This window comes from Seriola dumerili, unplaced genomic scaffold (assembly GCF_002260705.1).
Source record: "Seriola dumerili isolate Sdu_G_001 unplaced genomic scaffold, Sdu_1.0 BDQW01000859.1, whole genome shotgun sequence".
NCBI lineage: Eukaryota > Metazoa > Chordata > Actinopteri > Carangiformes > Carangidae > Seriola > Seriola dumerili.
The window spans coordinates 624,790-687,398 of NW_019175114.1; the positions used below are offsets into that span (position 1 = coordinate 624,790).

General features: G+C 45.2%; 1 protein-coding gene across 1 annotated transcript; it reads right to left on the reverse strand.

Annotated features, from left to right (window-relative positions):
* Positions 1 to 27,924: 27,924 nt before the first annotated feature.
* On the reverse strand, positions 27,925 to 54,694 carry fam69c (family with sequence similarity 69 member C). Its single transcript, XM_022766488.1, has 8 exons — positions 53,799 to 54,694; positions 36,464 to 36,667; positions 36,319 to 36,372; positions 36,054 to 36,235; positions 34,441 to 34,750; positions 32,469 to 32,633; positions 29,337 to 29,411; positions 27,925 to 29,253 (listed from the first exon to the last, which is right to left on the reverse strand). Exons 1-8 carry the CDS (start codon positions 54,018 to 54,020, stop codon positions 29,038 to 29,040), a joined length of 1,428 nt encoding a protein of 475 aa, XP_022622209.1. The 5' UTR covers positions 54,021 to 54,694; the 3' UTR covers positions 27,925 to 29,037.
* Positions 54,695 to 62,609: the final 7,915 nt, after the last annotated feature.

Here is a 62,609-nt window from a genome sequence, read left to right on the forward strand (position 1 = left end):
ATTTAAAGCAAACAGTTTCCTCCTGAAGAGAATAACTAGACGTATTCCTCGTCCTCTCAAGGCCTTGTTTTCACAAAGAAGGATGAAAGTGGCTTCTCATCCTCTTGTGAAATAGAAATCATATACTATTGACCTTCAAATGAAGCGGCAGATGTTTTTCATTCTAATGAATCTTCCTGAAAACTCGTCAACACGAAGCTCAGTGAGGAGAGAGAAACGTTTGTCCCACAAGGTAAAAGTAAAATATCTGTTAATAAATTCCTGAGCAGCTCCAAACCCTCCGTGAAGTCTGTAGATGAAACGATAAATCGTCCGTTGTAACGCTGTAATGAAGCAGGTGGAATTAAAGATATCTCTCATCCTGAGAGCTCATTCTGCAGATGTCGGAGAAAGAGCGTTTTGTTATTCACATGGCGCAGCTAAAGTGTATTTTATCAACTGGAGAAAGTCTGCGTGGAGAAACCTCTGGTGAGATCGATTCAGTGCTCACAGACTGAAACTAAAATATTTATAGTGTTCAGCAGGGCTCATTTCCATCCTTAAGAGCTGGAGGAGAAGTTATTTTCTGTCTTGGGAAAGCTGCAAAACTCTGCAGCTCTTTAGCTTTAGAAGAATTAAAGGCTCCGGCGCGAGAAGGAAGGATGAAGTCTGTGAAGCCGGTTAGCATCAGGTTCATTCCACATGTTTCAGACACGTCGTTTCTCTTTTGTGTCGACACTTTAAACACCCTCCGATGAAAATCAAGCGTTTTTTTATATGATACAAGAGAGTTTCCACCTTGACCTGCAGTGAACCAATGACAGTCTCATAAACACAGATTCAGGGTTTCATACGTCACAGACCTGTTAGTTAGTTAGTTAGTTAGTTAGTTAGTTAGTTAGTTAGTTAGTTAGTTAGTTAGTTAGTTAAGTGCCAGTGAGTGTGTCCTTGTACCTTAAATTCTAAAGGGCACAAAGTCATTGAAGGAACAAGAAAGAACAAAGAAAAGAAACATGCATCACAGAAAACAGTTTTTTCTCTTATTCCTGCTTTATGTCTAAATTCTTGGTATTTTCACTTTAAGCTTCTAAAAATACGTCAAATGAAACAATATGAGAAGGAAGCTTCACTTGATCCGTGACTCCATGTTTTTATGGATCCACCGTTTGAGAAAATGGAGATAATCTTAGAGCGTAATGTTATAAATGTCTGTGTCTCATTTCCTCTGTAACTTGGAGTTTCTCCTCCTCTTCCTCAGGCGCTGAGCGGTGAGCAGGTCAACCTGACCACCTCCTCCTCCATCAGGCCCGTCCTCACCCAGCTCCCTCCTCCTCCTCCTCCTCCTCCCCGACCTATGAGGCCCTCCTTTGGGTCGCAGCCACCGGCCAGGACCCCTCTCTCCCAGCAGGGCGGCGCTCAGGGGCTTCTGGGTAACGGATGTGGGTTTGGGAGCGGTCTGAGTCAAAGCCAGGCGTGTGGAGGAGTCAGAGACCGGCCTTCGTCATCGTCCTCTTCCTCTTCCCTCTCAAGTGTTTCTTTTTCCTTTTCTGATTCCTCAGGTTACCAGTCAGCTACTTCCCTCTCCTCTTCCTCCTCTTCCTCCTCCCTCCCGCTCTTCCAGACAGCTTCATCCCTCACTTCCTCCTCCTCTTCAGTCCTCCCCCCTCTCCCTCCCCTGAGTCAATCCTTGGTGAACCCTCCTCCTAAACTGGTTCCCATCTTCAAGAACAAGCATCCATCACGCCACGTTAACGTCGCCCTGCTGCGGGTGCAGAAGCAGAGGGAGCAGCTGGGCGGAGGAGGGGAGGAGAGGAAGAGGAGGGTGACACTACCCTCGTTTGGGAAGAACAGACCTGCCACTGCTCCTCCTCTTCCTCCTCCTAATTCTTCTTCTTTTCCATCCCTCCCAATTCCTCCTCCAGTCTTTCCTCACTTCAACCGTCGCCCCAAACCTCACATCAGCACCGCCCCTCCGCCGTCAGCTCACCCCAAAGTCAAGCACATCTCCAGCCTCAGTCCTGCATCTAAGACTCAACCCGGGTTCATCCTCGCTCCAAAGCTTAAAACCAAGTCCAGCTCCAAACCCAGCGTGAGGTTCAGCTCTGAAAGCAAAACTGTTTCTGATTCGAGCCACAAACTGCAGCAAGAAGCAACAAAACGAGCGTCAGCTGCACCGACTGAGGCTCCGCAACCTCCGACACTCTCTGACGTCTCCGACAAGGATTCTTCCCACAGCAGACAGGTGAGTCCCTGGTTTAGACTGTTGAAAATTAGTTCTTTACAACTCACTATAAAGCTTCAAAATAATAATAAATGTTTAATTCTGAAGCTATCGTGTCTCATAAACGTACAATAATAAGTTGGAACTGTTTCAAGTCTGCAGTGGCGGCTTCAAGAACTCAAAACCACCTCAGGCGTGGCGTCGCTGACATGGAGGCGAGACTGATGCTAACGACAACATGCTAACTCCAAAGATGCTTTCCCAAGCACTCGACTCGCTCCAGCACTCGATCTGGGAAGATGATGAGGAAGATGATAAAATGTACAAATCTTCCTTTAAAAGAAACAAATGGGGGCGTTGTGTGGCGTAGTGGTCTGAGCAGGCGCTCCGTGTGTAGAGGCTACACATCGCTGCAGTCGGCCCCGGTTCGAGTCCCGCATCGGACGGCCTTTACTGCATGTCATTCCCCCTCTCTGCCTCCCCACCTCCTGTCTCTCTACTGCACTATCAATAAAGGCATAAAAAGCCCCAAAAAATATACTTAAAAAAAAAGAAACAAATGATGTAGCTGCAATCAAAGCTAGAAGAAACGATTGCTCTTTGCTTCTAATTTCCAAACTAGAGAAACATGGCGCCTCCAGATCGAAGCAGCTCAGCTGTTAAATCTCTTTATTTATACCAGCAGCACCTGAACGCCTCCCCACAGCTCAGGGATGTTTCTCTGACTCTCACGTCTTTGGGGAGGTTGTTTTTGAGACGATGGTGCCGCCATCTTCTGAGATTCTTCAGTCTTCTTCTTCTACATTTTAACAGGTGTTACTCGTATGGAATAGCTCCGTGGTGACAGGAGACACATACTGTGAAATATGCTGCACCGACGCTCTGTTCAGTCCCAGTGGAAAAGTTGTAATGGAAACCAGACAGAGTGGAGCTGTGACCACACTGCACTCTTCAGGTGCATCCTAACTCTCCTGTGTTGTTGTTCTTTCAGGAAGTTGTGTTTGAGTCCAAGCCGAAGAAGTCCAGAGCTGTGGTACGAGACGTGGATGTGGAGAAAATGGCCAGAAGCAACCAGGTTAGGAAACTTACTCCTCCTCTTCCTCCTCCTCCAGACACCTCTTCCTGCTTTCACCTCGACTACATTAACGTTGTTTGTGTTGACCTGACACGCCAAACACTTTTCACTGGCATCGACGAGCGTCTGATAAATCCTGTTAATATGAGATAAATATAATAATGACTGAGTCTGAGATGTCCTCGAAAGATCGATAGATGGATGGATGGATGGATAGACGAGTCCACTGTCTTTGGCTGAGGTGTTCTACAGCCTGATGGCAGTGGGAACCGAGGATCTCCTGAACCTCTCTGTTCTGCAGTGAGACGAGACGTTTGCTGCAGCTGTAGCTGCTTCTCTGTCCTGCCAGAATGTTGTGGAGAGGGTGGTTGGTATTGTCCAAGATGGCCTCCATCTTACATTGCATGTGTTTCTCCACAACAGTCCTGAGTGAGTCCAGACTCCTGCAGCACAGACGCAGCCTCTTTTACCAGCTTGTCTCTTTGTGTTCGTGTCGGACACTGGCCACCACTGACTGATAAAACATGTGCAGCATTTCACTGCAGACGTCAAAGCACCTGAGCCTCCTGAGGAAAAAGAGCTGGCTCCGCCACTTCCTGTAGATGGTGTCCAGTTTACTGTCCAGGTGCACACCTAGGTATTTTTATAAGTGTGCGCCACCTCAATGTCCTTCCCTTGAATGTTGACTGGCAGCATGTTGGGCCTAGACCTCCGAAAGTCCATGACCATCTCCTTGGTCATCGTACACAAAAGGCCTCCGTACACAGAACAAACTTCAAGGCCGTAGAGTTTGTCCTGTTTAAAGACGTGGTTCATTGTTTCAGGAGAGAAGAGACTCTCCAGGTGATGAATTCCCTGTGTATCCACTCGTGCTGAACGAACAGCTTCAGCTTCCTCATAAACATCCTCTAGGAGGACGACACACATTACCGTGATGTATTAAAGTGTGTTAGCGTGATGAATAGCGAACACCGAGTTCTGTCGGCCTCGGTTTCCCTACAAACGTCCTTTCAGAGGAGGGTGAGGGCTGTTAAAGTGATGGATGGTCAGGAGGAGGCGGGAGCCCACAGGGAGCCGAGCAGATTAATAACAACATTCATCAGTTTTACAGCCTCAACCTGCAAGTTTTCAAGAACAATACATCAATTATACTTCCTGTTTTACTGTTATTTACACAGCTACACCTCTGCACACACTGTTCTGCTAAATGGTATGCTTAATATTTTAACCTTTACTGCTTTTTTTGTATTGATAAGTACAAGTTTAACCCTTTAAATCAGTTTGAAATCAATCTGAGTCCAGACTAGAGAGGAGAAAGCAGGAAGCCACAGGTGAGATGATGATGTCATGGTAGGTTAAAATGGTCACTGGATGAAAATGGAGCAACTCCCCTGCCGTCACACGCAGCTGGTTAGCTTAGCTTAGCATGAAGACTGGAAACAGGGGGAAACAGCTAGCCTGGCTCAGTCCGGAGGAAACCCAGTGACATGGATCTCTAAAGCTCCAGATTAACGCTTTATCTCGTCAGGTTAACGAACAACATGGTGGGGCGTCATGTTCGACCTCCTGGAGTCAAACTTTCTTTGTTTTTGTTTTCTTGTGATATAAATGTTTAATTTAATGAAGAACTTCTATTTATTATTGCCTCTCTCTTCCTCCCTCTTTCTTTTTGTGTTTCTCTAGATTAACTGTTTTCTCTCTCCCCCTCCCTCCCTCCTTCCCCCCAGTTGTCCAGGCTGAACTCTGCGACTCTCTCGTCCTGGTTGAGAGGAAGAGGAGTTCTAGTTGGCGCCAAACAGAAGAAGGAGGAGCTTATGCTGAAGGTCATGAGCTGCCTGGCCGAGGCCTGAGAGACACACACACACACACACACACACACACACACACACACACACACACACACACACACACACACACCATATCTACTTAATAGACTTACTTTGGAGTATTAACGCTGCGCTAAGCTCCTCATTGAAGGATTTGATGTAGAATCTGGCCGTCAGCTGGAACAGATGAGAGCTTCTCATCCTCTAATTGCAATGCTGAAGATTTGCCAAAGTGAAATTCTCATGTCCCATAAAGTGACTGTGGGTCCACAGGAAGTGACAGAGTGAAACTACAGAAGGAAGTTCTCTCTCTCTGTCTCTCTCTCTGTCTCTCTCTGTCTCTCTCTCTGTCTCTGTCTCTCTCTCTCTCTCTGTCTCTCTCTCTCTGTCTCTCTCTCTCTCTGTCTGTCTCTCTCTCTCTCTGTCTCTCTCTCTCTCTCTCTCTCTCTCTCTCTCTCTCTCTCTCTCTCTCTGTCTCTCTCTCTCTCTCTCTCTCTCTCTCTCTCTCTGGTTGTTTGATTTGAAGCTTCACAGATCGTTCAGGTTCAGTCTCTGTCAGGAGCTTTTCCTTTTTCAGTTGTGTGAAACTTTGCTCATGCAGCTTTAGCTGTCTGTTGTTTATTGATTTAAACTTTGAGCTGTTCTGCTGTGGCTTTAGTTCTTTCTCCAGTCACTAATACAGGTGTTAAAATGACCCACACTAAAGGTAGAACATGGGTAATGTATGTAAACCTGCTTGTCACTGAATGTTGTTTAAAACAGGTTCATTTATATATTGAAAGTATTCTATATTCTGTGTTCTACGACCAACTTTTGCTTATTTGTACCATGTTTATTCAGAAGTTGCTTTCTTGTTGTCCAAAGCTGTACAATTATATTTATTTTTATTTATTTACTGAAGCTCAGTGATGTTTATGTTATTCACTTAAATCTGAGGACGGCAGTCCACTCCGTCTCATCCCCAAGTTTGTCTCTCAGCGGTTTCCAGGTTTGCCAGGCAGCTGTTACACGCGCACACACACACACACACACACACACACACACACATAGATGTGTCCATTCACCCGTGTATTAGTTTAGATGTGGCAGGAGCTTCAGTCTGTGTGTTTTATGTCTGCAGGGTGTCACATTCCATCAGACGAGCCGAGTCTTGTTGTGTGTGTGTGTGTGTGTGTGTGTGTGTGTGTGTGTGTGTGTGTGTGTGTGTGTGTGCGTGCGTGCGTGCGTGCGTGCGTGCGTGCGTGCGTGCGTGTGTACACGCACACTCTACAACTCTACTGTAACTACAGGAAGTACTTTTACTGCGATACTCTAACTACAGGAAGTACTTGGTGGATTCATGTCAATGAAGAAAATCCGTCCCATTCTGATTTATTCTTCACATCAAGTTGAACTTTGACCTGTGAATTTGCACCGTTGACTAATAGCAGGTCATCTGTTGACCTTTGGGGAGATGGGGTGGGGGGGTGGGGGGGGCTCCTCCTTAGATGAAGCTGTTGTAGCTCATGACTTGTGTGTCAGCCTCCACGTTTATTGGACCTCCCGGTGGAGTGTAAACTGCTGGTGTACAGACCGTCAGGAGACAGGAGGGCGTCGCCCCGAGCTCCGGCCTTAAAGGATAACTGAAGCCAAACCCTGAGACATCCGACTCCTCTGAGCTCCACGAACTATTAAAACACATCGGTGAGACACACACACTGTAGTTTATACTGCCTCAGTCCCACACACACAGTCCTGCCACCACTGATACTCCCTATACAGCACCGAATGTGGAGTAATCCGCTGCTGAAAATAGTCCCCAACAAATTCACCATTTCCTCCTGTTTGTTTGATAAAAACTGAGGTGAGCAGCTGTTTTACAGAATTACTGACACTTTTAAAAATGAATCTTTATGTTTGTTGTGAACATCTTCATTAGAAACTAATGAACTCTGAATGTGGTTAGTTTTAAAGCTGTCACCTGTTTGTCACCTGTCGGCTGTTGCTGCCTGTCAGTGTTACTGGGGGGGGGTCAGTCATGTGAAAACGTGACATCAGCACATTGTGTCCAACCCAGCTGAGTGCACAGCCCCCCCCCCTCCATCACTGTGTGAAGTCTAATGTTTCCCACAATGCATTTTGATAGATTCCCCGTCAGGACACTCTATCCTGAGCTATGGGAGGCTGTAGAATTCCATTAGTTTAGACATGCTGTGTGTGTGTGTGTGTGTGTGTGGGTGTGTGGGTGTGTGGGTGGGTGGGTGTCCAGTTAGATTCCCTGTAGGTGACATCACTCCTAACTGTCAGGCGTTTCATCATTTCACTTTCTGGATATCAACAGTGTGCAGCATCTGGCTCCATCTCCTGAGTCACATCTGACCCCTGAACGATACAACTCTCTCTGTCTCTCACACACACTCACACACACACACACACACACACACACACACACATACACTCACACTCTCACTCTGTAAATGTATCAGCTGACAGTTTGGAGCAGTGTGTGACAGAACCTCTCCAGTGTAAAGAGGCTCTTAAGGTGGAGAAGTTAAACTAAACTTTGTTTGGACCGACTCTGAATTTAAAACCACTGGTGGAAAGTAACTAAGTACATTTACTGAAGTATTTGTTGTACTTGTGTATTTAAATACTGTTTTGAAATACTCATACTAGAGTTTTTCTGTCTTATGCTTCTTCTACTCTACTACAGTCCAGAGGTAAATACTTTCCTTTTTACTCCGGCACATTTACCTGGCAGTTTAAGTTACTAGTTACCAACCCGATCGAAGTGTATGTGACGTAGTTAAAGCAGCTACAACAGTAAAATGACTCAGGATCAATGATCTGATCACAGACCAGTCACAGGAGACAGGAAGTACTTTTACTGTGATACTTAAGGGCCTTTCCTTGATACTTGTGTACTTTTAATTAAGTAGGATTTTGACTTAGTACTGGTAATGAAGACACACACACACACACACATTCACATTCACTTGGACTCGAGGATGAACTGATTAGATTTTGGGGGTCAAAGGTCAAGACTCAAGACTTCACACAGCAATTATGACAAATTTCACACCAATGGTTCATATTTTCTCTGACTGTGGATAAACAGGGATGTGACCTGAAAGTAGTCTGAGTGGCGGAGGGATACGGCCACGAGGAGGTGAGGGACCTCGGGGGCCTCCGGGTGACGGGTGCTGGGAGGTTAGTCATGAACTGGATGAGAGCAGCGACAGGGAGCCAGGGAAGATAGAGGTTTTCCAGGCGGGGCCACCTGATGAGCGCCTTGACGAATCCTCCTGGTGCTGAGTTGTTATCACATTATATTATAATCCCAGACCTGATTACAGCTCTGTGCTGTGTGGGTCTCTGTGGAGGGATGAATCAGGGTGTGTTTCCTGGTTTAACTGGAGTCGTGTGGATGAACTCTGAGCTCCGACCACAAAGCAAACACACGTCACCAGTTCGTGGTGTGTTGTGGAGTGTCGCTGGAGTGCCAGTTGTGGTTGGGGGAGGGGTGGGGTGGTGTCGGGGTTGTTGTTTCATAACCTGAGGGATTTATCTCGACTGCCTCCGTCTTTATTGCCTAATTCCTAAATCCTCACGTGGAGAAGTTGGCGAGGCTGCAGAGAGGAGAGACCCGGTCCAGATCCAACACAAAGACTCTTTTGTTTCTGTGGGACAGAAACAAGATATGCACCAGCTAACACTGTTTTATAGTGTGTGAGTGTGTGTGAGTGTGTGTGTGTGAGTGAGCAGGGTTTATAGCTTCTCACTGGGAGTTAGTGGTCAGAGAGAGCGTCCAGTATCCCAAAGGCTGAAGACTTAAAACCATAAATCTCTGTACGAGTGGTGAGAAGTCGATGTTTCCTGACGTCCACACCTCAGGCATTTAGACGGATTATTACACAATTTAACTAAAGCTCTGGATGTCAGCATCTACAGTTAAAGCTTCATATGTTCCAGTTTAAAGTGAATGGACGGTAGATGGAAATGTGAAGAAACATTCAGACATTAATAATCCCCAGAGGATGAATCCCAATGACTTGGTGATCCCCTGTTAAACTTCCGGATGCTCAGCATGCTCTCCTCCACCTGAGGTAGCAGCATGCCTATGTCCTCCACCTCTTTGACGGCGAACAGCACATAGCCCGCTATGTGATCCCCCTGTTCTTACTTATGAAAGCTAACGTAGCTTAACATAATTATATATGCTAACCTGTTGTTTGAACCACTGTGCATCATGTTATCTGCACATGTGTAACTTATAGAAAAGATGGATGAAGCCCCAAATATTTCTGACGAGCGGTTTTGAAGCTCAGAGGGAGCTGCTCCTCCGTCGCCATATTGGCAGTGTCTGACTCCGCCCCTAACTCCCAGCTAATACAAAAATGGGCAAAGAGGAGGAGTCTATGTGGAGCTGAGACTTCGGTGTAAAGTTGGACATTTTAACATGGGAGTCTATGGGGACTGACTCACTGTTGGAGCCAGACTCTAGTGGTCGTTAGAGGAACTGCAGCTTCTCGCTTCATTTTCCCAAAATTAGCATACTGTTATGCTAGCGTTAGCTTAAGCTCAAACCACAGCTGTATTCTACAGTCTGTGGTTTATCTACATGACGCACACAGTGTAGTGGTTGGTGGATGTTTTCTGGTCCAGTTCTTCAATTTCAGATGCTAACGCTGGTCCAGACTCGGCCCGAGTGTCAGTAGCTGGAGCTGGTTCTCATCCCAAATCTGCAATTCCAAAACCTAGTCTCTCACAGCGAGAGACCGACGCCTCTTCACGGCACAAAATCCAACAAATAATCAAATGTTCAGCGGCGGAAACGGACTTACTTAGCCATGTAAAGGTCACTCTGTGTTAGTTTCAGCTTTAGTCAGACTTTATTTAGATACGAGGATGTGTTGCTACTTTTCTCTGTCTGCAGTCGTTTGCTATGCACACCTGTAAAAAACCTGTTAGAAACCTGGTTACGCGTCTTCATGGCAAAGTGTTCTCCAGGATGAATCTACCTGGTGACATCAGGTTTCTCTAATCCCCTTCCCTGATTACATAAACCAGCTTTCTGGTTTACATGAGCTGGTGGCGCTCAGGTTGAAGGTGGAGGCCGTGCAGAGCAGCAGGAAGTCAGAGAGGAAGATCTTTGATTAAAAAGCTGCTTCAGCTTCAAGCGTCTGAGAGGACCGTCCTCTTTCTTTTCATCTCACATCCCTCCTTTCATCCCTCGCTCCCTGTGATGTGGAGTCTGACCTCATCCGTCCCCCATCTGTCATCTGTTTTAATTCATTTCACCCAACATGTGAATGATATATATGTGTATATATAAAAACACAGAGTACGTATGTCACATGGTTATAAACTGTAGAAAAATAGGATTTGCTGACCTTGGAAAAATTTAGTGCGGACAAGTTTTAAACGCCAGAAAACTGGAGAAAAGAGATGTATTTCACACATGTTGGTATCTGGGTATAAATATATAAATGTATAAATATTAACAGGCAGACCAGAGATGAATAATAAAAAAAGACTTTGGTGCAGATGTCGCCCTGGAGCTATAAAGTGCTGGATTTCAGTGGTGTATCTGTATCTCAGTGAAAACATTAATGAGCCCAGTAAGAGGTTTGATGTCTGCTGTCCTGACCCAGAAACAGGGCCGAGGTGGACTGAGCAGGTCCTGGCAGAAGTACAGGACGTCCTGTCTGGTCTCCAGGTTTTCCTCGCTGTGCCAATCTGCCGCTTTTGTCCGCTGACATTTCACTCTGAGACGTTTCAGTCCTTCCTCCAGGCGATGACTTTGCTCCTTCTTTTATTCACGCAGCAGTTTTTCTTTTCACCGAGACAATCGAGCCGTCCCCCCGGGTCTGAAATGGATTCATCCTCCGCTTTTATTCCTCCCCGTCCTTTTCCCGTCTGTTTATGCAGACGTACAAAAGGAAAACAAGAGGACAAAAGAGTTCCTGACAGTCGAGGACAAAGACAGAAATCTCTGTGTGTTGCTTAGAAAACGTCTCCGGTCACACTCGCTGTGTGTGTTCTCCGACTCCACCTCTGCATGAAACTGAACCCTGGGCCTTTCTGGAAGTTTCCATCAAATGTCAGGACGTCATCTTCTGAGCAGACACATCCTTTCATATCGACAGTATGTTATTGCAAAGAGACAGGTACAGGTCTGTGAAGTATATTTGCACTTTTCCTTTTACTGTTTAAATCGTATTTGAAACTTTCTGCTGTAGTTTTTATGAAGTTTTCCTTCGTGGTTGTTTTAAAACTGAAGCTTTGTAAGTTGAAATCTGCTGTGTATATAAATGGACAACAGGTTCAGCTGATTAAACTGTCATTAGCTCCGTCCTGTATCCAGCCTTTATCTTTAAGTTCTGGCCATTAACACTTTATTATTTTGCCTTTGTTTCTCAGAAAATCCTGTTTTCTTTGTCACTTTGGCAGACGGGCCTAAATACTACACTACCCATGAGCCTCGGCTGCAGACAGCTGTGAGTCAGAGCAGTAATGAATTAAAACGCTGTCATCATCGTGGAGAACAGAAGGGGGCGCCACAGCTGCAGGTTGTATTCATTTCTTTAAGCACCGTCGTCTTTAGCGCTCGCCGCCGTTAGCGGCTCACGTGAGAGAATTTAAGCTCTGTGATTGGATGTTTCTTGCAGAAATGCACCATGGGAGTTGTAGCTAACTCCCCTGAAACTTTTATGTCCACAAACTCGTACCTTCAACTTTTCATCATCATGTGAGAAGCTGATATTTCGTAATGCAGTTCAAAGATCTGTCAAGGTGCCCGGGCGCCGAGCTCCCAACAGCAGACTGGTTTCACTGGGCAGCTCCCAGTGTTAGCATGTGTAACTGTAGCAGGTTCTCCTTGAAGTGAGGTGTGTGGCATGAAGACGAAGCAGCGAGGCCCACCTGACTCAACCTGTTTAAAATGGATTTAATCACTTCTTCACATCGATTGACTTTGTCTGGAGCCAAAGTCATCGCTCGCCTTGCAGGAATTACAACAAAAAGAAAAAAGTTCAGACTCATTAAAATAGATTTTAATAGGCGTAAAGAGCGCACAGAGGTTTGGGTTTTTACATCCTCAGAATATCTGCATGTTTCACTGAGTTATTAGCTGTGTTTTCACGGCAGAACAAAGCAGGGAAACATCGCTAATGAGCACTCAGCTCGTTATTATTCATGTGATTCCTTGTGTTGATTTCCCCCTCACCAATCATCTCTCTTTATTTTGGAGACTGGAAGCTGCTGCAGAGGAGAAAATAAGAGCTGCTTGAGGTTTCTTCCTCCACAGGCTCGTACTTACCTATTCTCAGGCTGTAAATTAGACTTTAAATTCAGACTTTCATGCAGGAGACCAGAAAACACTGTTGTTCCATTCTTTGTTCCCAACACCTGGAAACTGAAACTGGTGGAGTTCCCCTTTTAAGAACGTTAATAATCACCATGGATACAGACACTCACACTGGTATTTCTACTGCTGCTCTGACATTAACTGCTCACTGAACCACCGTCGTAACAAAGGTCATCAGCTCGAGTCCTGTACTTAAATACATACCTGAGGTACTTGTACTGTCAGCGTCTGTTGCTGTGGCACGAGCAGGAAGAAGAGCATTAATCTGTCGTATTCAGGTGAGAACAGCAGAACATCGGAGGCAGAGTTACAGTTCAGTTAGAACAGAGGCAGAATTTACTGATTTATATCTAAATATAATAATATTAACAGCTTTTAGGGGCCCAGATGTTCTTTGCCTAATGGTGAAGTACACCCTTAATTTCCTGTTTGCACTTATTTTTCTGGTTAAAACAGTTTCTGAATACAGGCTGTGTGCATTTCTCTGTGGACTGAGGCTTTGATACTTTCACAGTATTAATATAGAAGCTAGACCTGATCTATAATCACACTACACATGGACACAGACCTTTACACTGGAGGAGCTTTAAACAAAATAATAATTAAAGTGGACTATAATACAAATTGTTATATGCATTTATAATGTTATAATTACATGAAAAACATTTTTTCTAAAGAGTTATTTAGCTTTTTGTCTTTAATAACTAATTGTATTATATTTTATGACATGAAGTAACAGCAAGAAAACAAAGTGAACTGGTGTTTTATATTTCAGCGTAGAGCTTTAATGTAATTATGACACAGTAAATGAAACAGAGGAAAACAGTGTTTGTTGTGTTGGTTTGATGTAGGCGTGTCTCATCTTCCATACGTACACGGGGCGTGTCTTAAAGTGACGCGCTGCTGCTCCGTCGGCTTATATAACTCCACCCACGTCTGATTCCAAACAATCAGGGAAACGCGGGGTTTAAAGTCCGAGTCTGTTGCTTCTGTGAAGTCGCTAAAAAGGCTGCGGTTCATAACCGAACATCAAAGCCTCCGTGTGGAGCCGAGGCCGTTTGAAGTTTGATTAAATCAAAGAGATTCTCTGTTGGTTTTCTAAGAGTTTCCTGGAGAGAAAACCCCCCCGAGACTAAACTGCTCTTCATTATTCCACTTCGTTACTTCCCGTCTGTTATTCTCTGTCAGTCTGTATTTTTAACATCACTGTCTGCAGCTCATTGTGTCTGCCACGTCTGTGCTGGGGCCGTTTCCCCTCCGCCTGCGCTCACACCTTCTTTTCTTTGACTCGTCCTCTCTCCATCAGCTCTGTCCATCCTCTCACGGCTCCCTAACCTGAACACCGTCACCTCAGACGCTTTGATTGTGTGTGTCAAAGGTTCAGCTGGTTAAAGCATAAAACAACAACTGTGGCATACTTACATTTGTCACCATGGTAACTATAATAAGCATGCGGACTATACAGAGAGCAGGTGAAAATCATATAAGTGTGTACAAGTATATTATTATTTCAAAGGCTAAAGAAAGAATAAAAAAAACCAGAAGTTTATGAAAACTAAACACAGTGAAAGTTCAAGGCAAAGAAACGTCTTTAAATGCTTCCCCTGCAGATAAAAGGCTCTGTATCTGTTTTACTGATGATATAAAATTTGCACAACGTCCAGCATCTTTTCTGCAGTGCTCAAAGTTCACATCAAACTCTTCTGACTGCGGAAAGTTTCTGGAAATTTTCCCCTCCCTAATCAGGGCTCGGTCTGTGCAGGCTGTTTTCTGAGGGCGCTCGTGGAGATAAAGGAGAAGTTTGATGAAAAGAAAAGGGAAGATCAGACGAGGAGGCTGAGAGCAGAGAGGAGATTAAACAGCAGATCACAGCACCAGAAGTCTGTACTGTGTATTGATCATCATGTTTCAGTGAGCCGCTCAGAAACACCCGAATATATTCCACCCTGTTTCTACACTCATTACTTTGTTGTGCAACCATTAGCTCAGATCACATGACGGGTATTTAGTGTCGCCTCCAAGTCTGCAGAAGGAAATGATCACTGAGGTATTTCACTGAATTTAAAAGATGAATGACCAAGTCATTAAAGTTAATGAAGTCTGTTCTTATATCATCGATTTTACTGCTTCATCTGTTTCACTGAGTCTGTTTTGTTTTTCTTGTTTGAAACCTTTTATGTGAGTCTGTCCTGTAAGAAACCCCCCACAGGTCTGTGCAGCAGGTTCTTATGACATCATAGTTAGGTTTTGTTGCTAGGCTACATCTAGTGGTCGTAGTGATGATGACAGCAGCGAAGGGGAAAGTGTCGGTGACGTAGTGTAAAGAGAGACAGAGTGCACGTCAGCAGGAGGAGGTGGTGGAGGGATGAACGTGACACAGGAGAGCGGTGTGTTCGATTCCTATGTGAAACTAGCTGTTTATAATGTAACCATGACAACAAAGATCATCTAATGTTGAGGAAGTACTTATTTAAACCCAAATCACCATCTTTCCATGAACCTAACCAAGCCGTGACCGTTATTACAGTAACCATGGTGACGAAAGTAGCTACGTCGCTGCATCACAAACACATGAATCATCATGTTGCTCTGCTGCCTCCAAGTGGTCAATAATTGCACTAATCTTTCATTTGTCAGTGTGTACATGTGAAACGAACAGGAAGTTGACGGCGACGGTAACCTGCAAGACGACGCTGAGGAGAAGCAACGATGGCGGGATTCAGGTTGAGGTGGGCCCTGCGTCTTTTCACTGCTAGCAGCAGCCGACAGCTCGCAGTGATGCTGAGTGTTCATGTGTGTTGTGGTTTGTAAGTTGCCTCGAAGCGAATGGTCCCTCTGTACAGTGACATGCATGAAGGAACCTGGAGGAGGGAGTGATCTCAGGACACCAGAGGCTCAGACATCAGCTGCGAGGAAAATCTCTTCTCCTTATCTGTGAAAACTTTCTCTGGCTCGCTCACATTTTATCTGTGAGCTGATGAATTTGTTCTGGGCCCAGTAATCCGTCACAACTGGGTGAAAAAATAATTTTCCCATGAAGCCTTTCTGTCTGCCTCACGGCAGAAACATTTGTCTCTATCATCATTTATCAGCAGACGAGACTCAGAGCACAAAAAAATCATCCATTTCATTCTTCCGGTTAATGTATGAAATAATCATTCCACTTCTCTCCAGACTTTCTTTCTCCAGCGAGGAGGATTTTCTTCAGCCAAACTTTTCCTCAGTGATGACTGAAGAGCAGCAGCAGCAGGAAGCCTGAGGGACCAGACTTTCTCTATTAAAAAGCAGCGGATGTTTAACTCGGTGCGCTCTCTCTGCGTGCTGAATAATCTGGTTTCAGAACGTTTATTTGCTCCTTTCATTGTTGAACCAACATGAAAACTAATGACACGGGTCGTGTGAGGTCAGGGGGAAAACAAGAGTGAAATCTCATTCCTGGACGAAGCCTCTGAAGGAAAGATTTGATCTGCAGCTGCTGCTCATAAAAACATAACCTGAGTCTGAAGATAAGGATCTTATATCTGCAGGTGGCTCTTTGAACAAACAAGAAAATCATCACTGGAGGATCTGTTTTCTCCTCCGCTCTGTTTTCATTGGAAAATCACTCACTCGAAGTTTTATGGTTCCACTCAACTTCATCTTTTTATCTAAACTGAATCATTCACAGCTTCACCCTGACTTCCAGGGAGTGTCGGCTGCTTTTCTCACTAAGAATCACACACCAGACGCTGTTATTTATATACACGAGTCTGGAAACATGTTTTTAAGATTAATAAACGGGATTAGCAGCAACCAATAAAAGCCAGGCTCTTTTCAAGTCTTCTACGGTGGCCCTGTAACAAGCTAGCACTGATTAACACTGTTCATCATGTTGTATCTTCTTTGTTTTCATCTGCTCAAAAACTGAAGTGTAAAAGCAACAATTCACCATTTAACAGCAAAGAAAAGTTTTGATACAAACAAACAGTAATTTTTATACAAGCGAGATATTACCCAGCAGGCACGCATAAAATACTGATGTTCTGGTCGTGAGCAAAAACCCAACATTTGCAAAACATCTGCAACATCTGTCAAACTTAAGACAGAGCCGGAGTAGCAGTTTCAGCCCTGTTTTATGCTAAGCTAAGCTAAGCTAACCAGCTGCTGAAGACAAGGCTTCAATCTGAACATCTGACTCTCCACAACAAAGTGAGTCAGCATGACTGTGAAAGTGTTGAATGTCTTTAAGGCCTCTAAAGTTTCTGAGCTCAGTAAAATAATTTATCAAGGATGTGACCTTCCTTTAATTCAGAATACTCAAAGCACAATAAAGTGATTAACAGCTTTAAATTCAGTTTTGATTTCCTAAAAATATTCTGTGTTTTTGAAGACTCTGAGCCGTGGTTCAGTTTCTGTGCTCGATGGGCGGAGGGTCGTCAGCGCCGCACGTACGCTCCGAGTTCATCCAGTGTGAGCGCGTGCAGTGAGCAGCGGGTTGTGTGTCTGCAGGTGCAGGTGGTTTTATCTGATGGAGACGTCGATCTCCTTCCTGCCTCCATCAGTCTGGAATGTGAAGACGGCTGCCGGCCAATGATACTGCACCAGATACACACACACACACACACACACACACACACACACACACACACGAGCAACACTTTCTGTCTTGAGGGTTTTCTTCGGTCGTCTTCGTCCTTCTCTGGTGATAAAGTTTCCCTGCTCCTGCAGACCTTGAAGAGGGTCTTCCCTGAGCCGCCTCCGTTCAGCAGGTGTGACGTTATAAATGGAGAAAACTGATAGATTGTGAGAAAGTGTCTGAGACTCTGCAGCGTGACAAATGTCCTCCACTTTTCTCCTCTGTCAGGTGGATGTAATGAACGTTTCCCAGCGAGGGGTGATGAATGAAAACGCCTGGAGGAAGCTGAACTCTGCAGCTGGACGTGTGATTAATTAAGAGCAGCAGCAGATGAAAGCTGCAGCCTGAAGCTTCTTCTGGATCCTCTGTGATTAAACTCTTACAGTGGATCAGAGGAGCGGCTGCGCTCATCCGTCCTTAACCCTTCACACCGAACAGGAGGCGCTTTATTTCACTGCCAGGTTCTCCAGGACCTGCTTCACACTACCTCCCCTTCATGTCGGCCCTCAGGCCTCTGCACCTCGCTCTCTTATTCATGGCTCAGTTTTCTGCTGCAGGAAGAAGAAAAGATCTCATTCATCATGCAACACTGAAGACCCTCGCTGTTTCCTTAAGGCAGTCTGGGCTCATCCGTTTGTTGAGTAAAAATTAAAAAAATTAAATCTTACATTTAAAAAACCATGAAAGGTTTGTTTGAAAACCTCATATCTCCCGTTTTCTTTTTGTCATGTTTCCAGATCCAACGTTGTCTAAAGTCCAGACAGCAGCAGCCCAGATGTTACTGACTGACCCCCGCACGCGCTCACTCAACCGTCTGATTGGTTGGAGCTTGTCGGAGGCCGAGCAGGACATTCTGTCGCCCCGGGCAACCTAGAAAAAAAGGACAAAGACCAGAGCTATGGAGGCCAGGTCATGGTTTTTCTAACAACTTTTGCATTAACTTGCAATAATTTCACCTTGTGATACGTCCATTAATTATTATTCCTCAGGAAACATCGGTTCATATTTTATAAGTTGGGACAAAAACGAGGTCTGTTTTCCTCTGCTTGTCCGGTTGGGTCGCAGCAACACTTTCCAGCTGCTTCCGGGAGATCCTGAGACATTCCCGGGACAGAGGTTCGGGTCTACCCTGGGGTCGCGCCCCGGTAACCTCCAGGGAAAGGCGCTCAGGAGGCGTCCTGACCAAATGAAGAGCTCATGTTGGTTCAGCGCCGTGAAATCCGACTCTGTCAGATGTACCGAGGCTCCAGCGCGTTTCCTCGAGGTAAAACTGAAGCCCGAGGCGACTGTAATGTTACACCAACAGTTAGTTTGACCTTCTGACCTCTCAGGGGTCAGGAGTCAGGAGGAGTAATCATCTCGCTACGCTTCTCTGCTTCCCAAGGGACTGTGGGAACGTTTAGGACCATCAGACTGACATTCATGTGTTTAAAGAGCCGGTTCGAGTAGAAGTGAGGAGGAAATAAAGGCGGGCTCTACAAACTGCAAACACCTGTCAACGTGTCAGAAACCATCAACCTGAGAACCTGTCCGTCTTCAACAGGAAGTCTCTGTCGGTGCATCTGAGTCCAGAGGTTCGGCAGAGCAGACCTCCCAACAGAAACATCTGGAGCCGGCGTGGAGCTCCGACGAGGAAGAGGGTGAAAAGACGAAGACGTCAGACGGAGGTGAAGTGAAACAGATTGTCATGTTTTGTTTTAAAGCCAGTTGATAATCAATGATCTCATCAAGTAGTGTCAATATGCCGATGCATATCTAGTTAATTAGTAACTTTACTGTAACTAGTGAAAAGTTAGTTGTGTGTATAAATATCAAGAACAATCAAGGTTCACTTACCAGCTTTTCACCTTATCACCTGGTCTTCATCAGAGTTTCCTCAGTTCACATGATTTCTAAAGTATTCAAGCTTTAGGACTCATCTACATGACAGCAGAGCCCTCACATGAAGACGGTGGGAGGCAGTTAAAGGCTCCAGGACGAGTTAGTAAGTGGACCTTGAGGTGGGATTGTGTCCGTCTGGTCGACAGCACGTTTCATTTCCTCCTCGTGTTCGGGGTCGAGGCAGCGAACAGGTCTGTGCTTCAAACCAGCTGCAGGGAAATCCATTAGTGACGCATGTTTCTGATTCAGTGTGTGTGTGTGTGTGTGTGTGTGTGTGTGTGTGTGTGTGTGTGTGTGGGTGTGTTTGTTTAACTTTCTTTTGTACTTTTTCGTCTTTATTTATATTTCCATGATTTTTTTTCTCTTTCCTACATTTTTCTCCTTTCTTCCTTTCACAGTAAAATATACAGATGTGACAATGTTAGAATTATGAATATCATCATATATATATGTCATATATGTGTCAATCTATGCTATACGTTTCATTTTATATCTTAAAAGCTAAATACTTTAACCGAAGGCTCCAGAATAAAAATAAAAAACTGAGTGAGGAAATGAAATGACGTGTAAATTTAAATTTAATGCAAATCTGCGGAGCAGCGTTTCCGCTCTGACGTCCCGCCGTCACTCTGCCGCTCTGGTTCATCACGTCTACAACACAAGAAGAAAAAGAGTGAATTAATGAGGCTGGACTTCCTGCAGTAGCTCTGAACATCTGTGATGGACCACAGTTACAGTCCGAGCAGCAGCAACACAACGGACAAATATATCCAACAAAGATATAAACAGGAAGCAGCTTCCGTGTGCTGGGACATGAAGAGTCCAGTCAGTGGAGGCCATTCAGTTCAAACCTCGTCTCAGCGTGCGGCTGAAAGGCTCGGTGGCAGGACACTGATGTCCAGGTCACATGACCAAACCAGGGCGTCAGCCTCCACAGGTTGTTAGTTATTAAAGTCAGAGCAACACGAGAGAGAGAGCGGATCCGTCTCAGGTCCTGCTGCAGCTGGTTCAGGTCTGAACATGTGAAACTGTTTATGGGGATCAAGAGAACTCACTTACATTCAGACATACATCAGTGCTGGGGCCCCTGGCTCACGCCGAGGGCCCGACAGTAACTCCAGCTCACATTAAACCACACACACACTTTCTCTTTTATTCTGGTCCATGACTTCCAGGAGGCTCCGCGGGAGGTCCAAGTCTGAACCAGCAGAGGAGAGTGACGCCTGTGATGGTCTGTGATGGTTTCTGATGGTCTGTCTGCTGTGACGCAGTCAGTCTTCAAATGCCGCCTCTGAAGAGTGAGACCCTGAATTCAGACACAGCTCAAGTATTAGAGAGTTTTAAAAGATTTACGTTCTTCAGTAGGAACCAATGAGCTGAGAGCCAGAGACAGAGGAGGGAGGAGCTGAGAGACGGACGAACACAAGACAAAAGAAACATAGAGTAACACCAGACTGAGCAGTACACACACACACACACACACACACACACACACACACACACACACACACACACACACACACCTGTACCTCCTCCTGTGTTTGAAGTCGTCTCTGTGATCAGAGAAGCAGCAACAACTGCAGCCAGATGGCAGGAAACTGATCACATGTCAGAAACACCTCATCTCATGTCAGAGTGTGTGTGTGTGTGTGTGTGTGTGTGTGTGTGTGTGTGTGTGTGTGTGTGTGTGTGTGTGATGTCAGCCTGCTCAGACATGCTCACATGCCGTGTAGCAGCAGCGAGATGAAAGGAACATTTCACCTTTAAAATCCAACCTTAAGTATCAGACGCTCTCATCGGACTGAAACATCCACAGAGACTAAACAGGTCTGTCGCTGAGTCGCCTCCAGACCTTCAGCTCAAGTGTCCGGTATCAGCCGTTGGCGTGACGACACTCGTCAGACATAACAGAGGAGAAGTGGATTATTCTGCAGACGTTGTTTGAAAGGTTTCTGTTTACGTTCACGCTGAACCGAAGTCTCCAGTCGACTTCGCGGGCTGCTCTTTGTGATCGAGCAGCTGCTGTCACTGACCTTCATGTTGTTTCACAGGACAGGAAGTGACTCAGTGGGAAACGGCTTCAGAGGCAGATTCTGCTGTGACCTGTTACAGTCCAGACGACCCAGGACTTTTTAGATTTGAACACTCTGTTTCTCCAACCTCTGTGTTTTAATAAGGGGTGAAGAACCCAAACGACAACATGGAGGAGAACGCGGGAAAAAGCCTTTGCACCGGGCCATGGTGGAGCCAAGGCTGAAGGCAAAGCTCTGGCTTCACTGGTCGAGCTTCGCTCCGACCGTCACCTCTGGTCCTGAGCTCTGGGTAGTGACTGAGAGAATCAGATCTGAAATGAGTTTCCTCTTCGGGGAGTCTGGGCTCAGCCTCAGAGAAAGGATGAGGAGCTTCGACATCCAGAGGGAGCTCGCAGTAGAGTCGCCGCTCCTTCATGTCGAATGGAGCCAGTTGAGGTGGTTCAGCCTCCCTGGGTCTGCAGCTCCTCCCGGCTCGTGCAGCTGTTGGTATGAGATTATAATCTCATCTGACCACGCCCTGGGATCTCCCAGGAGGAGCTGGAGAACGTCGCTGAGGAGAGGGACGTCTGGAAAACTTTGCTTGACCCGGACGGAGTCGGCTCTGTCCTCTCCCTCCTCTTCATCTCCGCTCACAGACTTTATTGCTCCCAGTTCAGACTTAACACAGTGTGAAATTAGTTTTGAGAGAACAGAACCAATGTGCCGTTTTATCACCTTTTATCTGGTGTTGTTGAACTGGAGCGGAGTGAACCGGACTCCATCATCAATTAATTACCAACCGCTGAATAATAACAACTCTGCGCCAAGATTTCCCTGAAACAGACAAAATAAATCACATGATTGAGGGAGACAGTCGCACTGTTGGTGAATGATTTAGTATTATTTAGTGTTTGTTAGTCCAGAAGTCCCGAATGTGGAAAATGTTCAGCTGTAATTTGTGTGAACTGAACCTTTAAACAGAAGCGTTAACGACGTATTCACACACACAGCAACAGTAATTAGCACTAAACGCTTTGGCAGCAGTCAGCTTTGATATAATGAGCAGTGGAGCCACTGAGTGTACTTCACATGTACCGACTTCATAAATCAGAGCTCAGCGTGAGTCGGTGAGTCAGAGGTGTGAGGACGGAGTGTGACTGATGACAGCGGCAGAGACGGACGGATCAATAAAACCAAAGTCAGGCCGCTGGTTGTTTCCCGCTTCAAACCGATGGCTCTGACCTTCACCAGGTGGTTATTATTATAACCAGCAGCGTTTCATTCACTCACTACAGCAGCTTGTTATGACATCATGTTTAGGTTTTGTTGCTAGGCGACATCTAGTGGTCGCAGTGATGACGACATGAGCAAAAGGGGGAAAGTGTCGGTGACGTCACGTCAGGAGGAGGAGGTGGATGAATGTGACACAGGAGAGCCGTGTGTTCGATTCCCATGTTGTTTCCGTTACCCATGACCGTTCGTTGTTCTTATCGTAACCATGACGAAACCGTATTTTAACCCAAATCAGGATCTTTTCCTGAAGCTAACCAAGAGACACGAGGCATCGTCCTCTGGCTCGTGGCGGGGGGGGAGGGTGAGGGGGGTGGGGGCTGGGGGGTTGTTCGGTTCAGACTGGTTGGAACTAATTTCTACACATTTCTACCCACCTGCCCTCAACCACCGAACCCAGACACCAAACTGGTTTCAATCCTCCAAAAGCTGCAGGAACTTTCCCAGGAAACTTTGGAGGAAATAAAAAGTCCCTTCTTGGGAAAATCAATAAATCAATCAATAGAGAAATCAATACCTGTATTGGGCGGAATGGGGGTGTGTTTGAGTTCTCAGCTGTAGTACACCTGTGGACAAACAGCAGGTCAGTGGGACACACAGCTTTTCTTCTATCTGCAGATTCTCTTAAAGGGGCAGTTCACCCGAAAGACAAGTTTCCCGCTCGGCTGTCAGTCTGTTCACTTTCATTTTTCTGTCTTGTGCAACTAAACTGAAGTGATTTAATGTTTATTGAAGAGCAGCGATGACTCCCAGCAGACCCTTCCTCTCAGAGATAATGAAGATCAGGCTTCACTTGGCTCCTCCAGTGGCTGCTGGAACCGAGCGTGGAGTCATTTCCAGTCCAGGGAAACGTTCCTGAGGCCAGACCGGCTTCAGCTTCCACGGCCGTCAGGTCTGAGGGAGGGAGTTTTCCACAGAAACAGAATCAGAAATCATTGATCACGAGTCAGGGTGAATTCAGAAATGTGGGAAAACATTTTTAAAAGAGCTGCCAAGCCTGGTGGCTCCATTCATGACTCACTAACTCTAACCAAGAAACACCAGATTACCTGTCTCTGGACTGAACTTTGCATTTCTGTCATTAATCAGGTTTTCTGGCCGAAACAACTCACTAATTAACAAACATCATAAATCTTGAAGGAGTTCCTCCTGAAGAGGAGTTCAGTAAACTGACGGATGTTAAATTTCTTTTGGCAAACGTGAAGAATTCCAGCAAACCGCAGCAGCCGAACTTGTCTCCTCCTGCATGAAGAGCTGCAAGTTTGGACTGGAAAGAGATGTTTGATTGTCAGAACTCTCGCTGCCCGACACTATAAGATTTAAGTCACTTTAACGGGAACACTGTCAGTTTTATCCTGCTCCTTTTGAGCCACAGTGCACCGAGTAACACCCTTTAAAACATGAAGTAGAAAAAAGGAAATCACAGGAAGCATAAAAGACGTGGAGCGCTGGGAGAACAGCAGGTGTTTCTGCCTCTTACAGCTGATGAACACTTGGGTTCAGTGTGGATTGGATGTGTGACAGCAGGAGCTTTCTCACTGCCGTTGTGCAGAGCGACGCTTCCACCTCGGTGTTTGGAAGATGAGAGTCTCAGACATCTGAATGATCCGTGACGCCGGTTTAACAACGCTGCTGTTGTAAAAGTGCTCAGAGCTGTCTGAGAGTCTCTGTCAGAAATGTCCGAACTAACATCTTCCTTTAATCTGTTGCTCAGTGTTTTACTGAGACCCTGTTCGAAGCACTTTGTTCTGCTTTCATTTAAAGGCGAACACTGCGTTGGTACAACGGGGATCCTGACGCAGAGGGAGAAAACCGCAGGGTTGAAGTCAAAGTTTGGCTGCATGACACAGTTCAACCAAAAATGGTGTTGCACGATTCTGAGTGAGAGTGTAATGGTTTCACTTTGTCAACAAGTGTCAATTACAAGATGATGGTTATGGTGAAACTCATTGCACAAGTAGAGAAGAGGTTATGTAAGTTCATATGTCAGACATGATGTACTGTGGGGAAAGACTGCAGTTTGTTGTAAATCTAATCTGTGGTTAAAATGTGGCGGTGACTAAATGAATTACAGGTCTGTGACACGATGTGACCTCCGCTCACTTCCTTCTCTTGTTCGTGGTGAAAAGAGTCAGGTCCTGTTGAAAGTAGATGGATGGGCTTCATGATCATGGACACAGAGGAGAAAATGAACCGAGCAAACCTGTCAGTCAGACTGGATCCTGGATGGGAAGTCTGAACGTCTGTCGTCAGTATGAACGGAGCTGCTCCATGAAGTTCAATGAAATGAAAAACTTGTAATAGTGTAATATTTTTTACCAAAACAGGGAATGAACAAGTGGAGCGGCGATTATCTCATCCACATCGGCAGAAGAAGACCAAGAATTTAAAGCAGCGTGTCGGCAGCAGAAAGGCAGCGCTGTGAGGTAATTGTTGGAGAGCTGTTAAACTCAAATACCCAGAAATCCAGTCTCAGGTTTTCTGGGTATGATCACCATCCTGGAACATCATCCAGCAAAGTCTCATGGGAGCTCAGCCTTCAGTCTGACTTGGAGGCTGAGGTTCACACAGTGCCAGCGCAGCTCTGGACGGTTTCCATCTCAATCTTTTCCGTAAAGCCGACGTGGTGACGACAGCTTGTGTGTTGGTCTGTGTCGGTTTCTTTCTGAAATGTCCTAGAAACACTGGGAGTGGAGTTACTGCACATCAGGACTCTTTTCTGCAGCAGTAATATGAGGCTTCAGCCGTCAGCGCTACACAAATAAAGTTGGTATCTTCCAATTTTACAGTCTTCTTAGCATGAAATTCACTCCCGCGGTTTGAGCAGCGTTTCCAAGCTGAGGTTAAATAACAGAAACACTGAGGGAATCCCATGCTGAAAACACTGAGCTTCAATAAAAATCGAACATTCAGGTTTTCTAATAATAATTTCTATCTCTGTTTTTGTTCTTAGTCGTTCATTTTCTTTCCTACCTGTTAGACCGACTGGTTGTGTGATCGTCCGACTGCTCCGCCTGCTTCTGCTTTTTCTTTCTTTGTCTCTCAATTAAATCAGTGACAAAAGACGGAGTTTGGTGACGTGGTGAAGCAGCGTGGGATCATGGGAGTTGCTGTCATCAGCTCCTCCTGGTTTGATTCCTTCAGTGTCGGTGGTTCAGGAGGTTTTTACCTGGAGCTGAATGATCCACAGAGGTTTCCTCCTCTCCACAGCAAACACACCAGCTGATTAGAACATATCATATTACAGTAAAAACACTGAATAAGTTGTGATTCTGCAGCACGGCTCAGCTGCTGAAGTTTACTCAGCTTGTTTCTCCGACGACTAAAATCCTTCATCTTGTTAAAAAACCACCAAGATATAAAAAGTATATCCTTAAAATGCGGCTTAAAACTGGGTAAAGTGACCAAATGAAACGTTACCTTAATTCAAGTCACAGTTTGAAAATGGCTGGAAACATTTGTGATAACTCAACGACATACAGAACGTAGGTCTAGTTGTTTTTAGACACTTTAATGTGTTAAATATTATAACTTTAAGTGAATTTCCTGGAATCATTAAAGAAAACATGTTTGAAGTCTATACATTAATACATTATTGTACATTATTGATGAGGCCCTGTGTCGTGGTTTCACCCCCACATCAGCCCTGAGCACCACAGAGGGTCAGTCTCATTTTAAACTGAGCGGATATGAGATTTTCAGACTTCATCATCTCAGTTTTCTTCTTTATTTCTGCAGAAACGCTGAAACCAGATCTGCCCGGAGGTCGACGTCTGGAGGAGGAGAAGATGAGGAAATGTAGATGCATATCGCTGCTGTCGGGGTGAAGGCCACAGAAGTGAAATCATGCTGAACTTTTTCCCTCCTTCAGTCTGGAGTTGAGTTGGAGTCCTGATACTTGGGAGACGTGTCCTGAAAAAGATGCCCTCTCTTCTTTACTCCCAGAGAGATAATACACACATCACGTCCACACGCAGTCGTCAGCAGACACATTAAACACAGGAGAACAGATGAGGGGCGTTTGATTCGTCTAATCTCACTAATGATGTGTTTAGATTGAGGCTGCACAGTCACTCGCAGCAGGTTTAAAAAAACTAGCAGCTGCTGTTTAGAGAAGCAGCTGGAGAAGATCAGGAACCGGATCCTGCAGGGACAGACAGGGAGGACTGTTTATGTATGAGAGACTTTACATTAGGAAGAAATCCTCAGAGTGCTGCAGCTGCAACAAACCCGAGATCACATACTGTAAATTCCTTATAACATATCTGGACTGTGGGTGGCAGGACTCCAAACACATGTCCAAGTCCACGTCTTTCATGCTGAGTCCCACACATGTCCGCCAGCTCTCACATTTATTTTCGGGGTCTCTACTGGATTTGGAGGCTCTGTGGTGTCGATGCAACAAGTTCCCTTAAAGCTCCTCCAGTGTAAAGGTCTGTGTCCATGTGTAGTGTGATTATAGATCAGCTCTAGCTTCTATATTAATACTGTGAAAGTATCAAAGCCTCAGTCCACAGAGAAATGCACACAGCCTGTATTCAGAAACTGAGCCTTAAAACCAGCCGTCAGGACTTCTGGAACTTTGTGATGTCACAACAAAGCAGTCACCAAGCCCCGCCCACCTGGACCCACCATCCAAACCTTGCAGGATTTAGTTTCTCTGAGTGTTTTTACCTGAAATCTGCTATATTTTTATTGGATCACTCAGAAAACAGTCAGCCAATCAGAAGAGAGGCTCAGAGCCTCCTCTCTTCTGATTGGCTCACCGACCTGTTGTTACTAGAGCTCCAGAGAGAAGCCTGAGAGAGGAGATGTAAAACTACACTGAGATGGTTTTTGGTTCTTAAACACACAAATATATCTTCTTTAATCAACGAGAAACTAAAAACAGCTTCTCCAGGAGGATTTGCTGTTTTCCTTTGTTTTATATTATTTTCTTTTGTATTGCTGGTTTGAATTTGACAAAACAACATTTGAAGACGTTAGTTTGGCTTCTGGAAACTCGCACTGAGCATCTTCCACCATTTTGTGACATTTTATCGACTAAACAACTAATAATTGGCAGATTAATTGATAGTGGACTCCTGATCAGCAGAGGACAGTAAAGCAACAGAATCACTTTGCATTAGTCTTGGGTCGAATTTTTACACCTCCTCAGTCTCAACCTTGATCTTTTCTTGTCCATGAACATTCGGTGAACAACACGAGAAAGCAGTTTTCTTAAAGTGACTTGTGGTGAATGAAAAGGACAGTTATCCCTCTAAAGTGCTGAAGGACGGTCAGATGTCTGCCTTCTCTGGAGGTGTTGACATGTGAGACCACAGCTGCTCTTCATACTGAAGGTGAGAGGAAACACACGGGTCACCGGGTCCATCCACAGCTGCAGGTGGTGTGTTCAAGTGTTGTTGAGGGAGACCGGAGTTTGTGCCTCGTCGTTCCGCCTCTTTTCCGAACAGCTTTTTGAAGATTGTGTCACTTGTCTGTTCTGAAAATCTTGATAAAGTAACAAAGTGTTGGAGTAAGAAAATGCTAAAAACAGAGCTGCTAACTTCTACCAGCATCTGGCTGGAAGTAGTGTCGTATATCAATGAGGAAATGTGCAGTATCACAGATTGGCCCTGTAGGAAGAAACACAGCAAAACCAGCAAACGTCATTACAGATTTTATTATTCTGAACTGTACATATGAAAACAAACTTCACCTATACTTAGTCTGTTTACAGAAGCCCGGCCCTGGAGAGGCCGTTTAGTCTCTACACATCTACTGTGTGTTAAAATGAAGCCGTCCAGCTGCTGATGTAAACACAAAAATAAATTAAGAAGATATTATGTGTTCAGCGTGTGAGCTTCTCTCTCTGCTCGGTGTTGACAGAGCCAGGCTAACTGTTTCCCCCTGTTTCCAGTATGTATGCTAAGCTAAGCTAAGCTAACCGACTCCTGGCTGCAGCTTCATATTTATCATTTATGAGAATTTGACCATTTTAGAGAATTAAAAAAGACGATGTTTGGAATGGAAATAGTTCAGCTGGACAATGTCAGTGACTAAGTCATGGGTGAAAACCTCAAAACTCACCAGTGAACTGTCAAACTTAAACCCTAAGAAAAGGAAAGCGGACAATTTAACTATGAAACCAGAATTTAACTTCATTAATAAATGTTCACATTACTTCTCACGGTTACGGTCGACCTACAGCTTTATGTACATCTGTTTTCTGACTACAGGCTCTCTTCAAACGAGAGAGAGTTTTTAAATCTCACTGAGACTAACTGGTTTAGTAAATGAAGAAAACCTCCACAACATGTTCCTCTGACGAGAACACACTTAAGGCTTCGCCACATGTTTCCAGATTCGCTGTGATGAAACCCAAAGTGATGGATTGGACACCGGGAAACAAAGTCTAGTCTTCTGTACCGCTGTATATGATGTGGTCGCAAACCTTTGTCCATGTGGTGTCTAGATTTATAGTTCGTATTTGGACTGAATATGTCTCGGAAATGGTCCAGACCTGGAAGGAATCTCCGTCCTGTTACTACTGATTTTGTGGAAGTGACTGTGGCTCAACAGGCGGCTCTGGACCTGAGATGGGTCAGTGGATGAATTGTTTGCCTTCAGCCAACATGTAAACAAGTGTATGTGTTTTCTCCAGCGGGTTCACTGGATCTCAGGATGAACGTTTCTACAGGAATCATCGTCAGGTGCATTAACCTCTACGTCCTTATTCCTGTATGAAGACTAAAGAGCGTCCGTCTCCGTCTCTCTGCAGGTCTCTCATGGACTTCCTTTCACCTCCTCAGAAGTTCAGCGCTGTGTGGACGTGGCCTTTCTCCTCCCACGCCCCTCCTCCTTCACCTGAAGCCCCTCCCTCATGGAGGAGGCGGGTCAGGATGTTGAGCAGACGCTGATGGATGTCTCTGCCGCCTCCTCCTCTTCCTCCTCCGTCCTCTTCTCTTTCCTCCACACCTCCCTCTGTTTCTGAACACTCCTGCACCGCTCGCTGCAGCTCCACCTGTTCAGACCCAGCGAAACCTGTAATTAACTAATTATCAAGTTCTTTAATTGATTAATGTGTCATGAAAGTATGAATCCTACCTGCAAAGGGAGTCCTGCTTTGGCCCCAAGCAGAGTTGGAGAAAACCACGGCCTGAAAATCTTCTCACAGATCACCTGACGAGGAAAAGGAAAAGACACAGGGAAGAAGGTTGAAATAGGAAAGAGGTAGATGAGGGAAGACAAGGAGATTAACGAAGAGCAGATGAAGAAGACAGGAGAGAAGTGGAGTGAACAGGTAAGGAGAAGATTAATAGCAAGAAGAGAGGAAAGAAAAGGAAAGGGCGAAGATGTAAAGAGGAAGAAGAACAGAAAACAGTTGAGAGAAGGAAGATGGAGTGGAGAGATGAAAGGAAAGGAAAGGAAAGGAAATGAGGGTTGAGGGAAGGAGAGAGGAAACAAAAACACAGGAGAGACGAGAAGAAGAAAGGAAAAGAAAGGAGAGACGAGACGAGGAAAGAAGAGACGAGAAACCGATGAGTGATTCTAAAGAGGATCTGTCTTTATGCAGATGACACCTCACTTTTCATTATCAAGCACACACAGATCAGTCAGTACAACACACACACACACACACAGGTAAAAAGACAATGCCTCCTTTCTCTGAGGAGATGATTGACAGGTGGAGGGTCATCAGAGGTCGTGCTCAGGAGACACCTGTGGAGCCTCAGACGGGCCAATAGGAGAGCGGCGTGTCATCATCACCTGCTGTCCTGTGCCGGTGTCTGGTCAGGTCTTCACTCATCTTCTCTTCTCCTTTGTTCTTCTGATCTTTTGTTCAGTTTTTTTCCTTTTTTCCATCTTCTCCTTTTACTGTTTTTCTATTTTCTTCTGTCCATCCATCGTCCTCTTTTCTCTTTCATAGTTTTCTCTCTTTTATTTAGTTTTGTCCTCGTGTTTTCTCTTCGTCTTCATTTGTTCTCATTTTCTTGCTCTTCTTTTCATCTGCGTCCTCTGTTTTCTTTAATTGTTTTCTTAATTTCATTTCTTCTCACATTTAGTTTCTTCTTTTCACATTTATCCATCCTCTAACAGCCTGTCGTTACAAACGGTGCGATCACGGGTCACTTTTAGCTTCTCCTTGTTTTACGGTCTGTATCTCCTCGGTGTTTGTGCATCACATCCAGTCATCACCCGCTGAAAACTATTTTCCCTCCGTCTCATATTCACACATCCTCCTCTGGTGAATGCAGGTATCTCGTATCATATGACATGTGATACAGGAGGCGGCAGGGTGATGAGAGTCTGTCCGGGCGTTGTCATGGCGATGGTGATGTCCGCCTCAGCTTTTGTGTCCCAGACATTTCCTTCGAGTCTGACGGGCCGGCGCATTAAGATAATAATAATAATAAAATGAATAATGTAATTAGGCATTATATACATTATATAAGCTTTTTAAAATTACATTTTAAACGTATTTGATCATTAACATAATTTAAAAAACTAATTTTAGCTCTAAAAACCTGTGATGTGATGTCACTGAAGCTACTTTATAATTAAACTTTAATAATAATAATTACATAATAATAATTATGTTATTGGTAAACTCTGAAGCAAAATAATAGAAACATTTTCTGAATCTAATTTGAAACAGATTTCACTGTTTTGCATCAAAGAATTGATTTTTGTATTTAAACAATATTTACATTTATAATACAGAATATTCATGTTCTATTTAAAGAATTAAACTATTGTCCTGTAGAGATGAGAGGAAAAATAAAATCAGACGAAGGAAAAAATTAAATTTACTGCACAGTGTCTGACCGGACTGAACTGTTACTAATAAACCGACACTGAAGAAATTCACTTTTTAATTTTTTATTAAAGAATTAAAATGAGAAGCTAACAATTAATTAATTTGAATTATAAATAATGAATAAAAGAAGGATTTGAATCATTTTCTTTTTGATGTAGAACGTGTTAAATGAGCCTGGATTAATAAAAGATATTCACATTTATTTATGGATCCAGAATTTTAAATGGGGATTTTATACTTTAAAGAAATTATCTGTGCTTTTAAATTATTATTCCCACAGTGTTTCATTGATCAATTATTGGTGAAATGTACTGAAGACAAAAATCATAAGATAAATGTATTCTTTTACTTTATAAATATAAATTAATGTCCTGTTTCACATTTTCACAGCTTTCTATTTATTTACATTTTCTCTTTCCTCTGGAGGTTAAACCTGCAGAAAAACACATATACAGATTGATAAAAACAAAATATATTAATATAAAACTTTTAACATGTCTGAAATAATTAAATTCGAATGCATCAGAAGCTTCTCCAGGTTTCTAATAAAAACAGATTTAAAGACACAACATGTCAACAGGTTCAGCCCTCGTCTCCTCCGATCAGTAATTATCATTCCACTCGTGTCTTTACGGCGCGCAGGTATAATTAAATGTTGTGAAAGATGGATCACTGAGTCTGGGAGAAACGGACAAGCCTGTAATTTATCAACCGCCTTATTAGGAGCGAGGCGGACGGACGGCGGCGCGAATGTGTCGAGGCCTCGTTTTCTGTCTGAGCCGGAGACAGCGTTCAGAGGAAACCGGGGAGGAGAAGAAGAGCGGACACAGAAACATTAAATATGACACAGAGTAAATATGCAGAGAAGGGTTTGGACACGTGGAGAGGAATATAAAGATGATCTTCTGTTTTCACCTCAACATTTGTTTTTCAGTCTGAAAGACTAATGGATCATCACCTTCTAATTGAATCAAATCCCCATGTCTGAATTATTATATATATATATATATATATATATAATATATATATATATATATAATTACCAGATCTGATATTCTCCTAAACCCCAAAACTTTTAATTTAATGAATGTAAAAAATATACATATATATATAAACAGGGACAGGATCAAATGTCAGACAGGAAAATCTTAATTTATTCTTTGTATAAACGAATATGTAATAAATAATAAATAACCTTTAACCCATATAAAACACAGAAGAGCAAAATAAGAGTAAGAAATAAAATAAAATTTAGTTTGTGAGCATCATTTTAAATGTTGTTTGGTCCAACCTGTAACGGTTTGGATGTAAATCTGTACAGGTGCTGTACAGTACAGGTGTAAAGCAATATTTACAATGGATGGACTCAGGTGAAGGATAAACACCTGAGAGTGAAAGTTCCTGTTGCTCAGTCTTACCTGCAGGTTGCTGTTCCTGCGGCGGGGGCTGCACCTGCGTCTGTTCAGGTTACACCTGGACGAACAGTCGAAGAAGTTACAGTCGTCATCGCTGCTGCAGTTCTGGTCCAGGATGTCCCTCATCTTCGGCTCGAAGAACGCCATGTCCACGTCGATGGCCACCACCTGCAGGAGACGCCACGGAGACTCAGAGGTCATCAGGTTCCACGTTTGTTTTTTTTATCATAATTGAAGAATTTAACAATGAAAACAAACACTGAGTTCATTTAAATATCCTGTAGATTTATGATTTAAAATATTATCGTGCACCTATAATTAATCATTTTAATTACTGAACATGTAAATCTTTAAAAACAACTCACATATTTATTTTTTTAAAAGTCGCTGTCGCTTCTATCAACAAACAGGAGGAAATATATAAAGCTGAATCTGTTGGGACTATTTTCAGCAGCGGATTAATCCACAGTTGGTGCCTGTGGCAGCAGGACTGTGTGTTCATGGTGACACTCACTGATGTGTTTTAATAGTTTCTGTCCGAGTGCATTCATGGTTTGAGTCTGCATGTGGATTAAAAATACAATCTCACCAGACTTATTAATATAACATAAAAAGATTTCAAATGATTGATTAGTTGCAGTGGAAGCTGATTTTACTGTCTGTTCATTTACATGTGTGGAAGCTGCTGCTGTGTTCATGGTAAACACTACAGGAGCGCTTGTTTTCTACGTGTTGGCATGACAGAGAGTGAGTGGTTAATGTGTTGCATGTCTGACAGGAACAACACTGTGAGAACCGTAATGAGCCTTGGGATTGTTGGCCGGATCCCAGCGCAGACCTGCCACACATCTGGATTAATGACAGTCTGACACAAACCATCGAACCGTCTGATAACGACGGGAAAACAACCAAAGATCTGGAAGGACGTCCATTTTTATCCGTCAGGCTCATTTTAGAGCCAAAATAAACAAAGTTCAACCTTTAATCGTCAAATTACAGATAAATGACCCAGGATAAATGTGTCGGCTGCTTTGTTCTCGAGCACAGACAGAAAGACGACAAACATGGAGGAAGGTCATGGTGTGTGAAGCAGCGGAGCGACGCGGCAGCTGGTTCTGATGGTCAGAGGAAACGTGGGAAAAGCTTGTTTAAAGTGACTTCACCTTCAGTTATTTCCACACAAATAAGCTTTAAATTCAACCGGGTTTAACCTCTCAGTCCAGACTGCTGAGGTCGTCCGTGCCCTCACAGCCAGACTGCAGCCAGTGCAGTTTTTGGGTTAAAGATAATAATTCAGTCTGTTGGTTTTGAGACTGTGTGATAACATCAACGTGGAGTCAATGTTGTTTTCTCCAGTTTAAACTGGTTTTATCAAAAGTTTTGTTCCAACAAAGAAGGTGGAGCTGAGCAGAGGGAGCTCCTCCTCCGACCAGCAGGAAACTATCAAGTATCTGTTAATAAGGAAACTGAATGTGCCTTTTAAATAATGTTAGTGTATAAATGATGCAGAGGTTTATATAGAGTAGATACAGTATTTATACAAATGCTGCTACGACCTTTTCTATGTACACAGACGACTTTCAGCTGAAGCCTGAGCTAGATTATTTAAGGTGACTGTGACTGTGTGTGTGTGTGTGTGTGTGTGTGTGTGTGTGTGTGTGTGTGTGCACAATGACCTTCTCTTTCCCAGCAGCAGGGTCATATCTTGTACTTTGGGCTGAAAAACATCTCTTCAAGAAAAACCTCACGTAATAATCCACCGTCCGCTCTCTGATTTCCATCTCTAATAGCTTCTTCTTTTTTTTTTAATCCCTTTTATCTCTTCACTCCCTCCTCTCTGCTTTGCTTTTATCCTGTTCATGTTCATTTTATTCTCAGAAAACATTAAGGCCATTCAGACTCACTTGGTGGGTTTGAGAGTGACTCACTCTGGAGGAGATGTTATCCAACAGAGTGGATGCGGGTGAAAACTCACCGTCAGGTCCTTCCTGATGGCGAAGTTCTCCGGTTTGATGTCACACAGGTGCAGTTTGTGTGTGAAGTCGTTGTCAAAGTGCCACACCATGTCCAGGAAGCTCAGCGCGATGCGGTGCACCATCTCCCTGCTGGTCCACCTCCCGCGGGCTCCGGCCCGGTCCTGACCCTGCGGCCCGGGAGCAGCCACCTCCTCCAGGGAGAAGATGTTCTGGTCCCAGGCGTGTCCCGCAGACAGGTACTCCACCGCGTAGAAATGACCGCAGGAGCCCAACACCTTGGCCACGTGGGTGCTGAGGTCCTGCAGGACTCTGAGGAACCGAAGTGGGAGATGAAGGTTCAGGAGTGAGTTCACAAATACACACAAAACACCAGAGACATGAGTCAACTACAAGTCCCAGAGAGCATTGCTGCGAGAAACATCCAACCAGAGAGCTTCATACTCTGTTGCTTATACTTTTAGCCATGTTAGTTTTAGCCATGTTAGTTTTAGCCATGCTATCTTTAAACATTCTAGTTTTAGCCATGCTATCTTTAAACATGCTAGTTTTAGCCATGCTAGTTTTAGCCATGCTATCTTTAACCATGCTAGTATTAGCTATGCTATTTTAGCCAAGCTAGTTTTAACCATGCTAGCTTTAAACATGCTAGTTTTAGCCATGCTATCTTTAACCATGCTAGTTTTAAACGTGCTATTTTTAGCCATGCTAGTTTTAACCATGCTAGTTTTAAAAATACTAGTTTTAGCCATGCTAGTTTTAGCCATGCTATTTTAGCCATGCTAGTTTTAACCATGCTAGTTTTAGCCATGCTAGTTTTAACCATGCTAGTTTTAGCCATGCTAGTTTTAGCCATGCTACAGCTGTTGCTCGGTCCAGACTGAAATATCTCAACAACTACACATCTCTCTGTTTGATGATCCTCTGACTTTCCACCTAGCGCCACCATGAGGTTTGTGGTTTTGAGTGAACATTTATTATGAGCCCCCCCCCCCCCCACACACACACACACACGCACACACACACTTCTTTTTTCTATCTAAACTCCATTTGTCACTGCAGCTCTGTCTGCAGGCCTCAGATAAGCAGCAGCACAGGTCACCTCGCCTCGCCTGCTTTATTTTTAGTTTTGGCTTCCAGCCTGTTGGTGTCTGAGTGTCTGTGCCCTCCGACCGAAAACAAACTGACGTCTTTTTGTCCCCCGTCCTCAGATGAGACGAGCTTATGTGGTAAGACTCCAGCACATAGTCACGTTTTTAGAAGGAGATGCTGGAAAAATATGATTGTATGGATTGTGGGAATCTAGAGATGCAGACAACTACTGACCTGACTGCCATAAAATTAGCTGTGAATATTCATGGTCTCCAGAGGATGAACCCTCATTATTTTGGTGACAACCTGAAGTTTCCTCTGGCTGCACCGTGAGGTCAGAAGATCCATATTTCACAAGAAATATCAAAATCCTGTGTAATGAACTTCTAATAAACACGTTCATTCCTCGCTTCCCGGAGGATGAACCGTTACAGTTTGGACATTGAATGACTTTTCCTCTAGCGCCTTGAACCTTTGGGACAAATTTGGTTGCAGGATACTTCAGGAGCAGCTGTTGCTTTACCTGAGGAAGGTGTACTCCTCCTGCTGCAGCAGGGACCAGAGGGAGGCCAGCTCTGCTCTGGAGTAACTCTTGTCTCTGTGTTTCAGCTTCTTCCCCCAAAGTCTGGCCAGAGAGCCGTTACTTCCTCCTCCTCCTCCTTCTTCATCCTCGTCCTCCTCAGCCAGCCCCAGGGAGTTTCGTACCTGAGGTCAGAGGATATTAATATCCACTGTGAATGTTGATGTTTGTCTGATAAGCAGATTTATTAATGTCTGATCAGACTTACTTCCAGAGTGGCGTAGAAAACCACATCGAGAGGAGAGAGCTCCTCTGCCGTGTCCTGAACAGAGAACAGATTATTGAGAATCATTTTCAGTGTAATTTGAGTTGGATCTAAATTGAGCAGGTAAATATTAGAAGGCAGACGTCACCTGGTAGTCCAGTATTCCCAGTGGCTCGTAGGAGGAGAAGTTCTCCAGTTTGGACTTGAGGATGATGGGGTTTCCTCTCCAGCGCGCCTCGATCACCTTCTTCCCGTTCTCGTAGTAGAGGCAGCGCTTGTACTCGACGTGGCCGAGCACACACAGATCCTCGCACATGTCCCCCGTCACCGAGCCCTCGCCGAACTCCAGACACTGTGGGACAGAGCAGAGGTGTGAGGTCACTGAACCCTGAACAGCATCACAGGGAGGTTAAACCAGGGAACAGCCATTTTACCTCCACTGATACCCAATCAGTATCAGCAGTGTGGCAGTGATGCTGGGGTCAGACCAGAATGACCAGAATGAGGATACTACTCGAGTCTACATCTTAGTAATGAGAGTATTTAACTTCAACTAGAGAATCAAGTTAATCTGAGAAAATAAATGAAAATGAATCTTAGTGTGAAACAAGATGAAAACGACTCGTTGCATCTTCCTGACACTGATTCTTCTCTCCACCTGTTTCTGTTGTTCTTTCTCTTCACCTGTGAAAACCTGAAGACGATTCTACATCTGACTGAACTCAGTGATGAGCGCACACACACACACACACACACACACACACACACGTGTCCTGTGTAGTGTCTGGACAGCTCAGTGTCCAGCAGAGGTGTGAGGGACGGGGCTGAGGATTAGCGTTGTCCTGGTCGGGGATTACCCGGCTAATCCTCGCTCTGCCCACATTCCAACACAAACATCAGTCAGTGAGGAGCTGAGACACACACACACACACACACACACACACACCTGCTGGACGGCTTTACACCTGCAGTAATGCAGGTTGTAGCCCATTAATCTCACCCTGTTTGTGCTTTAAAGAGCAGATTCCACAGTTTACCACGAGTCTTTACGGCTCGGTCACGCCACAAATCTTGGGAATCACTTTACAGTTCAGCCTCTGGTTTGCACTGTAATCTTGTTTGGCTTAAGTGTCGGTACAGTGGAGAAAAACAAGACTGAGAGGAAGGAGAACCTAAATATGGGAACCTGTGTTGTAGTCTGGAGAACAGTTGTTTCAACAACCTTTTATTTATTGTGTAATTAAGGAGTAAAAAGGGGAAAACAGCAGCACAGACTTTATTTTTTACAGTTGTATATTGTAGCTTCACTTATTAATGTATTATTTTGGTGGAGAAAATTTACTTTTATCATATCTGTGTCTTCTACTTCACTGTTTTATTTGACTTAAAGCTCCTCCAGTGTAAAGGTCTGTGTCCATGTGTAGTGTGATTATAGATCAGCTCTAGCTTCTATATTAATACTGTGAAAGTATCAAAGCCTCAGTCCACAGAGAAATGCACACAGCCTGTATTCAGAAACTGAGCCTTAAAACCAGCCGTCAGGACTTCTGGAACTTTGTGATGTCACAACAAAGCAGTCACCAAGCCCCGCCCACCTGGACCCACCATCCAAACCTTGCAGGATTTGGTTTCTCTGATTGTTTTTACCTGAAATCTGCTATATTTTTATTGGATCACTCAGAAAACAGTCAGCCAATCAGAAGAGAGGCTCAGAGCCTCTATTGGATGAAAATAACAGAAACTACAAAGTTCTGTTCACGATGCAGCTGTTTAAAATGTAGGACATGAAAAACATTGAGTTTCTCCGGCCGTCTGGATCCGATCTGATGTGTCATGTTTTATTAGGTGAAGGCGGAGGTGGAAGCGAAGGTGAAGGTGAAGGCGGAGGTGGAGGTGGAAGTCTGAACGGATTTCAGCTTCATTCGTTTCATTTCCTGCTTTTCTTGTTTCTTATTCACTGCTCCTCCTGCTCACCTGTCTCTTGCTGGATTGTTCCCCTCCCTCTAGATAAACCCTGGAAGTGTTTCTCCTTATCTCAGTGTGTGTGTGTGTGTGTGTGTGTGTGTTGATGGACTCAACAGGAGTGGGAGGGGGGGTGCTGAAAGTTAAAGGAGACTCTGCAATTACCCCCCCCCCCCTTTTGAGTAATACTTCCTGCCGTCTCACATCACAATGAATGATACTGCTCTGTGTGTGTGTGAGAGTGTGTGTGTGTGTGTGTGTGTGTGTGTGTGTGTGTGTGAGAGTGTGATATTTGCTGTCAGCATATTAACTGTGGAAAATTTAGGTTCATCTTTGGTTACAACCCCAAGCCTGAACATCCCAGCTCTCTGAACACACACACACACACACACACACACACACACACACTCCTTGTGGTTTGTATCTCAGCGTCTGTTCAGGATTCACACTGACGGCTCCGTTCCTTACACTTGAAATATTTGAATCTTGAAGCGTCTTTAATGTCAGGACCACGTGACGCGACGCGACGCGACGTGACGTGACGCGACGCGACGCGACACTGACTCTCTCTCTCAGAGCGGGACGAGCAGAGGAATTCTCCCAGCATGCTCGAACATCTGCAGACCGTGGTCTTGATTCCAGTGTGAAGAGTTCTGCAGCTCCTTCACATATCCGCTCTAATTCCCTGGATTTCCTCCGCCTTGCATCACATCACCCTCTCCAGCTGCTTCCTCCCTGCTCAGTCCTGCAGAGAGGATCAGCTGTGTGTGTGTGTGTGTGTGTGTGTGTGTGTGTGTGCATAATGTTCTTTAATATCTGTTACAGAACTCAGTGGTTCGCACAGGTTTCTTGGAGAGTCTGAAGTGTCACAATTCAGATTAGACTTTTTTCTTATTTAAACAATAAATAAAAAATCATCTGTGTGTGTGTGTGTGTGTGTGTGTGTGTGTGTGTGTGTGTGTGTGTGTGTGTTATTGCTGCAGGGATACACAATCCATCCAGGAACATGAAAGAAACTGAAAAAATTGCCAAAGAAAGTTTCCTTAAACTCCTGATTTGTTTTTTTCCAGCATGAGACATTTAAAAAAGACGGTGGTTTAGAGTGAACAGAATCTTTTATCCCCGAGACTGAAACTCGAGCTCGACAGTCTGACTCATTGGGACGTTAAAATGAAGCAGCGTGCAGCTTTTCCTGCAGCTGTGAACAGGTGCTGCTATTCTCTTTTTTATTCTACATTTGTTTAAATTATATAAACTGTCCCACCACAAGCAGCTGACTGGCGTCCCAGCAGCTGCTGCTGTCAGTGTGTCGTGGACGTACAGACGACTCTCACTGACTCACTGTGACACTGAAGGAGAAACGTTCTGCAGCCACTTTTTTTTCTCTGGCTTCTACGTGGATTTCTGGAGCTTTATTCTGGAGGGACGTGGGAGATGATGACGTCCTCAGGAAGTGGAAGTGACCCTGACTGATCCGATGTGTGTTTCATGTCCGTGTGTTCAGACAGGACTCCTCCCTGTGATGTTTGCTCTCTGCATGTCAGTGGATCTGTCTCCTGGTTTCTGGTCCAGGGGTCGTCGGCCTCTTGTGACGTTCTCGTCTGGAAAGGTCGTCCAGCTCCCGCAGGTGTGTGTGCGCACGTGGACAGATGTTCACATTCACTCGGTGGCTGTCCAGGAGTCTGACAGTAAACACAGTCTGCGTCCCGGTGTCGCTCTGATGACCGGCGGCGAGTCCAAAATGAACAACATGGATTCAATTAAGACTCTGTCGGCCGCTGTCGTCTGAATCTCGTCCCTGTTGATGTGGACGCCAAGTTCCAGAGCGGCTGATTCCTGCCAGCAAACAGCAGAACGATGCAGAGTGTTTATTTGGCCGACTCCCCCCCGAGCTAACGGCAGAAACAAACGCGTTCAGGAAGCAAATGAGCTCCAGACTGAAGCGCTGAGATCTGTTAATGAACTGTGGGTCCGTCTGCCAACGCCAGCGCAGAGGGAACACACGTCTGAAATGTCACTGTGACTTTCCATTTTGGAGACTTTTTACTTTTTCCTCCACTTCATGTCCAAGAAAAGACGTTTTCCTCCTGCAGCTGGTTTTTATTCATTCGTCCAGAAGTCACAGTCAACAAAATCTTTTTCCCTTTTCCTACTTCGCTTCTTTTCACCTCTTTACTTTTCTTGTTTCCTTGCTACTTATTCTTCTCTCCTTCCTTCTCTCCTTCCTTTTGTTTCTTCCTTCCATCTTTCCTCTGAAACCCAGACTGGAGCTTCAGGTACGTTTACCTGAGTTCATTCTCTCTGAATCCTTCTTGCTCTTCACTGAACTCTCTGAGGTTTGATGGTATTTTCTTGATTTCCACTTAATTTCTTAAGATACTTTCAGAGTTTCCAGAACAATCTCAGTTCTTTCTGTAATGATGCTGCTTGTTCTCTGGACTGTGCAGACGGATCGTTTGGCCAAAGTGCTGTTAAATTAAAGCCCAGTTTCCTGAAAGTCTTCAAATCTCTTGTGAAAACAAACCTTCACTGATGAATTAAAGTGTGTTCACTAAAGTCTTAGGTTCATACCAAGAGCACAACGTGAGTAAAATAGTAGATAAATGCCTAAAATGAACAGTGTTATCTTTCACTCTACTTTAACCAAATATTACAGGCCTTTTATCTCCGCTGTGAGTCGCATTCAGTCTCACAAGAAAATCGAAGGGAAAAATGTGTTTTACTTAAACTCTTTCTCTTTGTGATTCTGTCGTGTTGACGCTTCGACTGCGGTGAGTTTTTCCTCTGGCAGCGGTGAGAGAAAGCTGAGACGTTTCGGACGGTCTCCCTCGCGCTGAAAGGCGGTCTTTGTTGTCCCGCTCTCTCCATTACATTCCATAACGGTAAAGGCCGAACACACGAGGAACATTAAAACGCCTTAATGACATTCCTGTGTGTGCCGAGCCCGAAGGCCTCGGCTGAGCGAGCAGCAGCCGACTGAGGAACACAGGTCCAGCGTTTGTGCAGAAAACCGCCGAGACGTTTCTGTCTGAACTTGCCAAAGTTGTTGAGGTTTTTCAGGAATCGGCACGCCGAAGCGCGTCCCTGGAAACTCTAATTAAAGATATTTTCTGGGGGAGTAGTGATGTATTATTGCTTTTGTGTTCTCTTTAAGGCAGAAGAGGCTGAAGAGACTGAAAGCTGAAGGAAACCGAGTGACAGATGTGAGGTTTTCTCCTCAAACACGCCTGAAGACGTGGATTCACTCAGCTGCAGCTGCAGGATGTGGACTGAGGAAACACAGCGTAGCGGGAGGTTCACTCCCTGGTAGATATGTTAACATCCAGTACAGTCTCCACCCTCATCTCAGCCATCACCACCGCTGTATGTGTCAGTGAACGCAGCGTCCAGCTGATGGGAACATCATCAGTCCTGCAGGTGTTTGGTCATAAACCAAAGTACTGGACAAACTGAAGTGGGCCTGACGATGATGATGACTGTTAATATCACAGTCTTCCTCTTGGGTCGTAGCAGCTGGTGGAGTCATATCCTCTGCCTCCTGATCTAAGGGCACAGGTGAGACAGGTGTAGGTGGAGCCTGTAGCAGCACTCTACACCTCCGTGGTGCCGAGGAGTTTCCATCACCTGAAGTATTTTAAAATCCACCATTGTTTACACACACAGATTTCTTCTTCTTCTTCTTCTTCTTCTTCGCTGTTTCAGGGGGTTCATAGTTGTCATGGTAACATGTTGGGGGGGGGGGCATCGGGGTCCTGACAGTGCAACTCTGCAAATTTACTCAGAAACACTTGGTGTCATGGGAGCTGACTACGCCCTGGCTGCTGCTTCACAAGTCTCTGACACAGAGGAAGTTTTTGAATCACATTAAGTACAAAGCATCAGTGTGGCCCTCAGCTCAGAACAGGCTACAGTGAGTGATTCATCACTGGTGACAGGAGGTCAGAGGTCAAGTGCAGTAACGTAGTTTCCCCACAGGCCTGCGGTGTAAGTCAACACCTCATGAGTTTTCTTGTTGTGCTGAGCTCCGAGAACAATAGTGTGATTTTTACAGCCTGTGGGATGTTGGAGGTGTGGGCTGAAAGGCTTGTATTCACCGCTGCATGTGCACAGTGTGTATCTGCACACACACACACACACACACACACACACAGTGTGGCTGGACCGGTTGACCTCAGGGTTAGTTCACTGGAAGTGTAGGCTGATCTCACAGCTGGTGAGTTCACAGTCGCAGGTCACAACACAGTCTGCATCACTGTCTCTGCTAATGAACACACACACACACACACATAATCTTCAGTGGTTATCCTCCATCATGAGCAACGAGCAGGTGCCTGTCGTTGACTTAATGAAGCAGAAACACTGGTGGTTAGTGGGCGACCACGCTCATCTGTCAGCTGATAAACGGCTCAGATCTCAGTGTGTGACGGTGCGACTCACCCTGAACACAGAGCCCACAGATTCTTGACCAGCAGTAATGGCCGACTCATGAGGACCGGTCGGGACTCTGGACACGGTCTGACGGTGTCTGGTTGTTAAATGAACTAAGAGACTTGTGGAGACTCGCTCTGAAGCTCATCAGCAACCTGAAGGCATAAACCTCCACCGACACTGTCAGAGAGAAACCCAATAAACCAACAAGCCTGGATGTGAACGACTCTCATAAAACATCATTTAGCTGAAGCTCTTATCAGCTGCCATCGCCGCTCGCAGGCATCGCTTCATATTCAGACCCGGGGAAGAAATATGTAATAAAAGTGATTAGAGAAACGTGTCTGCAGGCTGCGTCTGTGCAGAGAGCAGCACAAACTGTCTCAGTGTATTTACACAGCATTAGTGCGCGCAGCATTAAGAGCTCAGTCCTGTGGACTCGGAGCTTTTTCTACATGTGAACTGACCATCTTTGGTCAAACACGCGTCGATGTGTTTTCTGAACGACTCTAAACGTTTAGTGACTGTCGGTGATTAAAGGACCATTAACCTTGTTTTTCCTGTTTCGCCCTTTAGCCTCAATTTTCCAAAACACGGCGTCAGTTTTTATCTTGACTTTCTTTCTTCTCTCACTTGTTGTTTTCTGTTGAGATTTTCTGCAGATGGATCCATCCAATCAATACAAGCAATAAGTCTCCTGCTCTGTCTACTGTCTGCCGGACACTACTTATTTATCTGTATTTTTATCAATAATGATAATAATAATAATGATGATGAGGATGATGATGATGTGCTTCCACGTGCAGAGCTGCTTTCTTCAACATTCACTTTAATATGGGGTGGTGCGTTCAAGGACTCAACAACGCTGAACCGAAACCTTCAAATCAGATTCACATTATTCACTCTTCATGTGGGTTTGACTTATTGTTTCTTTGCTGAATAATTTTCAGTTTTCTGTTGTCAGAGTGTCCTTAAACGCAACATCAAGGAGAATTTTAAAAGTTGTTCCTGCTTAAGTAAAAACAAACTAAAATTTTATAAGAGTAAAGTTCATTAATAGAAGATGTTCAGTCTGTGTGACAGAGAGTTTTAATAGAACTGAAGTCAATTAAAAATGATTTAAAATATTCATTAAAAATCGCAGCTTTAGTCTTTTTTAAAAACAAGAAAACATTAGAGAAACTGCATCTGTCGTCCTCCAGAACACTAACTCACCTCACACAGAGCAGCTCTTTCATTCAGCTGCACTCTGTTGCTTTAGCGTCCTGTAGCGAGGCTGAATATTTCATGAGCCGTATAATAGTTTGACACAACGTGACGATCAGCGAGCGAAGCCGCTTTGTGCTGAGTCGTGTTTTTGGCCACGGGTTTTAAAACCTGTCAAAACTCACATTCATCCTCGCAGAGAAAACTTAAAGAGAGCGTGAGGAGGAGGAGGCCTGCATGCAAACTCACAGAGACCACACACACACACACACACACACACACACACACACACACACACTCATGCATTACTAGCAACAGGAGGAGCGTGGCTTTAGTAAAACTTCTCTGGGCGTCAAACCTCAAAACTTTAAAACCTGTCAAGCTGATATCAACTGTCTGATTCTTAATCCTGTGGATTTATTCTTCAAAGGCTCAAACTCACAGCTGATCAAACGTCTGCCTGAGATCCAGCTCTGCCTTTATTTTATTTTATTTTTTATTTTGTCGGATAGACCGTCCCCCCAAAACTCCCTTTATTCTGAAAATCTCAGTGGTGCTTCTTGCAGATTAAAAACCTTGTTAGGGTGGATATTTTCTGACGCGATGCGAGTTCAGAGGCAGAGCTGCAGTTTGAACACGCGGCTCAAAGGCGGCGTCTTCGGGGCGAGTGGCGGCTTCACAGAGAATAGCAGAGACGCAGCCGTGTTGACGCTGTTCAAACAGCTTTGTTGTGACCCTGCAGGCCTCCTCGTTGGTATGCAGCTCTCATCTCCAGCACTGCTGCTCTCTCTTTTAAGTGTCTCTGTTCTCGTCTTATCTGTCCTCTCTTCGCTCGCTCTCTGTCCCCCCCTGACCTTCTCCTCTCCCTCCCTTTCTTCATCCCCCCGTGCAGCAGATGTGGCTGAATACAGATCAAGAGACCGTGGCGGTGTGTGGACGGTTTCTCCCAATAACAGTTTTTGGTTTTTGGAGGATGTACACGTGTACACAAGTGCAGTTGTTTGAATTTTTGTTTCACTTTAAGTTTTTCCTGCATTTGTCTGACAGCTCCAGTTACTGCAGATAAACCTACTGTAGGAAAAATCTTTTACATGTAAAGAAAACAACGAGCTGATCAAATATGATGCTGCAGCTAATAAACAGAGTTTGGACCAACCGCAACATTCAGCTGCTTTTACTCCAGAGTCTGAGTCAGACACTGGAGCTGGACCGTCCTCTCCGGGTCGTCTCGGTCCACTTCTGTGATCCCATCAGAGTTTGACTGAGACGATTCAAAGAGCAGAAAGAAACTGAAGCAAACACACTGCGAATACATCTTCCCTTCATTTCACTTGACGTCACTTCACCCACTTCACTTCCCTTCACCTCACTTTACTTCACTTCACTTCACTCACTTCACTTCACCTCACCTCACTTCACTTCACTTCACTTCACTCAGTTGACTTCTCTTCACCTCACTTCCCTTCCCTTCCCCTCCCTTCACTTCCCTTCCCCTCCCTTCACTTCCCTTCCCCTCCCTTCACTTCCCTTCCCCTCCCTTCACTTCCCTTCCCCTCCCTTCACTTCCCTTCCCCTCCCTTCACTTCCCTTCCCCTCCCTTCACTTCCCTTCCCCTCCCTTCACTTCCCTTCCCCTCCCTTCACTTCCCTTCCCCTCCCTTCACTTCCCTTCCCCTCCCTTCACTTCCCTTCACTCACTTCACTCACTTCACTTCACCTCACCTCACTTCACTTCACTTCACTTCACTTACTTCACTTACTTCACTTCACCTCACTTCACCTCACCTCACTTCACTTCACTCACTTCACTTCCCTTCACCTCACTTCACTTCCCTTCACTCACTTCACTTACTTCACTTCCCTTCACCTCACTTTCCTTCACTTCCCTTCACCTCACTTCACCTCACCTCACTTCACTTCACTTCACTCACTTCACTTCCCTTCACCTCACTTCACTTCCCTTATGACACTTCCCTTCAGTTATCAGGTGAACTGTGTGTCAGACCCAGACAGTCTGAACGGAGCCACTTCATTTGTTTTAGTTCGAGTCACCGAGTGACGTGTTACCATGACAACAACATAAACTCAGCAGGTCGATCTGTGTCTCCCTCGTCCTCTGACGTGCGACGGTGAACAGCGCTGTGTCTGCTAGTCGACTGGGTCTGAATCCTCCGCTCCGTGATCGCGTGCGTTGTCAGTGTTTGACGGTAACAGGCTGATAACTGATGAAATTTAGCTCAATCCCAGAGCAGCTAACCGTTAGCTTCATCCCCGTTTCCTCTCAAATGTCGCACTGATCATTTCTGACGTAAGTCGTAAAACAAACCGTAAACTGGCGAAGCTGCGTGATGAACGCAGATGAACGTCAGAGCACTACAGGAACAAACCTGTGGGTTTTCTGTGCGTCTTTCTACCAAACACTGTGTGAGGTTGTTTTCAGATACAGTCGGTCATCGTTCTGTCGCCGTCCATTTAACGGCCTTTTCTACGGTGGCCCTGAGGGCTCAACGCACAACAACAACACAACCGACGTGTTGACTGTGACTTCCTCCGTTGTTTCCATCCGAGGCAGAAGCTACGATCAGCTGACGGTTTCATCTGCGTGTGAGAGGAGTCTGTTTTACAACATCTGGGAACAGCTGGTGTAACCCAGGTGATGATGCTGTGAACGCTGTGTCTGTGTGACCTTGGTGTTTGGCTGACGGTGCCGGACCTCTGACGCCGCAGTGCATTATGGGAACAGAAACCCCACGACCTGTCTGACAGCCAGTTGCCCGGGGCGACAGTCGGAGGAAATCTTGATTGTTTGCCCAGATCTGTTCAAGTGTGTGTGTGAGTGTGAGTGTGAGTGTGTGAGTGTGAGTGTGTGTGTGTGAGTGTGTGTGTGTGTGTGAGTGTGTGTGTGTGAGTGTGTGAGTGTGTGTGTGAGTGTGTGTGTGAGTGTGTGTGAGTGTGTGTGTGTGAGTGTGTGAGTGTGTGTGAGTGTGTGTGAGTGTGAGTGTGTGTGTGTGAGTGTGTGTGTGAGTGTTGTGTGTGTGCAGACTGATGAGCAGTTATTGTCTGAATAACTCAGTTTGATTTATGAGGAGAAACGTTTGAGACGATGGTTTGAATCTTCTCCTTATTTACTCATCCACCTCTCTGTTATTAAAGGACCGTCCTCGTCTATTGATCACCTCATCGCTTGTGATTGATCGGCTCTGTCTCTCAGGCAGCTGCTGCTCTCAGTTCATTCTGATAACAGCTGATATGATGGATTGTTTATTGCAAGCAGGTTTAATAGTTTAAATGTTTAGTAGCAACTTTAATTAACTGTGTTTTATTCCATTTTAAATTGTTGTTAATTTGCAAAGTGAATGTTCTGGTTTTCATTATCCATCAGAAAATACAATCATTTCCACATGTTGATTTATTCTCAACATTCATTCGGTCCAAAACCCAAAGATACTTGAAGTACTATGATATAAAACTCAGAGAAGAAATACTTTTACTTTAAATATTTGAGTATCTGTTACTGCTGCTACTCACTGACACTTACTTCAGTAAATTTATGCAGAATTTTAGTTTGTAATATTGAGTTTTTCAGTGTCTGTGGTGATAGTTGGGACGAGCAGGAGGGAGTGAGGTCGGAACATGACGCTGTGTGAACTCTGACTGTAGAACCACAGGTCATCAGGTTCCTCAGAGACAGGACGGAGGACGTCCTGCCGGAGGGGACGGAGCGTCTCGTCAGGTCGTCTCAGTCAGAGTGTTTGTTTTCTGTGTCAGGGCGTTCACGTACCTTCACACAGGTGATGAAGTGTGTGTGCTGATTGGACAGCCGTCAGTCTTTAGGTTATATTTTAGTGTCAGCTCCTACAGACGTAAACATGAGAAAGCCTGCAGGTGTTTTCAGGCGATGTGGCTGCTCAGGTTCATGTAGGTGGAAGCATGTTTCAGCCGCCATGCTGACGCGTGTCGGCGGCTCTGTGCAGCGTTTTAAATCAGCCGAGTGAGGGAGGAAAAACAGATATTGAAATAGTTGGATTGTTTCCTGTGTTACCATAAAGACTGTCCTCCGGTACGTAACGAGCCCACAGGTCGTCTGTGCAGCAGGCTGTTGTGACGTCACAGTTAGGTTTTGTTGCTAGGCGACATCAGGTGGTCGTAGGGGAAAGTGTCGGTGATGTAGGATAAAGAGAGACGGAGTCCATGTCAGGACGAGGTGGTGGTGGACGGATGAATATGACGCCGGAGAACGGAGTTTGATTCCCGTGCTGTTTCTATTATTCATGAGCGTTCCTTGTTATTATTGTAACCATGGCAACAGAGATTGTCTAATATTGAGGAAGTACTTATTTTAATCCAAACCACCATCTTTTCCTGAACCTAACCAAGCCATGACTGTTATCGTAACCACGGCGATGAAGACAGGTATGCAACTCTCTCTGTCTTTAGGTGTAAAGTTGTAAATGTTGAAATTCAGAGGTCATTAAAGGTCACAGGTTAGTTGATGCCTCTCTGGTAAAACAGGAGCAGAGTGGCTGAGAGAAGGACTGTGCCGCAGACAGACTCTCAGCTCTCTGGCTCTGTGATACAGCAACACTTCACTGGAGGTCATAAATGCCCAAATGTACCAGGTTAGATTCCTGACAGGCAGACTGTGTGAGAGGAAATGCAGAGGCACGCCAGTGGATAAACCTACTGCTCTCTCCCACGTCCCTGTGAAGGAACAAACCAGGCAGCATTAAAAAACAGAGGTAGGCCATAAAAAATGTAGCGGCAGGCCATAAATAGGCCGAGGAATGCCGGAGACATGCAGGGACCCACGCAACAGATCAGATTAGACCATAAATAGGCAGAGGATCAGAAACATACAGAAACCATGTGTGCAGAGAGTCTGCAGCATCAACAGCAGAGGACGTAAAGACGAGAGTTAGAGCGGACCGGCTCCTCGGTGACAACACAGGAAACACTCGGGTTTGTCTGATAGGAAGAAGTCAATGAATCACAAGTTTAAACCCTGAACCTCAGCGACAGCAGCACGGGCTGCACGTCACGTCGGTCCGACCCGTCCAGGATTTATAACTGAGACACAGGTCTGAGAAGAATTCATTTAAATGGGATGACAGAGATCAGTGGGTCCAGTGTCAGCGCTCAAGTCCATTTTACAGATCGAATCCTCTGCCCAATGAAAACCACTGACTTTGACAGGAAGTTGTGAGACGGCACCTCTGGAAGAAATTACCGTCACGTAAATGTAGTGGTTGTTGTCGTGTAGAATTCATTCATGTTTCTTCTTTAAGGTCAAAGTTTGGCACATTACCTGAGAAACACCAGGTTTCTTTAGACCTTGATGATTCATGTTCCTGACTTTCAGAACCGCCGTCTACCAGGACCCTAGTTTTCTGTGACACTGGCACCGACCCAGAAACACAATTGGTTCTTAACAAGTGCGTAGAACATCACTAACTAACTCTAACCCACCAACTCACCAGGTGACGCTGTAGCAAACAAACTAGGGTCCTAGAAATGTGGTCCTGAAAGCCCTGAACCTGCAGGTCTGTAGAAACATGTTGGGTTCTCCATCTTCACCCACCGCAGTCTGACTCAGCCAATAAGATCAGCCCCTCCTCCAAAAATCTTCTTTATCAATACCTCTCTCTCAGAACACCGGGATCCAGATCCAGGACCTAGACTTGATAGGGAATTTTACATTATAACAGTGTTTGATGTTGTAATATTGACATCAGGGTAAAGGGGGGCGGCGGCTCCTCTTTGATGTGTAATAAAGGAAAATCCTTTCAGTCGTTGGTGCTGCAGCAGGATGGATGGATGGAGAATATGGAGGAAAGAAAGGTGCGTTTGTGATGAAGCAGATCAAATAACTGTTTTTCCATCTGTAAGTTTCTACAACAACAACAACAACAACAGAAACTCATTTACTGTAGAATACGGACAGAAACGCCCCAGGAGAGGTGAAGACGGCGGGAACTCACCGTCATCTCCGAACCAGACGGGCAATAAGACAAACCTACGACTTCTCCGGAGGGTTTTCTCTGCTTTTCCCAAAATAAGACGGTTTGTTTTCATACTGAAATGTCAGAGATGAATGAACACCGAGCCCAGTTTCCCAAGAGTGTATTTTTATCTCCGTCCCATCGCTCTTACACACAGTGGACAAATAAACATCCACGCTGAGAGTTTCAATCATGTACTACAATGACCTGACTGCTGTAATAAACCACAATTATCCCTTAAAGCCATTTAATGATCATTTACTTAAAGCTTATCCGTCATTATAATCCAAACACAAAGCTCCCTGATACTCAGCATCTTCCTGCCAGTTTCCATTAGAGTCATAATGACATTCCTTTGGAAAACAACTCAGTCTGCACCAGTGTAAAGAATCCAGACTGTTTTATCCTGAAGGTGGCGCTACAGTCAGAGCATCAACACAGTTATCACAATTCATCCTCAGGGGAACATGAATGTGTGGGTCAAGCTACACAGCAATCCATCCAACAGCTGTTGAAACGGTTCACTGAAAACCGCTGATGTCAACCTCATGGTGGCGCCAGAGGAAATGTCAGAGGATCACCAGAGTGACTCAGATTCATCATCTGGGGACCATGAATGTCTTTATCAGGGTAGGATAATGTCTCTGAAGCTAGCTTGACTTCCTGTTGTTATATCTAGAGTTGCTGTCATTGTCGTGGGCGTGTCTTGTTGATAAAGACAGGAGCTTGTCAAGCGGACTGGGGAGCAGCATTTATTTGGACGTTAGCGATCTGAGGATAATCCTGGGATCCTTGATGGTGGGCTAGCTGTAGCTAGCTACAGACAAGTGAGCTTGTCACTGTAAATAAAGATGGACGTAGCCTCTGTGACATCACCCACAAGAGCGGTGTTGAAGCTCAGAGTGAGCTGCTCTACCGTCGCCATCTTGGCAGTTTCTGACTCCGCCCCTAACTCCCAGCTAATCCAAAAATGGTCAAAGAGGAGGGGTGGTCATATAAACGTCAATAACAGTGACGGCTTGGTTAGGTTTGAGGAGAAGATGGTGAGTTGGTTTAAAATAAGTACTTCCTCAATAATCTCTGTCGTCATGGTTACAAAATAAACTGCTGGTTTCACATGGGAATCGAACACACCGCTCTCCTGTGTCACATTCATCCATCCACCACCACCTCTTTTGTCTCTCTTTATACCAAGTCACTTTGTCCCTTAGTCCCTTTGTTCCTGTCATCGTTACCACGACCACTAGATGTCGCCTAGCAACAAAACCTAACTATGATGTCAGTCGACCTGTGGGCTCGGTCTGAAGAGGAGATTATCCTCACTCAGGTTATGCTGCTTGTTTCACCTCCTGGTGTTTCTCTACCTGAGGTTCAGATTTCTCTTCATCACATGAGTTATTACTCGTATCTAAATCCAAACACAAAACTAACCTTTCACCCCCCCCACCCCCACCCCCCGGCGTTTACGGACCACAGAGCTTCAAGTACTCGTATGAAAGAGAGTTTCAACACATTCAAGATTTAATCCGCGGGATGAAAGGTTGGAGAAAGGAGGCTGATCTGAGAAGAGAAGCAGAGGACTGACAGACTTTAGTTCATGTCACTACAACACCTGGAGCAGTTCAGACAAGCCTGAACCTCCACCACCGCTGACAGACCTGAGCGGCGACAGCAGGATTACCTGTCAGAACACAACGTCAGGTTTTGTTGTTCGACCTCGACATTCTTAAAGAGATTAGCAGGAAAGATGGACGGACATCTGTCCCACGGTACTGCTCCGTCCCTCTGAGGACACACACCAGCTCCCGGAAACTCAAAAGCTCTTGTTGCTCTCAGTCGACATGTGACTGGAGCTGAACCTCCGAGAGCGGAGAAGCAGCGTGATGGATGGAGCGAAAGATCTGCGTTACTCCAGCAAACACGCACTGTTTGTTGACTTTGGATCTGTGTTTATTTGGGATTTCATCAGTTTCCACTCTGGATGTCTAAGAGGCAGAATATCAGAGGGAGGGAGGGCTGACATCACAGCCTGTGTGGTGGAAAACGGCTTTCCTCTCTGTGTTTAAATGGTTACTCTCACAACAACAGCACTGTTTGCATGTTGCCATATTACATTATGAATCTGAAATGTGCCCACATCATTGTTTGTTCAGGGAGCGAAGAAAAACAAAAGTTAAAGAGGACGAGGAAATGTTTCCAGACCAAAGTCACAGAGGAGTTTGGAGGTTTAAGATGGATTTATACGACTTCATTAAACCTGTGAGGAGTGCAGAGGGGACAGAGGCTGCGTCCACATGACGACCTCCGTCCACGCAACGTTCGCTGCTAGCAAAGACAACAAGGTCATAGCGCTGAATAGTTACTCATGTTGTTTATTCGGAGCAGAAGAGAGCCAATCAGGAGACACCGTGGGTGTCTACGTCATCGTTTCTGAAAGTCTCCATTCCTGTCCATCCAGACTACAACACAACCCCAGAGTTTTCAAAATAAAAAACAACCCCAGAGTTTTCAAAATAAAACACAACCCCAGAGTTTTCAAAATAAAAAACAACCCCAGAGTTTTCAAACAAAAACGGCTCCAGCAGAGTTTCTGAAAGTCTCAGTCTCCGTGCACACTACTACTGTTCACTTTTAAAAGTCATCTTTCTTGCTACGTTTACTTCTGAGTTTTCCAGCCTCTACAGTTGAGACTTTCAGAAACTGCTGGACCCGTTTTACAAACACAAACACAAACAGAATAATGTTACACGTTCCCTGGATGGAGCTCAGCATCAGTCAATGACAGAACGTAATAATAATCAAAGCGCAGCACAGCCCGGTCACCGGTCTGAAGCTGCATCTGGACATGAAAGGTGTCACCAGCCGGACTCCCCTGAGGCGACTGCGACTGAGGCCTCAGCTCTTCAAACAGCTGTGACTCTGTCGACTCATCTGGGCCATTCAAACTATTTATAGCAGAAAGAACAGGAGAGAACAAGGAGGGAAAAAAAAGAAGGGAAACAGTTTGAACGCTGAAAAACGAAGGGGAGTGGAGGACGGGAGGAACAAGAAAGAGAGAAGAGAGCGTCTTGTTCAGTCTTTACCCATGGTGCACCAGTAGACGCTGCAGCGGATAAGGCAGGAGGCCATTAAGAGCTAATGACCTCTGGCCGTTTATCTCCACCCGCCCGCCTGTTTTGCTGTAAGCGCCTGACACTCAGAGCCGCAGGTCGTTCTCCAAACCACAAATATTCTGCGGAAAGTCTTCAAAGCCGAAGACTCGACAGACGAGCAGGAGAAAAGACGGACGAGCGTTCGGCTGTGAACGTCTCGGAGAGAAGCTTCTGCATGTTTTAGTCTCATTAACTGTAATTATTTCACATTCCTGCAGACAGCTCTCCACATCATACATCGCTCCTGACGAGCTTCCCGCCACACGAATCATCGAGTGGGACTGGGAACTTGCAGAAAACAAATCTATCACAATGGCGATGCATTCAAGGACACCGCGATATCAGATAATTGATAACAAGTATAGCAGCACAACATTTAGTTTTGATTTAATAAGTAACACCTGGACCAGGTACAAACAGTGTTTTAGTAATGTGGCCAGAACCTGATGTAATGTACGGAAGCCCTGAAGGGAAGAGAGAAAAATCTCTGACCTCTCAGGGCTTCCGTACTCATGTGAGTTGGATCAACAAAAGAGCCACGACTCATCTAATGAAAAAAACCAAAACGCTGATATTTTATGACCCCAGAAAATTGTGTTAATATTTGAACCAAGATCCCAGAAACATCAGGAGCAACTGGACTTTAATAATTTTATCAAGAATAAATATGATTTCATGTAGTGAATCACCCTCCTGCTGTTTGTAAAGACTGGCGATCAGCTGATCGTCGGACTCACCAGTCTCTGCAGGATCCTCTTGCTCTTGTCGTCGGTGCAGTAGTCGGACATGATGCTCCTGTGGACCAGGACCAGGCCGTTCAGGAACAACCAGGAGCCGAACCAGAGCAGAGCGAACACCAGGGTCCCGCGACGCGACCACAGCCGGAGGCCGAGCCACCGGAGCAGGCACAGCCGGCCGCCGCGACCCCCTCCGCCCGACACCAGTCCTCCAGGAAGCATGGCGGCTGTGAGGTCGCGAAATCCTCCTCTGCCAAGAAGTGTCTGAGGTTCTTCTGAATAGCTGCTGAACACTCTGCTAAAAAGTGGTTCAACTAGAGACCCCAGACTCCAAAACACCAGATCCTGGACAAAATACTAAATGTGACGGTTTTAGTTCGACAGTTAGAAAATGTTCCGCTCACACACAACTGAATTTGTTTTAACAGATAATAAATTCCATCGTCAGCGTATCTTGCAACACCAGATAGAAACCAAGCTTTCAATGGGCAGTTGTGCCTTCAAATCTCCCATGATCCTTTGCAGAAATTCAGAATCACTGCTGTAATCCGAGATCTGTGTCATTCAGACCTTTTTCTTTGTTCCTGTCCTTGAAATCCCGACGGCTCCTCGTCCTCAAAAACTCAGACTAGCTTAATACAGAAGAAGAAGAGTGCAGTTCATAATCATCCAATCAGAGCGGCATGTTCCTGAGGCCGAGAGTCGACTGGTCTGACCTCCATCTTGGCTCCGCAGCGTTTCCATGAGAAATATCTGAGGTTTCGTTGTTTCATGCCGAGACTGGTTGATTTATTTCCTCACAGCGAGTCAGCAAATGTTGAGCAACAGGAAATAACTGAGGAGCAGCCGAGTCACCATCCCACTGTGTGATGTGGGTGTCCGGGCGTCTGCAGGGCAGTGTGGCATCTGGACACACACACACACACACACACACACACTCACATGCCGTGAAACATGAGAATACACACAACCTCACACACAAACAGTGGTTTTCTCTAAAAGTCTGTAGGTCCTGTGAAAATACACTCTCATGCCCTTTAACACACACACACACACACACACACACAGACTGTGTCCTCACGTCACCTCCTCGCGGCGTCTAGTTTCCGTCTCTTCTGTGGAGCTCAGAGGGAAACTTCCCTGAAAATCATTTGCAGAGATCCACCTTCAAAACATGTGACGGAGGAAATATCCCTCAGACGGAGAGCTGTGCGGAGCTGCAGCTTCTTAATGAGCGTCTTAAAAGGAAAATAGATCCAGAAAAACTTTCCTTGATGTCGGAAAATAGAAAAATAGAGTTGGTTTCAGCCGAGGACTTTTCACTGCTCCGGTTCCTGAACCGGGTTTGAGATCTGTGTGAAGAGAGAAACAGAGTCGCTGCTTCAGACCTGGACTTTTTCAAACAATTAAAAACTCTTTTTATTTTGGGGTGAAAATCTTTTCACAGCAACTCAAGCTTTGACATTTTGAAACTGTGTATTTTTACAACTGTGAGATTCTCAGCTTGTCAACAGAAAGACTAAAACTATTAAAACCTTCTTCTCTTTTTCCCAAAGTTCATGCAGGGTTCAGGAGAGGAGAGCCTCTGACAGCTGTCTGGCTTCTTTGTTGAGAAAGCTAATTATCTCTTTGTTTCTCAGGGTCAGAGTTTCTCAGAGTCGTGTAGATTTTAAACAGAGATCTTGTCAGTCACAGTTTTATCAGTTTCCTCCAACAGACTCGTCTCAGTCGTCTGTGTCTGGCTGCAGCATTCACAAACTCATCCCATCATTTAGCCTTTATTACAGTTTCCTCGTGTGGTTGCGGTTCCAATCACTGAAGCGTCCAAACCATGAACTGAGGAACAGAAACAAACCGCAACCAGCACCGTGGAGAACACAGATACTTGCCAGAAGTCGTTGGACCTCGCCGCTGTCGTCCGGATCAAAGACTCCCCAGAGATCCAGATGAAGGAATCCAACTCCCCAAATCCTAAAGGAAGGAGAAGCAGGAGGTGGTCAGTCATCACCGGCTTCTTAAAATATCAGTGTTTGTTTCTTGCTGATGGGAACGTGGGTGGCAAAGAGCCGACAGCTGCTGCAGCTGTTTTCCAAAGTGCTCCCCCGAGATCGCTGCAGATATCAGCTGTTATTTGTATGATGTGATGTGTTTGGTGCTCGCGGTCCACACCTGGACACATGAGCACATCTGCACTTTGTCTCTTTCCTGAGAAGAGAACTCGTTCTGTTTGTTAGTTTTTATCATCACTGATGCAAAAGGAGCAAATCACTACAAACTCTGGTGCAGAAAGTCAAATAGAAGCTGATGGCGCTCGCTCAGATGTGACAGGTGCCGAACAAACCCTCCAGATCTCACACCACCGTGAAGTGGCTCCTGCAGTCTGCTCCTCAGTGTCACCTTTTACTTTCTCACAGATCTACAGTCCTCGAGTCCTCGAGTCCTCGAGTCCCGGAGTCGCAGCTTAGAGCCGCTGTGCATCTCTGAAATGTGAAGAGAGGCTGTGAGCTCCACAGTTAACTCCTCGCAGGCTCAGAGGACGAGCGAGCGGATACTTCTCTTAGTGAGAGTCTCATGAGACGCTGGAGAGAGCAAAGGGTTAAAATACTGTTTTCACTTCAGGGGAAAAAGCAGAGGTTTGGTAATGCAGACTGCTACAGGTCTGACGGTGGTCTGTTCAAGTCCTCCATCGTCTGAAGCAGCTGAGGGAAAATCTAAAGATACTTTACAAACCTTTACATACATTCTTGATTTGCCCCTGATGAAGGAATGAGTGTGACACATTCTTACCTTGAGTCCATGAGTCTGTGTCTCTCAGATCCTAAAATCCAAACGTCTTCCTTTGGAAAATGAAACCGTATGAAACAGAAGTTCCTCGCTCCTCGGACTCGAACTTTAACTTCTCCCTGTGTGAGTGTGAAATAATAAATGTTTGTTCTGCTCTGAATCCAGGATTAACTCAGACTTCTGACTCCACAGATGCAGCTGAGACAATTCGACTTGAGACGATGATTAACTCCAAAACCAGGATTTAACCCTTCAAGAGTTCCTGAGCTGCACTGAAGGTCTTTCAGCAGGTGATGAACAAAAACTCCAGCACCAGGATTCAGGTCTGCAGGTGAGACTGGACCCTGTTTGTAATCCTGCTGCCTGTGAGTCCAGATCTCTAAACCTCAGACCTGTAAGATGATGAATGTTTGTGATCCTCCGGCGTGTGGCTCCTTCAGGTGCCAGGAATAAGTTCGTCAGCGGGTCTGAAGTCCAGGTGACTGAACTTCTCCAGGTGTGACGGTTAAATCTCCAAACTGAGCGATCATGTCGTCTGCAGGTCTGGTCTCAGTGAGAGCAGCTGGAGCAGCAGGTCTCGCTCCACAGAGATGCTCCTGGAGATAAAGTGAGACACCGACCTGTAAACCCTGAGTCCGGACTGTCAGGCGGCAGACGCCTGCTGTTTCAGCGGCTCTGCTTCCTCCTCACACTCCTGCTGCTGCCTCGCTCTCCCTCTGTCTGACGCTCCTCACTGCCTGGAAGAGAGAGAGAGAGGGTGTGTGTGTGTGTGTGTGTGTGTGTGTGTGTGTGTGTCGCGCTCAGGCTGCTCTGTTCAGCCCCATTCCTCTTCCTTCCTCCCTTCAGTCTGCTGCACTCCCGGCTTTTTCCTTTCTCTTTCCTTTCTTACCCACAGTGTGTGTGTGTGTGTGTGTGTGTGTGTGTGAGTGTGTGTGTGTGTGTGTGTGAGTGTGTGTGAGTGTGAGTGTGAGTGTGTGTGTGTGTGTGTGTGTGTGAGTGTGAGTGTGAGTTCCTCAGGGGAGAACAGAGGCGGTCCTCTGGCGTCCCATCCCTCTTCAAGACTGTGTGAGACCCCCCCCTCCCCTCCTGTTCACTCTCTCCTCCACCACCTCTCTTTATATTACATGCTCCGCTGTATCCTTGCTCCCTCCCTTTCCCTCCTCTCTCGCTCATCTCCCCCCTCTTTTACCCCTAGTACCACTCGGCAGCGCAAGTCTCTGCTAAGGTTCAGCTCCCCACATGCGGCTTCACTGAGCCCGTCGCCAATATTAAAAAGCTCTCCCCTCATTTATCTCACTTTTCCTTCATTATTCCTTGTTCCTCACCGTCTACCCTGTCTTGACCCCCCCCCCCCCCACCACACACACACCACAGGCACACCCACACACACTCACCCTTTTCCCCTCTACTCGGGCACAACGCTCCAATAAAAGCAGCTCAGAGCCCAAGGCATGTCGGTAATTTGCCCTATTGTAAAAAAACGCAATAAAGTCCTGCAAACACATAACAGAGGAGGCAGCTACTGAGGAGGCTTGCTGCATTGTGGAAGGCTGGTGTCTTGCAGGAGGGAAACGGGTTTTACAACTGCACTGTGTGTGTGTGTGTGTGTGTGTGGTGTGTGTGTGTGTGTGTGTGGTGTGTGTGTGATGTTTAGCGTCTGAGGGGAGACACACACCACACTGATGCATTCATGGTTGATGCTTGATACATTAAATCTGCTGCAGTTAAAACTAGTGGCCACTTAGAGTGGCAAAGAAGAAATCTCAAAATCATTTCATGTTTCATCCAATTAGCTTAAGTTAACATGTTATAAAACATTTATATAAGCCTGTTATAAACAATGTAACGTAGAAGGGACAACAGTGACCTGTTTCCTGCCAATAGTGATGCCCTCATGTTCTGAACTGGTTCAGCCTCATGTGTCTTTGTTTTCTCCAGCATCGAGCATCTAGATAGCTGCTGCATTCATCACGTTTGATAAGTTTACTGACTATTTAACGACTGTCAGACATCATAACGTCAAACTAAGTTCTCTCTGACGCACTGAATGCGTTCCTGTTGCTACGAACAGTGAACGATGGATCAACCCCAGTCCTGTCGGTGCAGAGGGAGCAAGAGGAGAGTCGTGTCTAGCATGTGGAAGATTTCAATCTTTCCAAAAGTCGAGTAGAAGAATCTACAAGATCTGTATGAGGAACTTTAGTCAGCTGTTTCATGGTTTCCTTTTTCTAGTGATGAACCTGCTTTGTCTGTGTAGCTGTCTTTCATGAGAGGAGTCACTCCCATCCTCCCCCGAGAACTAAAATCAGCCAAGAACTGAAATCGAACTAGTTGGTGCACAAAAGGAAGATTCAGTCAGAGGACGATCCAGGGAGATGATGACAGAGGAAACACATGAATGAAACTTGAACGTGTTACACCCTCTGTAGAAACAAGAAGTGATTCAAATTGTTGAACCGTTGGTCGATATAGAAAAATCAAGGTCACTAATAGGAACAGCTGACTCAATAGTTTGAACAGGAAGGGAATTTACACTTCTATTCCAGGAGCTTCAGATACACTGAACAAATCGTTTAAACTGGATCTTAAAGAAGTTTCACACGTTACAGAAGGCAGCTCGGTCCATAAAGAAACCCCGAGGACAAACCAGGAGTCCAGGGTCAGAGGCTGGGAATCAGACTCTCAGAGATCCCAGCAGCCGCCTCGCGCTCGTCCCACAGGGCACGGCTCTCTCTGTCCTGTAATTACTCAATTTAAACCATCGGTGGTGCGGAGCTCTTCTCCTCGGTCAGAGCGACGGGGCTCTCTTCGTAACCCATCCACTTCATCTGAGGCCGCCGTGTTACAGCCCAATCCATTTATCACAGCCTCCTCGTTTAGCTGCAGCCCAATTACTCGAGGTCCCGACTTGTTAGGGGCAGCTGCTGTCTCCAGTTCCTGAATCGACTGAAACTCAGCAGTGAAGAAGCTGCTACCTTTCAGCAAAAAAACATTTGCACCTTCAATTTTCCTCCAGTTTAATCTGAGGTGAATTTGGTTTTGCTCAGAAAAAACCAGGAGGACGTGGAAATTATTGCACTGGAATAACATGCATGCATTTACAAACACACACACACCACACACACACACACACACCACTTCACACTGCCCTGAGGTGCTGGTTGAATGCATGCAGTAAGTCCGTTATTGCAATTAAAATGTTCCTGATCAGATCAGACACAGAGTTGGTGCTTGCAGCTCCACCCCAGTGGTCACTCATTGATAATTACAGGAAATTATGACGGAGGGAGGAGAGAGGAGAGGAGAGAGGAGAGGAAGGATGGAGGAGGAAGGAAGGAAAGAAATAGGGGAGGAGGAGAGGAAGGACACAAGGAGAGGGAGAAAAAGAAAAGTCTGATATCTGTTCAGCAGAGGCCAAAATATCCTGACTTTTAAAAAAAGGATCCTACATCTCCCACAATGCAATCTGGACAGCATCTTTAATTGGAACCCTGCTGCCTGTAAGAGAACAAGTCTTTTCAAATTCCCTCATCTCAATTTATGAAACAGCGCGCTCCCTGATGATGTCACTGATGATGTCACTCAGGAGATTTTCTCACTCTGACCTGTTTATTGACCTTTATAATGATTCATTATATTCTTAAGTTTAAAACATTATTTTCTAAAGAGAATCAGAGTCTTGAAAAACAGCAGCAAGCTCATATCAATCATATCTAAATTAAATTCATTATAACATGGAAATTACTGGGGAAGTCCTATTTTTTGATTTCAATTTTAAAAAGAGTGGCTGCGTTCTGAGTTAGTGTCGTTGTTGCTGAAGTTCCACGCCTTCACCACTAGAGGTCACACAAGGACTCCTCGTACCAGTTGTTAGATTCTTGTCATGGATGGTTGATGGCATTCGGTGAAGCTCTGGAGCCAAAGGATCCCAACACTGAGGATGTTTACTGAGAGCTTGATCAATGAGAAACAGAGTGAATCATCAATATACACTTCTTACATGATGCCACTTAATTTGGCAGGTAGGGCTTTGCTGAAAACCGACGTGGTCTCTCATGTGACCTTCCACCCTGAAGAATCATTCATGGTGAACATGTATAGAAAAACGTCCCTTTACACCAGGAGCGAGCTGTGAGAGTTTAATGAGTCGCAGTCAAAAACTTATTTTTATTTAATTGTTTGGTTTTACATTAAATAAGACAAACTCTGAATCCTTGGATCAGTCACGCTGCTTCAACAAACCATCTTCAGCAAAAGTCAGAAACATCATGAACGTTGCAGGGCTGTTTCGAGACCGCCTTGCCTTTCAGGCTGATTGGCTCAGGTTGTCTTCCTGGTCTCTGATTGGCTCAATCAAACGCTGCTCTGGCAGTCTCCAGCTGCCGTGTTGAGAAGATCAAACAGTAAAACCAATAAGCCCCCGACTCTGGTGTAAGCCTGCGGTGTTGTTTCATCTACAAGGAAAGAAAGACTTTATGATTTTCTATACCTGCATCAGACTGTTGAGCAGAGGAGGCGTCACACCCCTTTCACTTTTACTCTGTTGGTCGGATAAAACTTTATTATTCATTTATTTCATTCATCATTTTTGATGATCAGATCGACTACTCATGAAACTTTAATACATCGTTTTTATAAATCTTGTGAAGTCTCTCGGCTTAGCAAGATGTGTTTCAGACCCTTAATCAGCACCCCCCCTAGACCAGAAAATACAATTTTATTTCCTCCCCCTCAGTTTCTGGAAGCTGTGACCTTTAGTGGACCGTTGGGTTCGGTGGTCTCCTCCCCTCACCAGGTCCTTCCTCACTGTCCCTCAGTTTTTGTCTAGGGACATTTCTTGTGTCCCTGTATCTCCTGGGGTAATACGCAGGGCTTCAGAACTGACCTGTGTCTCGCCACAGTTATATCTCAGAGCTCTGGCAGCAGAGTTCACTTGACGTCCTGGTCTTTAATCTCTGACCTGCGGTGTGAATATACACATGGTGTGTGCTCTCTAAACTCCGTCCAAATCAGTTCAGTTCACTCCACAGGTGGGGGGGTACTAGACTCAAAGCAAACAGCTTGACTCACCAGCAAAGGGTCTTGAGATGACTTTTGGTAAATCTTCCCACCCAAATCGAATCTTATATCTAAAAATTATTATGAAAAATTAACATCTTTTTCAACATGATTCTGAGTGTTTTCTTCTGCATTATTGTCCTTTATGTCTACCAAAGACTCAAGGACAAGGACGTCAAACACTGAGCAAATGTACTTAGTTTTACTTTCACCTCTGACAAATAAAGATTAAAACACAACACACAGACCAACACACACCACAACACTGTATATCCAAGGGATCAATATCCTGTGCTTGATGTGAAACGTAAGTCAGACCTGAAGCTCTAGAAGAACAAGTCTGAACCCTTAAACAGGACGAAGTGACGCATCTCTGATATGTGGTGTATACGGAATGGTGTAACGCATAGCCGACAGCACTGCTGTGTTGAGGATGATTTGCAGTACTGTTGGATGTTTGGAACACGATACTTGTAGACTGGCACTGTGGAGAAATTCAGATACAAGACGATGGAGAATCCACAGCAGGAGGTTTTGTGTGTGACGGCGAAGCGCTGCTGGCTGCTCTCCTCTAATCCACAGACACAAACAGAACTTGCTGGGAAAATCAACTCTCTACACTACAGCTTGATGAGCGAGGGAAGCGAGATTAACAGCTGTTGACGTCTGACTCTCTCTCTCTCTGTCCGATGTGCTGTTGTGTCAGTGAGCTGAGTTCGCGACCTCGACACAAACTCCTGCTGTTTACTGTTAGTTTAAATGGCATTCGGCTGACTGATTGCTTTAAGACAAACTGTCAGAAGCTTTCTCTCTAGGCTCATCAACTATGTTTTTCTTCATGCTTAACCAAATAAACTGCCTCAGATGCATTAATTGGTGCAGGAGGATATAAGTCTGAATAAATAAATAACAGTTGATTGTAGAACTGTCTATCTATTCAAAAGAAATAAGGTTAAAATTCTGACCAGA

What these genes read in the sequence shown, in the direction of transcription:
- fam69c (XM_022766488.1), bottom strand. Translation starts at nt 54,020, where the DNA reads ATGCTTCCTGGAGGACTGGTGTCGGGCGGAGGGGGTCGCGGCGGCCGG. An exon ending in CCATCAGGAAGGACCTGACG is followed by an intron (nt 32,634 to 34,440) that starts GTGAGTTTTCAC and finishes CGTCTCCTGCAG; the next exon opens with GTGGTGGCCATCGACGTGGA. An exon ending in AAGCAGGACTCCCTTTGCAG is followed by an intron (nt 29,254 to 29,336) that starts GTAGGATTCATA and finishes GGGTCTGAACAG; the next exon opens with GTGGAGCTGCAGCGAGCGGT.